Genomic DNA, 72,089 nt, shown 5'->3' with positions numbered 1-72,089 from the left:
TTCGCCTTTCCAAAACAGCCAAAATATAAAAAATTGATTGAAGAATAACTGAATTAAACATAAAAATGTGAGCTAAGGAAAAAAACAGGGTTTTGACCATAACTAATAATTTTTGGGGTATTTGAAAAACTTCAAGTAAACATGCAAGTAACATTTGACTAAAGCTACTACCCACACTAAGTCACATCAAAAGTTCTTGCATTTTTTCATAATTTGTAGCTCCGTGAAATAATTGCGCGATAGAAGCCAAAAATTCTGGTTTTCTTAAAAAATATATAACTTAGCCAAATATCAACCGATATTTACAAAACTACTTTCAATTGGTTCGGAATTGAATTAACTTTCAAAATTATAGTATATGTGTGGTATGACGGAAAATTGACAATTAAATTGAAAAATTGCGTAAAAAAGTCTCAAAAATTAGATTTAAGCTCAAATAACTCAACATGTTTCATTGATATTAGAACAAACCTGTATATATTTTGAAAGCTCTATTTGTCCTCTTTCTAAAACTTTCGTTCTAAATCGCTGTAACACAGTGTTATCAATAAAGTAATTATTGCAGCATCAATCGAAAATACGTATAACGCTGCGGTGCATAGCGTAACTAAGGTGCCACCGGTAGAAAACATGCTTGGTCAAAAAGTAAAACGTAGTCTTCCTCTTCTACGGGACGGAAAAGCATCGTTTAACGAGGATATTTTGGAGAAATCTGACCGGGAATCAAAGCTTTCGAGTAAACTTCGCGGAGACGCCAGACGTGGCGCACGGAAATGCAAGGTAAAGCCCGGAGATATGGTCATCATTGAGCGACACACACGTGGAAAACACACGTGATGGATAAAAAAAACGGCAACTTAACTCTGAACGACGATGACGGACATGTGTTAAAACGGCATGTCTCCCAGACTAGAAATATATCCGCTTGGCGCAGCAGCAGCAAATCCGAAGACACCGGTCAATCTCGCCAGACTTTCACATAACCGATCAAGATCACAGACATAACAGAGACCGCAACGACATCGCGAGCGCTCCGTAAGAGAAAGGCTCCTACATAGTTGAATTATGTTAGACTCATCAGTGAAAAAAGAAAAAAAAATATAAATAATAATAATCCGCTAGAGCATGCGCAACGATATCAAAGGGTTAGTAATAAAAATCATTCTGTTCATACCTGGTTTCTATAATTTTTAATAGAAAAGTTAGCGACGAACGCAAGCCAAAAATAAAAATTTTAAAATTGTGGCGCAACAGTCTATTGTGAGGAAGGGGGATGTGTGGGCTGAATAAACCACAGTGTAATATGTGCTGAACTCCCGCTAGTCCAATATTGTGGAAAGCTCGATGTGATTGTGGCTTTACTCTGCTCAGCTAGCCATGAGATACGCGAGCCACCGTGACACGGGCTATTCTATCTTCGTCACCAAGGTGAGACGTGTTTTGCAGTAGCAGCGCTGGGTGATTCCTAAGTAGCTAACAGAACTTCATAGAAACCATCAAACAAATTAATTCATATTTAGAGAATTCAGAAACATGCTTAGGGTAGTTTGGGGTAATTTGGACCTCCTAAGAAAAACTTCTGTTATTTCGTAGCTTGTGTTTTCTGTCCCATAAACGTAATGTATTATAATAATATCGACCTGTTCTCTATGTTTTTACACGAACAAATCATAACATTAAGGTCAAAAGAACAAAAATATATCGAAATTGAAAATAATGGTTTTCGGACATAAAATATCGTTTGGGGTGAAATGAACCAGCTATTGGGGTAATATGGACAGTGTTTGGGATAATGTGGACAGGGCAAAAATTTGAGTTTTATTGTACTACACAGTAGAAGGTAATATTCACATCCCTGTCATGAACGTCATTTCCATACATTTTGCTAGAAGCCGTTTTTCTCTGGCTCTCTGGCTCGATTATACGTCAAAAGGCTGTCAGTGCTTGCGAAACAGCCGAATAAACTTCGTCCATGCGAGATCAACTGTTGCTGCAAGTCGTGTGTAGGAATGCAAAAAGCGAAGAACGACTGTTTTGTTTTGAACGTCTTATGGATTTTGTGCAGGACATAAATGGTCATGTTCAAACATGTTGCAACACGTTCTGGATAGCCCCACATTCAATATAGTTAGAAGCACGAAAAAAATCTGTACTGTAACACATGCGGCACAATGAACGGAGCTTATGATCATATTTTCAACACTAGCGTCATCATCATCGGCGGCGGCTTTGGGAAACAGTTGCCATGACATCGGTCTGGTGATATTAGTCATACGGAATAATAATTGCAATTCTTAGGCATTGCACAGTGATTCCACCATTGCAAAGTGGTCTAAGCTCAAAAAATCGTGATCGTTTTAGATTTGACTGTGAAATATTGATTTTATGTACCCAGTGTCTTCAGCAAGTTTAGTCCATGTAACAAGGCCTTTCTTTTGACGTTTTCGGTTTTTTTTATCAATCCCCCTAGTAGTTAGATATAAAAACTATTTTTTCTAATTTTCAAAATACCAGATTGCTTTCTTCAGCAAAGTTGTGGGAAAATTTATAAGAAAAAGAATTGCTGAGCACTATAATCTTCTATCTGTACGTCTGATATGACGAAACAAAGTTTTCCGAGGAACCCTCCTCAAAATTAGTTTTTCGTCCATAACTTTTTCTGTAATCGTCAAAACAATTCGAGATGTTCTAACGTTTTGTTCATTCTGCTAAACCTCGCTTTTTTGTAGAATATATTGGTTTGATGTTTTTATTTGTTGTAAAGTTATTTCTAGTTTTTTGCTGAAAATAGCCATATTTTGAGACCATATTTCTCCGAAGGTTGCAGATAATAGCAAACCAGACTGTATGTATTTGAAAGTTTGTCAAAAGAACTAAATTACTCAAAAGAGTTCAACTATTTCTAGTTGTATCCAACCGAGTACTTAATGAAAAGAAAACACCCCTCAAAATGAGTTTTTAGTCCATAACTTTTTCTGTAATCGTCGAAACAATTCAAGATGTTCTAACGTTTTGTTCATTCTGCTAAACCTCGCATTTTTGTAGAATAGATTGGTTTGATGTTTTTATTTGCTGTAAAGATATTTTTAGTTTTTTGCTGAAAATAGCCATATTTCGAGTCCATATTTCTCCGAAGACTGCAGATTATTTGCTTGCATTTATAATCCGGTATTTTTTTCCACAGGACTTGATATAAATCTACTGAAGCGTTGTGGAGCCATCCTTCAAGCTGTTGCTTCTAGTCGAAAGTTGAACACAGAAAAATTGGATAAATATTGCATCGACACGACGCGAAAAATAGTGGAGTTTTATCCATGGTACTATCTACCTGCGTCAGTACACAATATACTAATTCACGGTGCACAGATTGCTGACCACTTTTTGGTTCCGATAGGACAGCTCTCGGAAGAAGCGCAGGAAGTATTGAACAAAATTATACGGGAAGCACGTGAACATCGCAGTATGGCTATTTTCAGCAAAAAACTAGAAATATCTTTACAACAAATAAAAATACAACAAATGAAAATATCAAACTAATATATTCTAAAAAAAGGCGAGGATTAGCAGAATGAACAAAATCTTAGAACATCTTGAATTGTTTCGAAGATTACAGAAAAAGTTATGGATGAAGAACTCATTTTGAGGGGTGTTTTCCTTTCATTCAGTACTCGATTGGATACAACCAGAAACAGTTGAACTCTTCTGAGTAATGCAGTTCTTTTGCCAAACTTTCAAATACATATAGTCTGGTTTGCTACTATCTGCAACCTTCGGAGAAATATGGACTCAAAATATGGCTATTTTCAACAAAAAACTAGAAATATCTTTACAACAAATGAAAATATCAAACCAATATATTCTACAAAAATGTGAGATTTAGCAAAATGAATAAAATCTTAGAACATCTTGAATTGTTTCGACGATTACAGAAAAAGTAATGGACGAAAAACTAATTTTGAGGAGTGTTCCTCGTAAAACTCTATTTCGTCATATCAGACGTACAGATAGAAGATTACAGTGCTCAGAAATTTTTTTTTCTTATACATTTTCCTACAACTTCGCTGAAGAAAGCAATCTGATATTTTAAAAATTAGAAAAAAAAAGTTTTTATATCTTACTACTAGGAGGATTGATCAAAAAACCGAAAACGCCAAAAGAAAGGCCTTGTTATATGGAATAAACTTGCTGAAGACACTGGGTACATAAAATCAATATTTCACTGTCAAATCTTACACGGTCACGATTTTTCGAGTTTAGACTACTGGGCATTAGCCAAAAACAAATGACCCTTTCCTAATTATTCGAACTAGAAACTGAGTATGCGTTCGTGGGTCGCGCGCGCGTTTGTGTGTGTATGTGTGTGTGTGTGTGTGTGTGTGTGTGTGTGTGTGTGTGTGTCAGGTGTGTGTCACGGGCGACGACTTTAACGCTTGGGCTGTTGAGTGGGGAAGTCGTTGTACAAAACAGAGGGGCCAGATTTTATTGGAAGCTTTGGCAAAGCTCAACTTAGACTTGGCTAACGTTGGCACGAAATGCACCTACAGTAGGAACGGTGTGGAATCGATTATAGATGTGACGTTCTGCAACCCGGGACTGATCACGAACTGGAGGGTAGACGACAGCTACACGAATAGCGATCATCAATCGGTCCGCTATGAGGTAGGCGTGAGGAAGCAAGCAGTGAGTAGGGCCAATATTCCATGCATCTGCGGCTGGAAAACATTGCATTTCGATAAAGATGTATTTGGTCAGGCCAGTAGATGGAAGCACGAAGGGGGTGAACCACACCCGGGTGCGGATCATCTAAATGCAATCTTGTCATGGGCGTGCGATGCCACGATGCCTAGGTCTCGTCAGCCTAGTGAGGGTAGACCACCGACATACTGGTGGAGCGAAACGATAGCCGTCCTACGTAGTGCATGCCTCCGTGCAAGAAAACGTGCAATCCAACGTAAAAGGAGGGGCATTCGTTACTGTGCGATCATCATGCTCGACCTGAAGAACGCGTTTAACAGTGCCAGCTGGGACTCCGTAGCCTTAACGCTACAATGCCTCAGAGTGCCGGCGCCGTTGTACAAGATTCTGGGCAACTATTTTCAAAATCGAGTGTAGTGTACAACACAAACGAGGGCCAGAAAAGCGTCCCAGTTACCGCAGGTGTACCGCAAGGTTCCATCCTGGGTCCGGTATTGTGGAATGCAATGTATGACGACGTGTTAAAACTAACACTCCCTCCAGGAGTGATGATTGTGAGCTTCGCCGATGGTATAACTCATGAGGTCTATGGCGAGTCAATTAGAGAGTTCAAGGCCGCGCTATCCATACGCGTAGTGGAAGATTGGATGCACTCCAGAAAACTGGAGCTAGCGCACCATAAGACCGAGGTCATCGTTGTGAATAATAAGAAATCGGAAAAGGAGGCATCGATCAGTGCTGGTGCAAGCACATCGCCTCAAAACGTTCCTTGAAGCTCCTGGGGGTTATGATCGATGACAAGCTCACGTTCGGGAGCCACGTCGATTATACCTGCAAGAGAGCTTTTATGGCTGTAGCGGCATTATCCCGCATGATAGCAAACAGCTCAGCGGTCCGTAGCAGCAGGCGCAAAGTCTTGACTAGCGTGACTACGTCCATACTATGGAGGGTCAGTGTGGTCCAAGGTATTGGGTACCTCGTGCCATAGTGGCAAGCTCGAGAGTACGTACAGGCTAATGTGCCTGAGGGTCGCGTGCGCATACCGAACAATGTCGTACGAGGCGGTTTGTGTCTTGGCTGGCATGATGCCCATCAGCATCATCATCAGAGAGGATGTAGAGTGCTTCGACCAACGCGACACAAGGGATATACACAACACCATGCGGTCATTTTCAATGGCTAGGTGGCAGCGGGAGTGGTACAACACTACAAAGGGTAGATGGACACACCGACTCATTCCAGAGTTAGCATACTGGATTAATAGGCGCCATGGGGAAGTAACCTTCCATCTGACACAGATACTGTCAGGCCATGGCTGCATTAGGCAGTATCTGCATAGGTTCCGGTATGCCGAGTCTCCTACGTGCCCCGTATGCACGGGAGAGGAAGGAAACGCGAGCAGATAAGGTACGAAAATGTACGAAACGAAATATAAGTGGGATGGACACCACGCCAGACAATTTTGTGCGAAGGATGTGCGAGAATAGGGAAATCTGGAGTGCGGTCATCAAGACTGGATCACAGATCGTGAATGTTTTGCAAAGCACTAACTAACTAGTTAATCTCTACAGCAACCTATGCTGGCCAGTAGTTAACTAACTGGCCTGAATAGGTTGCTGTAGACTCTACAGCAACCTATTCAGGCCAGTTAGTTAACTACAGTGTAGAGGTAAGTGCTAAAAAGCACGACTGGCCCTCTCCCTGAAGTAATGCCTAACGGAGGTCCCGGGGAGACCAAGGGCTTTGGCTGTCCAGCTTAACCCTCTCCCTCTCACAAGGTTTATCATTAAAATTTATAGCTTCACGAGAAAATTCAAGCTGAACACTTTGTAGACTAACTAAAATTACTGTCAACTGTAGTATTTTGAAGAAAATGCCCAGTGATGCTCTGAGGCAGCATATAAAAGTTTATGGAACAATCGTAAGCACAACAAACTATTTTATGTCTAGATATGATGATTATAATTCTTGGTGCTCTAGAGTCACCATGAGCGGGAAAGGGTTAAGGTTGCTCAGCATGGGTAAAAGCAGGTATGTGTATGTGTCAGGTGTGTGTGAGCATGTGTGTCAGGTGTGTGTGTCATTGTATGTGTGTGTATCATTGTATGTGTGTGTATCATTGTATGTGTGTGTCATTGTATATGTGTGTGTCATTGTATGTATGTGTGTGTGTCATTGTATGTGTGTGTGTGTGTCACTGTATGTGTGTGTGTATGTGTGTATGTGTGTGTGTGTGGGTGTGTGTGTGGGTGTGTGTGTGTGATTGTGTGTGTGTCAGTGTGTGTGTGTCAGTGTGTGTGTGTGTGTCAGTGTGTGTGTGTCAATGTATGTGATATGTTTCTTTTCCCAAAATTTCATGGGAATCGGATGACATACCAATTTTTGGCAGCACATTGAATGTTGCTGTGTCTGGCAATTTCAATGATTTTTATGTTTGAAAATCATCATTTTAAGCCTAGCTTCGAATACCCGTAACTCCCTTAATTTTTGGCTGATTTTGGATCAACACGCTTTGTTTTGGAGGGAAACTTATGTATTTTTTTTTCATTTTCCAACGTTTACCAAAAATACAACCAGTTTTTAGTTTTAAACATTATGCCGGTAAGCCAAATATCATGCATCTCAGAGCTCTTGTGTACCGTACCGTCTTGTGAATCAGTTCGGAATGATCAGATAATCGACAGCCTATGGGAAATTAACCGTACTTCTCGAATTTTTGGATTCCGGTCCAAATCCGTTAATCCTAAATCCCTGAAACGAGAAAATAAATAACGAATGTACTTTGACGTACGATTTCTTAGTTTTCATTGAAAGTCCTATCAAATATCTTAAATTTTCCATCAGATCTTTTAGTCGGTCAAACGGCTCAAAAGTTACAAATTTTTTGAAAATGATTGTCGATTTTTGGCAACCCTAATTCAAAAAGGATCACCATAAGGACCAAATCAAAAAAACTACGGGTATAAAATTTTTCGATAAAGAACAATTATAACAATGTTGAGCATGATCTGAACGAAAAATGAATCTGATAATAAAAGAGGTTCAATGGCATTTTAGGTGAATAACATTTTCTGACATCGGATATGTGTTTAACACCCCAAAATTGGCATTATACGTCAATTTCAACCATTTTAGAAAGACTTTTAGGTTTTTTTCCAACTTTTGTTCAGTGTTTGAAAACACTTTGTGTACGGATAATTTATCCCGGATAGCCTGCAATACTTTTTACAGTTCATCCTTTGTACACCGCCGTCTGTTCTTCCGTTTTTGTATGCCCGCGGCATCAGTCCGACAAAAAAATTTACTTTATACTCACCTGACCATATCACTCTAAAAAACTGTCCATTTTACCCCAAACAGGGCGCCTTACAAAAAACGCAATTTATTCCACTATTTTTTCCACTATGATATCGTAATCTTTTATCAAAATGTAGGCTTTTACTAGACAAAAACGGCTGCAAAGCTGATTAGACTGAAAATATTGAAGAAGTTTACATAAAACCTTAAATACACGAGCGTAACACTTACAGCAACATCAACTTTTGATGTTTCCTTCGTTTGCGTTGGCACTGCGGAGCACCTATCACAGCAAACCATGAAATTTTTCTGTTATATAGGGTCGAAGATGACTAGAACAAGATACCTGACTCTTGCAGAATTCATCGGATATGATTGTCGCTGCGCGTGAGCTAAAGTCGAAAGTTAGTTAATTTATACACTGTTAATATGATGTATACTTAAGGTCAAAGTCAACTGAAGACAACGCCAAGACGTGACTGAAAGGTGAAACAATTTTTTCAGTATCCATGTGGACGACTGTGCGGTGCTGCCATCCGAAAAATGATAATAATGTGTACGAATGTTTAGTTCTCAAACATGAAACTTTCCGAAAGAATCAAGAATTGTCGGCACACCATTTAAAATAAAGCGTACCATCAGAACTTCCTGATAACCGCTATGAGCACGCTCTACAGCCAAGTTTTCAACTCTTGCCGAGGTTAATGAAACAAAAATCGGGTGCCCCGGTGAACCTGACCATATACACAATAGTTCTGAAACCTGGCTTGCGACATATCAAACTATAAGTTTTGCTAGAATGAGCCCTGGAAATAAATATAACCTCTCAAAATAAACCCCCACTCTGACAGGCAACTTTTTCTTTCGTACTTTGAAGTGCAAAAAATATGGCAATAGCATTAAGTGCAAAAAACGACAAACCATTAATCAGCATGTTATCTTAAGCGTCGAGCTGACCAAACTGCTACACCTTTTTGCCTTTCTCCTAGAAAGGTATAGCAATCACTGGAAAAACCAAAGGTATAAAAGTGGTCCCAATGGCCGAATGTCATATACCACTCGACCCCTTTCGACGAACTGAGCATTTTCTGTATGTGTGTATGTATGTGTGTATGTGTGTGTGTGTGTGTGTGTGTGTGTGTGTGTGTGTGTGTGTGTGTGCAACTTTTTTTTCTCACTCACTTTTCTCAGAGATGGCTGGACCGATTTTCATGAAATTAATTGCAAATGAAAGGTCATTGTAATCGGATTGTAACTTTGTCCGTTGTTAATAAAAATGTGAAATCACAGAATGAAACTAAACATATTGACTTTCTCCTAACGACCACTGGCAGAAAAGTGACCCAAATGGCCGAATGTCATATACTACTCGACTCAGTTCGACGAATCAAGCATTTTCTGAATGTATGCATGTATAGGTGTACATGTGTGTGTGGGTGTGTACGTGTGTATGTGCACCTTTTTTTCGCACTCTCTTGTCTCAGAGATGGTCTGACCGATTCTTTCTATCTTGGTGTCAAATGAAGGGTCTATTTGCCGCTTAGGTTTCTATTGAATTTCATTGTATTGATTACAACAACTTTTAGTTTTGGCGCTGCGTCGAAATGTGAAATCGCTCTTATATCTCAGAAGCTATGAAAATAATTGAATTCAAATTAATGAGCTTTTAAACCCTTAAACAATGAATTTCATAATGTTTAAACATGTGGTTTGAAAGTTATAGAAAGAATCGTAACCCGCAGACTATTTAAAACTATAGCTACGATCAAAATATTTGGCTCAACATCATTTAAATTTGATATTGTACTATTTCAATGTTTGCGGCCTTGCTCGGGATTGAAGTTGAAATTAAAAGTCATTTCTATCATTTCACTTTTTGCCTTTCTCCTATTGCCTTTCTCCTAGAAAGGTATAGCAATCACTGCAAAAACTAAAGGTATAAAAGTGCTCAAAAGGGCCGAATGTCGTATATCCTTCGACTCAGTTTGACGAGCTGAGCATTTTCTGTATGTGTGTGTGTATGTGTGTGTAACGTCCTCCCAATCTCACTCGATTTTCTCAGAGTTGGCTGAACCGATTTCAATGAAATTAATTGCAAATGAAAGGTCTAGTTGCCCTATAAGACCCTATTGAATTTTGTTGTAATCTGATTTCTAGTTTAGAGGTTATGTATCAAAATGTAAAAATCACGAAATATCAATATCTCAGAAACTACACAACCGATTTGAACAAAATTGGTTTCAAATGAACGGGCTACCCAAACTTTTGAATTTTATGAATATTGAACATGTGGTTCAGAAGTTATGGAAAGAAACGTGTTCTGGAGACTATTTAATCTCACTCATCTTTCTCAGAGATGGCTGAACCGATTTTCATAAAATCGGTGTCATATGGAAGGTCTTGTTGCCCCATAAGACCCTATTGATTTTTTTGCAAACGGATTATTACTTTGCCTGTTATGTTTAAAAATGTGAAATCCAGCTATGAAAAGAAACATATTCCGAAGACTACATAAACTCACTCACTTTTCTCAGAGATGGTTGAACCGATTTCCATCAAAATTAGTGACAAATGAAAGGTTTAGCTACCTCATAACACCCTGTTGAATTTTGCTGTAATCGGACTGTAACTTCGTCTGTAATGTATCAAAATGTGAAAATCATGAAACTTCATCATCTTAGAAACTACACAACCGATTTGAACAATATTGATATTAGATGAACGGGCTAGTTAAGGGTTAACTGATGAATTATGATTTAACACGTGGTTTCAAAGTTTGGCTGTCCTATACGTTCCCTTTTCATTTGATTGTAATCAAACTTAAGCAACCGTCATGTATTAAATTGTTAATAAAACAACGAAAGTCTATTATCTCAAGTATTACACGACTTATTTCAACATAGTTAGTGTCATACAAATGAGTCATCTCTCAAACTTACAAATAACAACCTTCATAACAATTTGATATGCTGTTCAAAAGTTTTGGAAAGAAAAGAAATTCAAAGACTATTCAACACTATACCTGCTTTGTTCAATATATATGGCCTCAACATGATTTAAATGTGCTATCGTACTATCTAAACGTTTCACGGTATCGCTCGTGATTAAATTGTTCGAAATTTAGAGTCGTTTCTTTTATTTCGCTATTTCTTAAGCACTAACATTACGTCAAATTTCATATTTTATACTTTAATTACAACTTCAATATTTTAGAACCCAAAGAGTGAATATACCTCTATTGGATTTAAGCATCCATGTAAATCTATTTTTACAAATAATAAGTTTGAATGAGAAAGGCTAGGTGGATTGATTTAGGTTTTATATACAATCTTGATCAGCTCAACGATCGATGACGGAAAATGCACGATAAATCGGTTTTGCACATAGTGACAATTTAATGAGAATTTAAGTAATCAGATGGCAGCACTAACCGTCGGAAATCAGTGGTGCTCAAAATGTATCAAAAATATGGAAGTTAGGTATCTTGTTTTTCGAACTGAATTTCTATTTTTAACAACGGCTTTTTCCGTTAACACACAAGTTCATTAAGCAAACAGTATGTGAGTAGAGAAAGAACGAGAAATAAGCGAACTGAAAATATGATACAGATTTGGAAAAATATACCGCATCCCGACGGGCTTATTTTTCGTTCTTTCTCTACTCACATACTGTCTGCTTATTGAACTTAGGTATCTTGTTCTAGTTATCTTTGGTAGGATTTAGTGGTTTAAGGAAAGGATGAGTAGTACATGGAACCCAAAAAAGTAATACTTTCTAAGATAAAGCACCTGTCCATTTCACCCCAGGGGTTCAAATTACCCCAAGCTACCAGTGTCCCTCTACAACTTATTCCTCTTTTATATATTTATGACGGCAGAGCAAATTTGCAGTATGCAGCGGACACGATTGTCGCTGCGTGTGAACGAAAGTCGAACTAATTTGTATACTGGTAATTTGATGATGTCGGCAAGGTGGCGAAAGGTGAAGCAATTTTTTTTTTCAACATCTTTGTATGGTCCTGCCATCTAATTTTCAACATCCTTATAGAAGTCAGGTATCTTGTTCTAGTCATCTCTGCAAAAACGGAACCTACCTGTAATCAATTTATTGAAAACGGAACTCAGCTCCTGTTCACGTTTGGCGATTGCCTTTTTGCGAATTCGAGAAAATGTGTCAATTTCACGGTTGCTTTCTTTGTATCCTGTATTTCACATTTCAACTTTTGATTTTCGAACAGCACATCGAATCGTTACAAAATGCAATGGTGGTCTGTTACATTACATGTAATAACTCTCATATGAGACCAAGTATGTTGAAATTGACTAAGCGGTTGCTGAAAAAACCGAACTGAATGGCATATATCACTCGACTCAGCTCGACGAGCTGAGCATTTCTGTATGTGTGTGTGTTTGTGTGTGTGTGTGTGTGTGTGTGTGTGTGTGTGTGTGTATGTGCAGATTTTTATTCTCACTCACTTTTCTCAGAGATGGCTAGACCGATTTTCATGATATTAATTGCAAATGAAAGGTCTCAATGTCCCATAAGACCCTTTTAATTTCATTGTAATCGGATTTTTAGTTTAGAGGTTATGTATCAAAATGTAAAAATCATGAAACATCATTATCTCAAAAACTACACAACCGATTTGAACAAAATTGGTTTCAAATGAACGGGCTACCTGAAATGCTCTTAACTTTCAAATTTCATAAAGAATGAACTTGTGGTTTAAAAGTTATGAAAAGAAACGTGTTTTGAAGACTACTTAATCTCACTCATGTTTCTCAGAGATGGCTGAACCGATTTTCATAAAATCAGTGTCAAATGGAAGGTCTTGTTGCCCCATAAGACCCTATTGGTTTGTTTTGCAATAAAATTATTACTTTGCCTGTTATGTTTAAAAATGTGAAATCCAGCTATGAAAAGGAACATATTCCGAAGACTACTTGAACTCACTCACTTTTCTCAGAGATGGCTGACCCGATTTCCACAAAATTAGTGTCAACTAATAAGTCTAGCTGCCTCGTAACACCCTATTGAATTTTACTGTAATCGATATGTAACTTCGTCTGTAAAGTACCGAAATGTGAAAATCACGAAACTTCATTATCTCAGTAACTACACAACCGATTTGATCAATATTATTAGCAGATGAGCGAGCTAGTTAAGGGTTAACTAATGAATTATGATTGAACACGTGGTTTCAAAGTTTGGCTGCCCTATACGTTCCCATTTCATTTGATTATAATCGAACTGAAGCAAGCGTTAAGTTGGGGGTTTGCAACCGTTATGTATTAAATTGTTAATAAAACAACGAAAGTCTATTATCTTAAAGATTACATGACTTATTTGAATATAACTAGTGTCATACGAACGAGTCATCTCTCGAACTTACAAATAACAGACTTCATAACAATTTTATATGTGGCTCAAAAGTTATGGAAAGAAAAGAAATTCAAGGACTATTTAAAACTATACCTGCTTTGATTGATATATGTGGCCTCAACATAATTTAAATGTGGTATCGTACTATTTGAATGTTCCAATTTCATTGATTCCTTGCGATGTGTTTAAAGTCTGAAAATGCACGACGAATCGGCCATAGGATATGATCAAAGTCAAATAACAAATCGTTTGAAATGATTGGTTTTATCGAAATGACAACATCCTCGACTTTTGGCTTCTGTACATCACCTTCTGAATATATTCATATGGTATTCGGTCATTTTCAGCAAATTTACTGGCATCAATCTGACACTGGAAATACTCATATTGAGAATTCTTTAGTTATTTTGGTTGTTTTCCACAAACTAAAAGAGGCCGTCTTTAAATTCAAAATGGTGTCCAGGGTCAATGTTTGGTTTCTATGCATCATCTCGATTACGAAAATATCCATATTGAGTATTATTTGGTCATTTTCGACTGTTTCCAAGAAGATGCCATTTAGCGATTCAAAATGGTGCCTGAGGTCAATTGTTAGCTTATTGCATCATTCTGGTACCAGAGATACTCATATTGGATGGTATTTGGTTATTTTAGGCTGTTTTTCACGAACCGGAAGTCGCCATCTTGGATTTAAAATGGTATTTAGAATAATTTCTGGCCTCTGAGCGTCATTCTGGTTGAAGAAACACCCATATTGGGTGTAATTTGATCATTTTCGTCTGTTTCCCAGGAACCGGAAGTCGCCAACCTAGAATCCAAAATGAGGTCTGCGGTCGATTTCAGCTGCAGTGTATCATTCTAGATCCGGAGATACTCACAGAAACCACAATTTGCCATCCTACAATTCATAATGGTGTCTGAAGTCGATTTGTGGCTCCAGTGCATCATTACGATTCCGAAAATACCCATATTGGGTGGTATTTGGTCGTTTGCCGCTGTTTTTCCGAAATCGGATGTTGCCATCTTAGAATTCAAAATGATATCGGTGGTCCATTTTAGCTCCTGTGTATCATTCTTTATCCGGATATTATTATATTGGGTGTCCATTTTTGGCTGTTTTCCAGAAACCGGAAGTTGCCATCTTACAATCCAAAATGTTGCCTGAGGTCGATTATGGAACATATTTGTTACCACTAAAAACATTCACCTGCTAAATATGGTTTCATTTTGTTGACTAGTTCGCGAGATATGCAGAAATTTGTGCAGAAACATGTGCTTCAAGAAGAGGGAGGGGCGTCGAACCATTACGGACATATTTTTTACCCTTTAAAACATCCACATGCCAAACTCGGTTTCATTTGCTTGGTTTGTTCTTGAGTTGTGCAGAAATTTATCTTTCATTTGTATTGGACCCCTCCTTTCCAGAAGAATAGCCTTTATCGGAACCAAAACCCCTACATACAAATTTTCACGTCGATCGGCTCGGTAGTTTTCGAGCCTTTATGGATCAAACAGACAGACCGAACTACATTTTCATATGTATAGATTACAACATCAATATTTTAGAACCTAAAGAGTGAATATACATTTATTGGATTGAAGGTTTCATGTAAATCTATTTTTACAAATAAAATGAATGAGAAAGGCTGAGTCTGACCGCTAGGTGGATTAATTTAGGTTTTTTAAATAGGGGGAGAGGATGTTTGTAATGATTTATTTATGTACTGATATCTATTCAGAATTAATATTGTGTGTTCTGCCACAAACGGTGACATTACAACACTATTATATATATTTGTACGCTTTTTTTATATTATTGAATGTTATTAGCTTTCGCAGTTAAGTTAATGTAATTGTAGGAAAATTAATAAACCTACTTGTCAAGGAAAAAAAAGGAATAAAACAAAACTTAAAATAAACTTAAAACTATCTTACTGACTATATAGTGAGCTATTCGTTGCAATTGAAGATTGCAACGATTTTTGTCGGAATTTGTTGATAATTTGGCTTGACATATTTTCTAATGTTTCTACATTAGTGAGCCTATGTAGCTCGTTCGTGCTAAACCAGGGAGGACGCTTCAAAATCATTTTCAAAAGTTTATTCTGAATCCTTTGAAGTGTCTTCTTCCTGGTTGCACAACGACGTTATAATCCAGTGGTTAAACGTAAATGTACCGTTAGTGAAGCGACCGAATAACCCTGCGTGGTGCACACGTCGGTTGCGCGATCTGAAACGATTTCGGAACAATGCACAGCGAAAATATCGTCGTCTGAAAACGCTGATAACGAAACGCAATTTCAAAAGCGCCAGCGACGAATACCGTCGCCTTAATAGTGAATTGTACAAATCGTACGTCCTACGTGTGCAGACAGACCTCCGTAGGAACCCCAGAATTTTTTGGAATTTCGTCAACTCCAAAAGAAAATGCTCCTCGATACCTGTAAATGTTTGTCTGGATAATTTAGTTTCTGCTTCAGAATCTGACTCATGTGAACTCTTCGCAAATTTTTTCGCCTCCGTGTTTGCTGACAGAGTTGCCTCGAATTTCGATGCGGAAATTGCGGCGGCTGCCGTCCCGGCCGGTTCGGCTGATTTAACCACATTTGAAGTTACCACCGACTCGATACTAAGTGCAGCGAAGAAACTTAAACGTTCTTATTCACCGGGACCCGATGGCATCCCCGCCATAATTATCAGTCGATGTGCCACTGTGTTGGCAAATCCACTGCGCTGTATTTTTAACAAATCGTTTGAGCAATGAAAATTTCCCGAAGTGTGGAAACAGTCTTTTATGTTTCCAATACTAAAATCTGGCGACCGACTAAATGTCAGGAACTATCGTGGCATCACTAGTCTTTCGGCAGGCTCTAAACTGTTTGAGATTCTAGTTAGCGATGTCATGCTTCATTGTACTAAAAATTACATATCTACCACGCAACATGGATTTATACGGAATCGCTCAGTGTGTACAAATCTATTGGAGTTCACTTCAACGTGTATCTCAAATATGGAACAAAGAGCTCAAATAGATGTCATTTACACCGATTTGAAGGCTGCCTTTGATCGCATTGACCATTGCATATTGTTGCATAAAATTACCCGTCTAGGAGCATCACGTCAGTTCATCGAATGGCTGAGTTCATACTTATGTGGCCGGATTCTACGTGTGAAAATTGGTTCTTGCGTTTCATCGCAGTTCACGAATACATCGGGAGTTCCACAAGGTAGCAACATGGGGCCTTTACTGTTTGCGCTTTTCTTCAATGATGCTATGCTACTGTTAAAGGTTGGTTGTAAGTTGGTATACGCGGATGATTTAAAGTTGTATTTGGTAGTCCGTACAATTGACGATTGCCGCCGTCTACAAGCTCTGCTAAATGTTTTCGTCGACTGGTGCCACAGGAACTGGCTAGTAATCAGCATTAAAAAATGCGAGGTTATAACATTTCACCGAATTTCAAACCCGATCATGTTCGATTATCGCATCGAAGGACTTGAGCTGAAAAGAGTCGACCGTGTGTGCGACCTTGGTGTTTTACTCGATGCCAAGCTCAATTTCCATTTGCATCATGCCAGCTTAATATCGAAAGCGAATCGACAATTAGGATTTATTGCTAAAATTAGCCGTGACTTCAGAGATCCTCACTGTATAAAAGCGCTCTACTGTTCACTGGTACGACCATTACTCGAAAACTGCAGCATGATCTGGTTCCCCCACCAGCTATCTTGGTGTTTGCGGATAGAACGTGTTCAAAAAAGATTCGTACGATTCGCACTACGGGATCTACCCTGGCGTGATCCGGATAACCTCCCACCGTATACTGATCGCTGTAAGCTACTTGGCCTTGACACACTTGAACATCGCCGAAAAATACAGCAAGCTGCTTTCGTTGCGAAAATTATGAATGGAGAAATCGATTCACCGTCGCTCCTGTACCAGCTAAACTTTCGTGCTTCTCAACGTGCCTTAAGATCTACTGGCCTACTTCAAACCTCCTTTCACCGCACATCATTTGGATTCTACGAACCTGTCACCGCTGCAGTCAGAACCTTCCTGAGTGTTGAAGATTTTTTTGAGTTTGGCGAATCATCCCGCAAGTTTGTGTATAATTTGAAGCAAGCAAATATTTTGTAGACTTGACCCTGATTCATGTTATTTATTAAGACTTTTGTCAGATAAATTGAAGTAAAATAAACAAATAAACAAATAAACAACAACTTGTCCAGATGGGAACTGCATATAACATTGCTGGCCTAAATATTTGTTTGTAAATTAACAGTTTATTCTTAGCTTAGCTTAGCTTGACTGACTGCACATATCAATGGTTGCACTCCGTGATTGATCTTAATCAGTAAAATTGCACAGTGAATCAACTGAATGGGGCTGGGAGTCACCAACCATTCTCACAAGTTTTAGTGACTCAATACTTTAAAGGATCAATAACGAAGCCGGCCACGTCCTTGCAATCAGGTAGGAAGAGGGTAGGGATGTTAGTGTGACCCTTGCTATTTGGAGATCATGTTACCCCTGCATCTTCACAAAGGTCACGGGAGAGAGGTTTCGTTAGTTGGGAAGGGTAAGTCGGATCAGGATTCACCTTGATAAGTGATGCGATCATACATTTACTCGTCGCTTTTGGAATATTACCGGTTTATTCTCCGTTCGGTCGGCTGATTAGAAATGCAAATTTGGTTTATTTATATTTGGTAGCGGTTTACACTAGCAGACATTAGTAATGCTGTAGGGACCACGCGCGAGTGTGTGTGGTTTACTTCAATAGAGCACAGGGCTGCTCAACTCCCCGATTTTAGACCGATTCCAACCAGCGTACAAATGCTGTTTGGGCCACTCCCAAAACAATATCGCACGCTTAGCCTTGGGGCTAATAGCGGTTTCGATCAACTAGATTAGTTGAGGGAATTCGTTATCGATATTGTTTTTGGCACATTTTGCAAGTGTAGGATAAGTACAACGATACACCGTGCCCCAGTGCTGAGTCGAGAAAATTTCCAGCTCGAAAAGATCCTCGACTCGATCGGGAATCGAACCCGATATCACAACCGTGTGGGAGAGCTAGCCGACCGACATCGCTAACCACAGTACCACGGGGACCACTCCCAGTGAGTGGTATATTTCAGTGCTCTGCTAAATGCTATGCTTTAAGATGTGGTTCTGATTTATACCGACGTACATCCGAAAGGCCGTTCGTACCACTCACAAATTTGTGGTATTTACTTGGGAGGAATGCGTCATATCATATTATATTTTTGTTAATTTTTTTTCGACCCTATTCAACCGACAAACACTAAATCTGTTGTTGAGGCTACACACAAGTTTGTGTAGATTGTCTAGTAATTATCAGAAGTGTATGAGATTCTACCAAACCAACAACAGAAGATGCTGTTGGTGCCAGGCACACGTGTGCATGGTTCGTAGCAAAAATGCAGGGAGATATTTTTTATTTTTATTTTTAACAAAGATTTTTTATACGAAGTGGGTTTTTTCCGTTTTTGTTCACGCGTTAAACAGTTACCGTAAGTAACAGACTTTAGTTAGATATTTATACATTTACATTTTCATTTTTACATGCATGTCTACATTTTTTTCGTATTTGATGAACAAAATATTTTACTCTATACAAAATTTTCTATATATTTTGAAGGGAAGCCTATATAGAACGAAACGAATCGAAATAATATTTGAATTGCGAGTGTATCCCGAAGTATATCATCTACATTCACAATCATTATCTTTTATACCACGACAGCCGTCTCCAGTATAACGACGATATACACTGGCCTTGTCTTCGTTGACGCGCAAGAGTAGTCCTATGAAATTCAAAAACATGGCCACATTCATGCATCCAAAGCTCAAATATTATACAAAAGTGCAATAACACTATTTACAAAATAAAATTCCCAATTTATCCTCGAAACACCAAAGTAATCATGATTGGTTTTATATTTTTGAACTTGTGCCATAATGATCTTGTTGGACTGCTGACCGACGATATTTCAACATAAATAAAAAAATTATTCCGTGTTTCAATAATTGTTCAAAAGCTAAACAAATCATAAATCAAGAGCATAAAACGAGGCAAAATGTACGTAACCGTCCAGTCGGAGCGCGAACGATAAATTTCTAAATTATATTGTAATGCTTCCCATTACGTCTTGTGAAAGCCAGTGTGTTCAAAGTTTCAAAACATCTCACCTATTGGAGCGATTCTGTCTATTCGAGTATCTCCATATACTGTATGGTATGCAACCAGATATGCATTAACCAAAAACAAGAAAAAAGTAAATTTTACCTGCAGAAATAATTGAAACTAACTTGAATGAGATTAAATCAATTATTAAAAATTTCAAAAATATGAGAGCACCTGGTGACGATGGAATCTTTAATATACTAATCAAACATCTTCCTGAGAGCACAATGGAATTTTTAGTAAAAATTTTCAATTACTGCTTCAAAATTGCATATTTTCCCAAATTATGAAAAAATGCAAAAATTATTCCAATTTTAATTCCGGATAAGAATCCAGCTGAAGTTTTCAAGTTATCGACCAATCAGTTTGCTTTCTTCAATAAGTAAACTGTTTGAGAGAATTATTCTTAACAGAATGATGTCACACATCAACGAAAATTCATTTCTTGCAGATGAACAGTTTGGATTTCGCCATGGGCATTCCACAACTCATCAATTGCTCAGAGTTACTAATATGATACGAGCTAACAAATCTGAAGGTTATTCCACTGGAGCTGCTCTTTTAGGCATAGAAAAAGCATTCGACAGTGTTTGGCATAAAGAATTGATTGCGAAATTGCAAACTTTTAATTTTCCTAATCAAAATTTTGAAAAATTATCTTACTGATCGAACTCTGCAAGTTGTCTATCAGAATTCAAAATCTGATAGATTTCCTGTCAGAGCAGGTGTGCCCCAAGGTTGAGTATTGGGCCCAGTCCTGTACAACATATTCACTTCAGATCTTCCTGATTTGCCTCCAGGATGCACAAAGTCATTGTTCTGCGATGACACAAGCATTTCCCTAAAAGGAAAAAGTCTTCGTGTCATATGCAGTCGATTGCAGAAAAGTTTAGATATTTTTTCTTCCTACTTGCAAAACTGGAAAATCTCTCCCAATGCTTCTAAAACTCAAATGATAATTTTTCCTCATAAGACTAGGGCTTATTTCCTCAAGCCAAACAATAATCACGTTGTCAAGATGAATTGGGTTATTTTACGTTGGTCTGACAAGGTTAAGTATACGCGACGTATACGCGCGGAGACACGGTATTTCGCGTTGATTACCACTTACTTCTTGAATAATAAAGCGAAGATACCTACTGAGTATGAAAAACTGGCAAAGTTTCACGCATTCATAGCTAGAAAATTTAAAAAAATGCAAATATGCATATCTAACAAGACCGAGTACTAAGTAGATTTAACAAAATGCCAAAACAATCGCAATCAAATTTGTGCCGTGTCAAATAAATGTTGTGTGAACAAAAAAAAAATCGCAATCAAAATTTATTTGCCATACTGACTGACAAGATTTCTACTTAATTAAATTAAAAATTGTCTATGTGTTTCAGTATTTACTCAAAAGCTAGAAAAATCATAAAACAAGGGCATAAAACTGCTCAAAATGTTCGTAACCGTCCAGTCGGAGCGCGAACGATAAATTTCTAAATTATGTTGTACTGCTACTTATTCTGTCATGTAAAAGCCAGCGTGTTCAAAGGTTTAAATATCCCTCCTATTGAAGCAATTCTGTCTATTGAGTATAGACTGTGGCAAACAAAGCGACTCCATGAAATCACGCTTTAACAAATCTCCATATACTGAGAGCAATGCAACCAGATATGCATCTTCCAAAATAAAAATAAATAAATAAATAGCCCAATTGATTCAGAAACGGCTAACTGACAACGCAAGCAGGGTATAGTGTTCGACATCGGAACTAAAACGTTGGGTCCGCGTTCCGGTCCGGTAAAAAATCGGAACTAGCTCGTTCCGGTCCGATTTGGGTCCGGTCCGATTGGCTTCGTTCCGGTTCCGGTCCGATTGGCTTCGTTCCGGTTCCGGTCCGGAGTCCGGTCCGAAGTCCGGGAACAAAAGTTGCCAGTTTTTTCGAGAACGTTATTTCAGTGAAAAAATTATTATAAAGACTTTTATGCATGTTAAAAAATGTTTGACTATATCAATACAATACATACTAAGTTTTGCAATTTGTTTTTCTATATTTTTATTATATTTTTTTTTTCTAATCGAAAAATTTGGAGTGTAGTAAGAAAAAAAGCTGGTTCTACAATTTTCCTAGTTTTGGAACATTTATTTAAGTCAATATTTTAGTAAAAGTAGCTGCCTACTTAGTCTGTTTCTACGTGATGTGACGAGGACCCGCCCCGAAGAATATTTGTTTTCGAGTGGAACACTCGATGCAGAAACACACAGGAAGTCTCTTTCCATTAACGACAGGTTCGGAAATTATTCAGAATTGTCCTGAATGATGAAAAAAAAAACAACACCATAAATGAAACAAAAATCATGGGGGTACAATTAATTTGGAAAATATTGCCAAGGGGTACGCGGACAAAAAAAGGTTGAGAACCGCTGAACTAAAGAAATATTTGTAACTTTCTGTACTCTCTGGTTGAGATTTTCTACGTTTTGAAGAACTGGTTTCTGCTTTTTCAAACCATCAATACATATTTTTACAAAGTTGGAATTTAATTCAAAGTTGTTTTGGCTGCTATTGAGCTTCGGAAACGACAAATCTTTGAAATCATTTTCTATCATTTCAAGCCTTGTGAAATTTCATTAATTGTTTTTAGGCTTTGTTTCGGATTTTGGCCTTATTCAAAGTGTTCATCTAAAAATAAAATATAAAAATTCATTTTCCACTAATTATAAATTGAATTTCAAATATGATTGTGGATTTTTTTAAATTCAATTTGGAATCTTTTCTAGGGTTTCTTTTTCTGATTTCTCGTCAGACTTAAATTTAGCAATTTTTTTAAACTAAATTCCCAATTCATTTTCTCTTTTAAAACCTAATTTTAAATTGAATTGACTTTAAAATTTTTTATTGAATTGACTTTAAATTTTTTTCATTATCTTTTTCTTGTTTCCTGATAACTTGTTCATAGTCATTTTTAGTTGATGAGAGGAAGCATTCTAGTTATTTTTCAGAGTTTTTAAAATAATTAGAACATATTTTTTTGACCCCGAATCGAGATAGTTTTTTACTTTGCCTGAATCTGCAATGATAGCCGTTTCTGGCAATTTTAAATTTGTTCAAGAATAAATATAAACATATAGAATTAATATTTTGCATTTTCAACCTAATTATTACTCATTTTCTAGTGTTCACACACTTTTATAGATTCAGTTTTGAAATTGATTTTAAATTGATATTATTAGTTTCTTCCAGGCTGCAATACAATTTTATTGCTACTTAGAAACAATTTTTGCCATTTTGAGCTAAATTAGAAGATTGTTTTGTTTTTTTCTGAATCCGCGTTCTAAATTTCAGAATTTTAAACAAAAATCTATTTGAAATTCTAAATTTAAATCAAAACAATTTTTTTGTTACTTAGAAACCATTTTTGCCTTTTTGAGCTAAATAAGAAGATTGGTTTATGTTTTCTGATTCCGCGTTTTAGATTCCAGAATTTTCAACAAAAATCTATTTAAAAAAATTGAATTTATTCCTTTATAATATCATTGAATTCTTTTCATATGTTTGGTGCATTTCTGACTTTAAATTAAAATCTGATTGCTGACTTTTATCGAAGAACTTTAGAAACATTTGAACATATCTTTTATCTTTTTCTAGTCTCTGTAAACGTTTCATGGCAATTTTGAGCTGAATTATTAAAAACTGTGTGTATTTCTGTCGTTCAAAATATTTTTTTCCGTTTTCTTAAGGCTCAGTTATTGTCTTGACAATATAGAAAGGACTAATTTGATACCATTGTTATTCTTAAGTTGCAGGTTTATTTTAGGCGAATAATTTCCGCAATGGCCCTTATAGTTTTGCCTTTTTTATTTGTAAAATATGTCTTTCTGATTTTAGAGGAGTTTGCAAGCAATTTGAGAAAAAACAAAGACAGGCTCTGCATTTTAAGCCTCTAGAATACTATTTAATCAATTTTGAATTGAATTGTAAATTATTTTCGTTGCTTCTGGTTTTTGAAACGCAAATTCTTTAGAATCAATTTCTGAAATTTCTGGCCTCAAGACATTTTATCAAGCGGGTTTAAGCTTAACCGATTACCGGTGGAGAAAAATCAGTTTTTACCTCAAACAATAAAGTTTAAACTATTATTACTAATAAACTATATGCATAATTAACATAAACTGTATTGCATATTAAGCATTAATCTATTCTCTAACGATGCTGAATAGTTTCGTCGTGTGAATTTTCAAGTATAATTGTTGAACTCAAATCAAAGTTTGAATGTAAGGTAATGCCATATGACATCATCCGCCGGGAATGGGTTAGGTTACGATTTTTTTTGCTTTTTTTCTGATGGTCTATTTCTGCTACTATTATGTCAATCACCGACACCCGGGGAGGCGACTCCAACTAGAATCTTAACTAACGATCCGTTGATTAACGGACCGGTGCCAATGGCTTCACTTTCCCATGCGATAGAAGAACCCAGAGATATTTCGCTTCAGAAAATATGCGGGGGGATTGAATCTAGATCAGTTTTGGTTGATTGTGAGTGAATAACGTCACCACACAACCATCGACACCTATGGCGTTAGGATCAGAACCCAGATCAAGCGTGGTTGGTGGAGGCATTACTTGTTTCAGGTTTAAGATATTTTTTTATCATAGTTTAGTTTTGGCTATTTCAAGTTAACATATAAAATTTTATTGGAATCATCCTTGACTTCTCTGGCCTTCAAAATATTTTTTAGTAATTTGAAGTTTTTACCTTCCCTGGGTTTTGTAGGTTTTTGTTGGCGATTTATAACCTAAGATTCAAATCTTGTTTCTTTTTAAAGAATATTTTTACATCAATTGTGAAGAACTCGGTACCGTAAACTGGGGTGACTTTGATCACTTTTTGATTGTATCTCAAATATTTTCAGAATATACTGAAAACAATGTTATTCGATATTTTTAAAATAAGTACTGGCATGCATTGAATGAGATTCAGTCACTACTTCAAAAGTTTAGCAACAATTTTGCTGTTTTTAAATATGCTCTAAAAATCTTACTCCAATCATCATTCCGGGGTGACTTTGATCACTTCATTGTTTTGATGAATTTGGTGTAACACTTTGCTATTTTCACTAAATTGAACAGCCTTAAACGAGTTTATAATTTTGGAAAGCAATTTGGGGGCCATTTACATTCTACGTGAACAGTTTATAATGGCGAATGTACAAGATTCATACAAAATTTTTAGAATATATATGAATGATTATCCACTGAGAGAGAAGGTGGTCTAAAATCACCAAAAACTAGTCCACGAGGAATATGACTTATGAAATTGTCCAAATTTGCATGTTACTTCACGTCTTGGGTTTTTGTTAAAAAGAAATATGTAATACGCAGTGGAGAATATTGGGACTCAGCATTGCCTTTGAGGAAAAACTTGCCAAAATAACAATTAAATGTATTGTTATAATATTTGTTTATCTTAAGAACCAATCTGGGAACAAAATAAAAAAACTTTACGTATTGCAACTTGTTGTTTTGAATCTGCTTGAACCGATTGTTTGTATGCAACAAAAATCGCCAAAATACACTTTATTTTCAAATAATATTTTAGCATGACAAACACTCTTTAAATAGCAGGAAATGCATGAATAGTAGCAATGCGAACATATATCCACGCAATCAGTGAAGATTACGACAAGTCCCAAGCACTACGAGCGCTTTTTTACCACAATTTCAAAAAAGAGGTACAGTGATCAAAGTCACCCCGGTGATCAAAGTCACCCCAGTTTACGGTACATAACTTTGAAACAAACTCAGCTAAAATGACATTAGACGTTGATCCTGTAAAGTGGTGGTTGTTTTGATGTTTGATCGCCACTTACTGTTGAAGCTCTAATCAGTGTGAATGAGAAGTGAGACAAATTAGAGAAAAACAATCGCAGCCAACTGTTAGTGTACAGAACAATTGCGGGGCTAGCGCTAGGATCCCATTGACTCTAACGGTCGTCTCTCTTAGCCGAGATTCTAACGTATGACGACTGGCCCGTTACTCCAGCACCTTACCCCGAGACCAATTAAATGGTTCCTTGAGCCTTCCAGTGTTTGTGAGATGGCAGAAAATGTATAGTGCCTTGAACTAATACAACAGATCCCAAGCATGTGTAAATGAAAAATAATGTAAAAATGGACATGATAAATTTCCCGGTTTTCCCGGTTCATTTTCGAATTAGAACCATGTGATCAAATAAAGCATATATTACAGGTTAAAAAGGCGAGCAAGGCCATATGGGTTGACTTTTATTAAAAGCAGCGACGAAAAAAGGATGAAAAACTTGCTGCGTTCTATGCCCTAACCTAAATTGAATATTTTTTTTCACCGAAAATGTCCGGGGTCCGGAAAGCATTACCCGGTCCGTTCCGAAGTCCGGATGGCTTCGTTCCGGTCCGGAAAAAATCGGACTTTGAAGGTTCCGGTCCAATCAGACTTCGGACCGGACCGGACCGGACTTTTATCGGACCCTACCCGGTCCGAAGTCGAACATTAGTATGTAAAGTATCCCTACCGACGACACAAATGACGAGACAGCTCGATGAACGTGTACGTGTACGTGTACGTTCTATTGCAAGAAAATATTCGTAGAGTTCGAAACAATATATTTGTAAAACATTTAGGGTTTCTTAATAATAAAAAGTGTTATATTATTCACATAACGTAAAACGTGGTGACGGGGCTATGCGATTCAAACCTCGTTATGTGCGATGCAGCAACGGCGATGTAGCTTTGTTTGTTTTGATTATACAGGTTGCTTTGTTTTGATTATTTTGATAGCGCAATATTGGATTAGAGCGCTTCATTTATAGGATGGTGCATGATTAATTATTTTTATCCACTATAAAATGGATTTACGTAACGCAGATTTCATTGATATTATTCACGCCGTTACTGAGGTGCACAATAAGCACCATCATTTTAAATTGTTTCAAATCAAAAAAAGTAAGCTGTTACATGTACGTTTTGTTACAAGAAAATATTCGTAGAGTTTGAAGAATATATTTGTGAAACATGTAGGGTTTCTTAAGAATGAAAACTGTGATATCATTCACATAATGTAAAACGTGGCGGCGGGGCTGTGCGAATTATACCTACTGGGGTGCGACGCAACAACGACGATGTGCAGGTTGCTTTGTTTTGATTACACTTCATTTATAGGATGGCGCATGATTAATTATTTTTATCTACTATATAAAAATGAAATTTCGTAACGCCGAGCTTATTGATACTATCCCCGCCGTTTCTAAGGTACACAATAAGCACCATGATTTTAAATCGTCCTTATCAAGAAAGTAAGCAGTGGCATGTATGTTTTATCGCAAGGACATATTGGTAGAGGTCGAGGCAATATATTTGTGAAACAGTTACGGTTTTGTGATAATAAAAATTGTGATTTTTTTTCTTCATCTAAATGATAAAAATTGTGATATCATTCACATAACATTAAACATGAATAAAACCTGACTTTTTTCGTTCAACCTTCAACGTTCACCATATAATTCGAAATTCAAAGCGATGGCATGTGGTTGATATTCAGACGAGGCATTCGAGGAGAAATTATAGGTATTTGATTACTAAAGATATAATTCACAAGACTTCGAAAAACATGAAAAACCGTGACTTTTCATGCTTGATTTACCTCTAAATCAAAGTCTGAAGCGATGTTTTGTGTTTTTTTTTCTATAATAAAATGTTTGTTATTGTTTCGGATAGACATGTGTGGGAAAGTTATGGTATTTTCTTTACTAAAAACTGAGTTTATAATGCAAAATCATGTCTTTTTATGCTCAATTTTCCTTTAAATCGTAGTTCTTTTTTTTCTACATTAAAATGTTCGGAAAAATATATAAGGAGAAATATGTTTCACGCATATTTCAAGCAGTTTTGTGAATAATGACTTTTAATGCTCAAACTTCATCGAAATCAAAATAAAAGCGATGATATGTTTTTTCTTCCAAAAAAAATGTTTGATGATGTTTAGAAGAGACATTTGAGGAGAAACAACAGGTACCTGATAACTACAAATTGAGCTATTATTCACTACATAAAACATTCATAATGATGATATTTATTGCGTGATTCGCCTCTAACTCGAATTTCAAAGCAATGACATAAAGTGATTTCTTACATTAAAATGTTCAGTAATGCTTAGCAATGAAATTTGAGGATATATGACAAATGAAGAAAATATGGAAATATATTGCAAATAACTCAATCTGATAAATAAAAATGAGATATTATTCATAAAATTACGAAGACATGTAAAATCATGAAAGTTAGTAGCCCCAAAATTGATAAATTTTAATCACATTAAATCGTTGATTCAAATGTGCACGCGAAGTGATGTTTTTGAATATCCATATTCTTTATTTTTCCGCGTTTCGAACTTATGCGGTTTTTTACGCTAAATGGTGCACTAGATGCGACATTATGCGCATTGTGCATAAGGTAAAAAAATCTAATGTCGCACGCAAAACATTTTTTTCAATTTTCTGCTGGAACGGTATAATATATGACAAATAAATGTGTGCCGCCAATCTCAGACACGAAGCTAATTTCATCAAATACGTAATGTAAACAAATATTGTAACAATCGTGATTGATCTTGCAGATTGTTAAACCTAAACTTAAGAATAAAAAAAAAAAAAACAACCCTAAATGGTCATCTTATATCAACTCCAGCTGCCATATTTAATTTTGTGATTGTAATTTCCGGTTTTTGGCGAACAGCCCAAGGTAGTCAAATACCATCCAATCTTAGTGTTTTCAGAAACAGGATGATGCCCAGAGGCCAGAAATTATTCACAACAGCCCAATAGATTTTGTATTTAAAATGACGATTGGAGTATCAGAGGTGAAACGTAATATTTCTGAAGTGAGGTGCGGCAGAGAAATATAAAAAAAATGATTCGTATAACCGTTATGTGCTTGACGGAGTTGCCGGGTACCTTTTAAAGTTTCATAAAACGGAATTTTATAGTTCACTGCAATCAAAGCTCATTAAAAGGGAACTTTTGATAACATTAATTTTTATGTAATAACAATATGCCTAACGGGGTACCCGCGTACCCATAGATTGTAATTCTTGTAACATTGACAATTATCTTCCGATTTCGACACTTTTAGCATCAAAAGATTCAGTTACTTCTCTGCATTGAAATCAGATTCAGCGGTGCCTCGAAAGTATTTTCTCATTGCCGAAAATCTGGGTTTTCGGAGATATGTTGCAAAACTGAAGAATTTCATGAATTTTCGAGCAGAATCTTACAACTATTGGTCCGAAGTTTATAAAACTACTTCCATAGGCCATTTTTATGGTGTTATAGTGATATGCCTTCGAAATGGCCCTTACGGAACAGATTCTACCGGGGCTTCTAGTGGACATACAAAACAATTGGATAACACAATGTCACATACTTTCTATTATGAATATTTTCAAAACCGGTATTATATCTAGAGACTGTCAAACGACCCCCGACGCCATTTTGCATTCCAAAATGGCCACTTCCGCTATCTGGAAGAGAAACAAATTGACCGAATACGATCGAATATAGATAATTCCGAAATCGGGATGATGCCTATAGACCGGAAATCAACTCCAGACGCAATTTAGAAAACCGAGATGGGGACTTCCGGTTTCTGGAAAACAGCCATAATTGACTAAATACCACCCTATATGAGCACTTTCGGAATCGAAATGATGTCTGGAGACCTGAAAACGACCTCAGCGGCCATTTAGAGTATCAAAATGGCGACCTCCGGTTTCTGTAAAAGATTAAAAAATGGCCGAATGCCAGCCAAGATGGGTATATCCGGAACGTGAGGCATCAATTGTAATTATTCCAATAATATTATCAAATATTCATAAAAATCCTCAGTTTCAAAACATATTACCGAAAAAAAAACGGATTTCCGAGAATAAGAATTTCTTTTCGGAGCACCGCTGACACTGATTCCAATGGAGATAGTAGAGTTGCTGAATCTTTGAGTACTAAAACTATTGAAATCGGATGAAAATTGTGAAAGTTACAAGAGTTTCAATTTATGGATACCCGGGTACCCGTCGGGCATTTAAGGGTGTTTTTTGTCGAGCACATAACGGTTAATTTCGAATCTATCCCGAGCATCGCCGGAAGGGTTCAACTAGTAAATAATATCGAATCAATTATTATATTTAATAAAAAGTGTGTATCAATATTACAATGTCGCAGGTGTTTGAGTTCATGAATAATTAGACTTGTGTAGGTCATTCGCATATCCAGGTGCGACAGCCGAAGTGATGACGTGCCTCTTATTATTAATACAGCGCTATTTCGATCTTGTTCACACCAAACCGCCGTGTAATGTCCGGGAAAGTGTCATGTTGTCGCCGTGCGAATGAAAAATATCGTTGCCGACGATATTTTTTGCTTCCCGGAGAGTGCACGGTAGCAACTTGCGAAGTTTTTACTAGGGTAATCGCTCTTATAATAATCTCATCACGCCTTTCTGATCAATTTATCGTCAAATGTTACCATATTTTCAACGTAAAACTTTCAACCACTTGACAAAATCGAGAAGCAAATAGATTTACTTTCAAAATTTGCAGAAATTTGACGGGGAATTGAACAAATGAGAGAAATAAGATTAATATAGGTGCACCTAGGTGCTGAGATGAATAATGGAACGATTACCCTATGTGGCAGTGAAATATTTTCGTTTTTTTATTGCATTTGCACCACGGCTTGGACACTGCCCGGAAGCAGTGGGAATAGCGCTTAATTCGCATATAACTTTATATATACAACCCAGAAGTGGACAGGTATGACAAGAGTGGATAGATAGAGTGGCGCAGAGTCTGAAGCAAGAACAACCAAACGAACCGGTAAACGCTGAACCAAACGAGCAAAATAAATAAACTTTACTACTACGCTAGACTTGTCGGAAAGGGTATTGTAATCATTAAACAAAAGTTCACAATAAATTGAGTTTTTACTCTTTTTGTTTATTTTGATCATTTTCACATCTAAAATACCGTAAACAGATTAAATTGAATTAAATTAAGATTTATTCTTTTTGTTTATTTATTGGAATCATTTCCTGTTAACCACAAGACATGTGTATGTACGCAGCTTTTCAATTGTGTTGGCTTGTTTGCCCGATCGATGTCGCAATCGCTGAATCGTTCGTATCTAAGAAGTAAAATAAAGTAAAAACATAAGCAACTGTTCTCATAACGGGAACATTAAATTTAAATTACCTTGGCATTCCCGCAGAGGCAAATCTACCAATCCCTTTGGAGCTTTCTGAACTTTCCAGTTGATTGTTGAACCATGCTGTAATGTAGTTCCAAGAGTTTCCACGGAGCTGCTTAGAGGCAACAATTCATCGTCGGTACCAGTTCCAGCAACAGTCGCAATAGTCCCAGCAGCTGCAGTAGTCTCAACGTCTTTTGTCTACCATCGACAATAATTTTACTATGGAAGACATTGTCAGTGACTTCTAAATTTATGAAAAATGCCTAAAAAATTGCTGTTAAGATACATAACAATGAATGAAAATGACAAACACAGTGTTTTTATTGTTCTGAACAATGATATTTAATGTAAAATTGATGTATTCACAATGAAAAACATAAACTATGTACAATTATAGCAACTTTTAAGTTTTTTTTATGTTATTTTTTTTTCGGGTGCCCTTGTGCTGGTTCGTTTCACTCAAGTTCGGCATTGGGAAGCTTGAAGCACACCAGATATAGGTCTCAGCTTCCTGTTGGCTGCGGCCACATACAGATCCTGCACGTAATTAATATAAAGCATCCGCTTAACAAAGCGGACTTTGTAGCCTTGCGGCTATGCAGCTCCCCACTTAGAACTACCGATGCTCGTGGTACGCATTTTTTATATTTCAGTCAAATAGCCTAAATATTTTCGATAAAGAATTTATTTTTATCAAACTTATTATTCAATTAGTATGCTATGCAGTATTTTGTTGAGTCATTGATAGAATATTGCATTTTTACAAGAGTAAAAAATTGTTTGCTCGATTTAATCAGTGAACCAACTTCAGCGTGATTCGAACCAGGATCATTCTTTCTCTGTCATCAGAAGTAAATCCATTGAAATCTAGAAACACTGAGATCAATCAAAGTGTATCATGAAAAAAACTGAAACTGGTTCGAATCAGGTTTAAAAACCCTGCATTTATTCATCTGCTTTGCGCCTCGGCTATGTCCTAGAACTGATGCACTTTTTGTTGTTTTCAATAGAAACGCCTAAACAAGGATTTGAATTTAAAGTTCTTAAGAGTTTATATATACTTGTGTGCTCGCGATCAAAAGTATTTTTTCTTTCTTTAGAGTTGAAAAGTTAATGAGTTTTCTTTCAAATAATGAGATCTTACCTTTCTTTTTCAAAAGAAAATATTAATAACTGGACTCACTGGAGTTCATGTACCAAAATATAATTTTTTCGACATTCCTCGCAATGAGCATGATACAGAAAGAACTACTTGTCAAAAACACGAAAAATCCTGTACGCTATACCTGAACGAAGGATTTTGCATCATTAACTTTAAATCGGTTCTACTGCTCAGACATCCTTTAAATCGGTTCTACTGCTCCAGACACCTCCCAGATGGTCTCGAGGTACGATGCTGGCCTAACAAACCAGTCGTCGTAGGTTCGAGTCTCGACTCGGGTGAGACTGTTGGTGTCAGTAGGATCGTAGCGCTAGCCCCGCATTTGTCCCGTACACGAAACAGTTGGCTGCGAAGTCTGTGTATAATAAACAGAATGTCGAATTCCGAATCGGAATGTAGCACCAAGGCTTTGCTTTTTTTACTGCTCAGACCATTCTGATTTTTAAAGGAAAAATAATCTAGTCTGAAACATCAAATATTTTTAATTGCAATTTTTTGAAATTCCGTATCCTTTTAAATAAGAGAAATAAAAAATATATTTCGATTTTTTCTCCTTAACATGAGAGTAACCCCTTTTAGTATAGATTAATTTATTATTGTAAAAATGATGAACGCATACTTAACTTTCCCTGATAGGTGACTGTATTTGTTTGTAAAGAGCAATTCCACAAGAACGGGTCCCCAATTGATTCGACCCTTTTTAATTTGGCTGAAAATTTGCATAGTTGTTTCTATGGGCAAAAGATGTAATTTTGTGCTATTGGTTTAACTTCCTGAAGCACGTCTCATTTTTAGGGAGCTATTTAAAAATGCTATTTTGGGAAGGTATTGGTAATTACAAATATTTTTAGAGCCGCTTAAAAGGTTTTTTGATAGGTATGATGTCTTTGCAAATATTGTCTTTCCGAAAATATAACTATAATATTTTTTGTTTGAAAAAAAAAGGAAGAGAAAAACAAAAAAAAATATTTAAAAAAGCTCATTTTTTAATACCGATTTTTTTTATAAAAATACAATAAAATACCTAAACACTGAAATTGGTTCAATCGTGGAGAAATAAAAAACAAATTAAAATGTTTTGGATTTTTTTTAATTATTATATTTGGAAGGACCAAATTGTTATCTGCAACTGTGCAGAAGACACTATGCCAATCAAAGAAAACGTTTTAGCTTTAAAAATTGTTCGAATCACCAATAGAGCAGTCTAATTGGTTTCTGTTTTTCTGCTAACTATTTTTTGAAAGAAAATTTTTTTTTCAGGGCAGGGTATTTTCTTCGGAAAAAAAATATAATCTACAACTTTGCCGAAGACGACACTACGATCACGAAACTGAGCAATTTTTATTGGCAATGGTATTTTTTATATTTCAATTGTAACCCTATTCATACGATTGAAATGATTTAATGTTGAAAATGTTACTAAAAACATTTATTCTGCTCGGTGCAATAAGTGAAGTAACCCATAATTGTAGTGATGTTACGTTTTGCGGTGCACAATGGTGGGTCAGTCCATATTTTGGCTATTTTTATTACTTTTGCATGAAAATGCATCACGACCCAATAAAATAACTTATTATCAAGCTTTTACAACAATAAAATATCTTTTGTGATGGATTTTGATGGTTTTATAAACAAAATGATCTTAAAGGCCAAAATTGACCCATGATTGTGTCTTTTGCTATGCAAGTACTATTTTTCTTCTTAACCGATTTACACACACACACACACACACACACACACACACACATATATATATATATATATATATATATATATATATATATATATATATATATATATATATATATATATATATATATATATATATATATATATATATATATATATATCTATATATAATATATATATATATATATATATATATATATATATATATATATATATATATATATATATATATATATATATATATATATATATATATATATATACCTGTCTATGGAATTGCCTGATGCTAACTCAGCGATCGCACGGAGGTACGATCGCGCTATGGAACACTTAAAATGATTAATTAACAAAAAATGTGTCGCTGCTCGGTGCGCTTCGGTGCAGTGATGATTCCGACGGTAACTTATATATTGTTAATACACTCCCAATATAACATGTTTCAATAGCTTTTCAAAAATTAGTTGTTTCAAAAAATTAAACCAAGCACAAAATGACGTCTTTTGCCCATAGAAACGTCTATTGAAATTGATTCCCGTCGATTGTTAAAACGTTTTTTAAGAAGACCGCATTTAAAAACTTTAGTATCCTAGAGTCGCGAGAGTTTCCAAAAAACGCATTAATTTCAAAATCCGCGAGTAAATTCTGAAATTCGCGTAGAAAAATGTTATTGCGTAAAAAATTTTAATCATATCTGCTTAATTCTTTCGAAAAAATTAAAATGAAGTGCTATTTCATATACGAATAAATATGAAAAAACCCTTAGAAACATATCTCGTAAAATAACGACTTTTTTGGGAAATTCGAGTAAAATACGCGTTAATTCCAAAATTCGTTGTTTACCCACTTTTGAAGTATTTAGAAAAGTTTTGGAATTAACGATGATTCCGGACTCACCATGTTTGTTCCACGTGTCGGGTATTACCCGCGTGAAAAGCGATTTAAACGCCAGTGCATCGGGCATTCCAAGTAAAGTAAAAAAAAAAAGAAATATTTATTTTATATCCGTTAAACACAAATTTGAATATATTTTCTATGATTCGATTATCCGGAAATATCGATAATCCAGAATGATTTTTTTCTATGTTCCTGATAATCGAGTCCGGCCTGTAACGATGAACCACGACAGTCGAAAAGTTAAGAAACTTTATAAAACGCCGACAATTAAAAAAAAACATCAAGCTCATACTGCATGATATTACCTGTAGCCAATTTTAAACATCATTTAAACTTAGCATGCCCTGGGCCTGTTGACAATTGCAGTTTTCTACAAGTGCTATTCTGCCCATAATTCAAAAATTGGCTAATACGTCAAATCAAATCGAGAAAAAACGCATTTTAAAGTTTTTCGTCGGTACAACATATTTTGACTGTCGATGACAACATTTTATTGAGTATATCACCCTTCATATATGCTGGAACTTTGCCCTTGAGTTGAAACAGAGAAATCTGCAGGAAAATTCCATCCGCCACGTATTTTTACGCGGTAGCCGTTTTTTCAATTATAAACGTAAGGACAGTCGACAAACCGGTGTGCAATTTGGCTAATATCCGTACGATGTGAATTATATCGTGCTCGTTGGTGATGAAAATTGTTTGTAATTTAGTAGAACAACACGGAAGCACTAGTGAGGGCGAAAAGGACGACGAGACAATTGTTTCGTGCAATAATATAACAATACATATAACGAAAATATTATTATTCATGATAATCTCACAATCCACTTTCCTATTTTTTTACATCAAATATAAAATGAAATCTGAATTTTCTCTTCAATATTACTTCTAACCAAAGAGCTAAATAGCATTTTTAAGAATGTTAAGATTTATGACAGAAGGAAACAGTCACGCGTTTTGATCATTGGGTTTCGCAGCACCGCAAATAAATTCTTGTTGCATCAAATATGTTGTTCGTAAATAGTCAAATTTTATGCAAGGGCCTTACGATCGCTTACCTGTCGCCAGTAACCACCAGGCTACAACACACTTTCGAAAGTTAGATGGTTTAACTTGCTATGCAAGTACTATTTTTCTTCTTAACCGATTTACACACACACACACACACACACACACATATATATATATATATATATATATATATATATATATATATATATATATATATATATATATATATATATATATATATATATATATATATATATATATATATATATATATATATATATATATATATATATATATATATATATATATATATCTATATATATATATATATATATATATATATATATATATATATATATATATATATATATACCTGTCTATGGAATTGCCTGATGCTAACTCAGCGATCGCACGGAGGTACGATCGCGCTATGGAACACTTAAAATGATTAATTAACAAAAAATGTGTCGCTGCTCGGTGCGCTTCGGTGCAGTGATGATTCCGACGGTAACTTATATATTGTTAATACACTCCCAATATAACATGTTTCAATAGCTTTTCAAAAATTAGTTGTTTCAAAAAATTAACCAAGCACAAAATGACGTCTTTTGCCCATAGAAACGTCTATTGAAATTGATTCCCGTCGATTGTTAAAACGTTTTTTAAGAAGACCGCATTTAAAAACTTTAGTATCCTAGAGTCGCGAGAGTTTCCAAAAAACGCATTAATTTCAAAATCCGCGAGTAAATTCTGAAATTCGCGTAGAAAAATGTTATTGCGTAAAAAATTTTAATCATATCTGCTTAATTCTTTCGAAAAAATTAAAATGAAGTGCTATTTCATATACGAATAAATATGAAAAAACCCTTAGAAACATATCTCGTAAAATAACGACTTTTTTGGGAAATTCGAGTAAAATACGCGTTAATTCCAAAATTCGTTGTTTACCCACTTTTGAAGTATTTAGAAAAGTTTTGGAATTAACGATGATTCCGGACTCACCATGTTTGTTCCACGTGTCGGGTATTACCCGCGTGAAAAGCGATTTAAACGCCAGTGCATCGGGCATTCCAAGTAAAGTAAAATAAAAAAAAAAAGAAATATTTATTTTATATCCGTTAAACACAAATTTGAATATATTTTCTATGATTCGATTATCCGGAAATATCGATAATCCAGAATGATTTTTTTCTATGTTCCTGATAATCGAGTCCGGCCTGTAACGATGAACCACGACAGTCGAAAAGTTAAGAAACTTTATAAAACGCCGACAATTAAAAAAAAACATCAAGCTCATACTGGCATGATATTACCTGTAGCCAATTTTAAACATCATTTAAACTTAGCATGCCCTGGGCCTGTTGACAATTGCAGTTTTCTACAAGTGCTATTCTGCCCATAATTCAAAAATTGGCTAATACGTCAAATCAAATCGAGAAAAACGCATTTTAAAGTTTTTCGTCGGTACAACATATTTTGACTGTCGATGACAACATTTTATTGAGTATATCACCCTTCATATATGCTGGAACTTTGCCCTTGAGTTGAAACAGAGAAATCTGCAGGAAAATTCCATCCGCCACGTATTTTTACGCGGTAGCCGTTTTTTCAATTATAAACGTAAGGACAGTCGACAAACCGGTGTGCAATTTGGCTAATATCCGTACGATGTGAATTATATCGTGCTCGTTGGTGATGAAAATTGTTTGTAATTTAGTAGAACAACACGGAAGCACTAGTGAGGGCGAAAAGGACGACGAGACAATTGTTTCGTGCAATAATATAACAATACATATAACGAAAATATTATTATTCATGATAATCTCACAATCCACTTTCCTATTTTTTTACATCAAATATAAAATGAAATCTGAATTTTCTCTTCAATATTACTTCTAACCAAAGAGCTAAATAGCATTTTTAAGAATGTTAAGATTTATGACAGAAGGAAACAGTCACGCGTTTTGATCATTGGGTTTCGCAGCACCGCAAATAAATTCTTGTTGCATCAAATATGTTGTTCGTAAATAGTCAAATTTTATGCAAGGGCCTTACGATCGCTTACCTGTCGCCAGTAACCACCAGGCTACAACACACTTTCGAAAGTTAGATGAAACAAAGTACAGTAATAATACACTGGTTCGTGAACATGCCACAGGTAGAAACATATTGGATATTAGCCAACTTCTGAATTATTTTGGATATTAGTCAAAATTGTTTCACCTCTGCTGCCTTCCCAAATGTTTGTTTAGGGTGTTAACCGTCAACTACGTGAAACAAAAAAATAGCAGATTCCATCAACTAATCACATATTTTTCATTCTACAACGAAGTTTGGCAAAGTAACAACCATTTTTGCAAGATTTCATTTTTACAAAGTGCACACTGATTTTAGTAAACGCACTCTATAATGTTTCAAAGCGAGATAGTTTTTATTTTCATTTACATCTTATATAAATATAAATATATATATATAATATATATATATATATATATATATATATATATATATATATATATATATATATATATATATATATATATATATATATATATATATATATATATATATATATATATACATATATATATATATATATATATATATATATATATATATATATATAAATATATATATATATATATATATATATATATATATATATATATATATATATATATATATATATATATATATATATATATATATATATATATATATATATATATATATATATATATATATATATATATATATATATATATATATATATATATATATATATATATATACAGGCATACCTCGCTATAAGGCAACCTTTATATAACGTGACTTTTTGAGATGTATTGAAATTGAAAATAAATAATACAGCAACTGTTTATGGGGTATAAAATGCTTAAAAAACTGTTTGTAGTAAGTGTAGAAACCAATGAAACCAATGCGAAAATTGTTCTAAATGGGCATAAGAAAGGTTTGAAAATACTAATAGGTAATACGAAATAGGTTTTCACGCATCCTTCAGTAACAGTTCACAGTCGTGCATCAAAAAAAATTTTTTTTTGCTTGTTGAAATTTTCTTTGAATGGGCATAACCAAGATTTAAAAAGACTGATAGGTGTTGGAAAATAGGTTTTCGCGCATCTTTGAGTAACCATCAGCAGTCTTGCATCAATAAGAATTTTTTTTTGCTTGTTGAAAATTGTCCTAAATGGGCATAAGACTACGGTTTGAAAATACACTGGGGTCGCTTTTTACGCAGTTGGTTGTACCGCATTAAAAAGATTAGATTAGACATACTTATACTTAACCTATTTTATACCGCGTACAAATAATCTTATAATCGAGTAAAAATAATCCGCGTTATTGTAAAAATATCCCGTTTAGAAAAACGCATAAAGACAACCAGCGTAAAAAGCGGCCCAAGTGTACCGATAGATTGTGGAATAAATTTTTGCATAAATTAAAAAAGAAACAAAATTTTTTTTACGCGCATTCCGCAATTTACGCGTTTTTTTTACGCAGATTCCATATATATATATATATATATATATATATATATATATATATATATATATATATATATATATATATATATATATATATATATATATATATATATATATATATATATATATATATATATATATATATATATATATATATATATATATATATATATATATATATATATATATATATATATATATATATATATATATATATATATATATATATATATATATATATATATATATATATATATATATATATATATATATATATATATATATATATATATATTTATATATATATATATATATATATATATATATATATATATATATATATATATATATATATATATATATATATATATATATATATATACAGGGCCGGATTTCCGATTGTGGAGGCCGGGGCCCAGTTATAGTGGGGGGCCCAAATTAAAACAAAACTGTTTTTCATCGTACGAGTTAAAAGCATTTATTTGCTATCGAAAAATTACCAAAAATTTGTTAGAATTTTTTCCTAAGCTCTATTTAGAGTTCCAAGTGAAGTGAAAATCTCATACAACATGTTCATGTTTTCACGCTCGTGAAAAATGCCACCTGCAAAAAATTTCACTTCGCTTGGAACTGTAAACAAATTCGATCCAGCGAAATCGATGGTTGTGGATCTCATCTTTTTCACTTGGGTTTATTTCTTTCACGCATGCAAGCGCTAGTGAAAAAAGGAGCAGCAAGCGAAAACTTGCGTGCGTTTCTATTCTGTCAGTTTCAGCCAATTTTCACTTCGCTCGGAATGTAAACTCGTGAGTTTCACTCCACTTAAACTGTAAACTGCAGGGTGGTGAAATACCTGCGTGTTCCACAAACGGGTTTTCGCGACAGATTTCGCAAGCGAAAATTTACGCTTTTTCACTTGTCAAATTTTTCACTTCGCTTGGAACTGTAAACTATGCTTTACGAGTTTTTTTGCAGAAAACTTATTAATTAAATAATCAACATTCATCTTCTTCAGTATACTCGTACTCGAAACTTAATAATGCTAAATTTGACTGCCTTTCATTCTTCACAGTCGCACGCAACCTATTTTTAATAAGTTTCGTCTTCAAGTTTTTTTCTTGATACCTGAAAAAAAACTACCGCACTTTGAAAAAAAAAAATGCGAAACACAGGCAAAAATTTGCACACAATTTGAGAAAGACGGCGCAAATATAAGACGACTCTGACAATAATAGAAACTAGGAAAAAACTACACACATCTGCAGGTCAATAAAATATGCACACGAGCTCAGAAAGTCTGCATTTGAAAAGCACATCTGGTATCCCTGATTCGGACAAGTAAGCAAAAGCAATGCATTAAAAAAACTTGTGGATTATTTTCTTTCTTTGCTTTACCTCCCATGCGCGCTAAAGCTCTAGAGTTAAAGTTTGGCCGACTGTCACTGAAAAGTTCCAATCAAACAGTCAACAGTTTTTTCATCATAGTTTTAACATTGCTGATGTTCGATTGGAACGAGTTTTGACAGTTCGATTGGCGCTTTTAGTGACAGTCGGCTAAACTTAAACTCTAGGCGTTTAATGCGCGCTGGTTCGATTCAAATGGTGTGTTAATGTGTGTCATTCCAAGAGAATCCAAGGTGAACTCTTATGGATGTAGTTGTGATTGTGGTCTGTTCAAATTTTCTTACTGTAAATCGAACTTTTGATTAAATCTCATTTTTAAAAAGAAAAATCTTTTTGTCGATTTGTGGGGGCCCTAAAAATGTGGGGGCCCGGGGCCCGGGCCCCCTGGGCCCCCCCAAAAATCCGGCTCTGTATATATATATATATATATATATATATATATATATATATATATATATATATATATATATATATATATATATATATATATATATATATATATATACACTTGTCAGCTTTCTATTATATAAAAAATCGAATTTCACAATAATTTTTATGAAATGTTCCAAAATAAAATTAAACAACGACAATCAGTGGCTAGAAAACGTGTCACAGTAAAATTCACAACAAAACTTGAATGCAAAGTTTTAATTTGATCAATCTGTTTCCAGCATGCTCATATGCAGTCGGGAAAAAGAAACCAACTCAAAAAACCAATTCAAATTTCATTCAAATTATTGTTGTGGTTTGAATTTTAATTTTGGTTAAAACACTAACCTGGCGAGTGCAATTGCACTTGTTGCAGAAGAGTTAACACCCAAACAACACACTTGCTGGTTACCAACCAGCATTTTTTATCTAGCTCGTATCACTTTTTTACCACCTAAGTTTTACGGTTTTATTCACAAAAAACAAATATTTTCACATTGCTGCATTTCAGCAAATTTATCACCGAAAAAACCACACACTATTGGCCAGCAGCCGGACAAACACTTTAAACACTTTTGAAACCGCCGCGACAGTCTTGTTGTTTTTTAAACACGCGAAACTATTTTTTTGCCGAGCGCGAAATAATCGAACTTTTATTATCAACTCGATTGAAAATAAAAACTGAGCTACGTTTGCTATCCCAGTTAGCAATGGGCAAGATCGATCCGATTTTTCCAAAATCGATTTTTTCGGGTCGATTTATCGATTTTTTGAATCGATTTCTATGCGCGCGATCTTCTACTGAATCGATTCTTTGGATGGCAAGATCGTTTTTTTTTCGCCTGAAAAATAAATATGTGCAAAACGGATTGAAGACAATAGTAATTGCATTTATTGTTGCTAACGTAATCTGCGGCCGAATTCCGAGAATACTCTTTTTTGAAGAGAAGAAAGTTTCTTCATTGATAGTATACAAATTTTTTTTCTCCGAAGAAGCTTTTGCTCGGAACTCGGACACTGATCTGAAAAATGTGTCAACTTTTTACCGGGATGACCATAGTTGAAGAATGGCCTAAAGTTCAATAGACATGAAACCGAGAAAAACGCATTTCAAATGTTTTTGTTGGTTTAAACAATTATCTACGTCCATGACAACTTTTTTCATGAGTATGTCACCACCCCCACAAGGTTCCAGAATATCCAGTTTTCCACGAATGGCGGATAGGGCACGCTGTCCATTTTGACGTTTTCTGTAGGTCGAGTTGAAAAAGAACAATCCGCAGCCAAATTAAGTCCCTCGAGTATTTTTAACGCAGTAACCATTTTTTTGCCTTTGTAAACGCGACATCAATAGACAAACCTGTATGAAATTTGGCTAATACACATGCGTTATGAAATATATCAAGCGGCTCTGAACTGACTCATGAATCGCATTGATTCACGAGCGGTGACAGTTCGTGTTGTCTCGGTAAACTTCGGGTTCGCGCGAACCAAACAGTTCTGCTGCACCCAAAGAACCGTGGTTCTCTTTCGTGAGCCGTTCGTTCTTTCGCTCTTTTCTAAGAACCGGTTCATATGAACGGCTCGTGAGCCGTTCGCCCATCCCTAATTTCGGTAGAAAAGGCATACACCGAGAGAAAATAACTATTGAATTCCATGAGAACAACTTATGATTTTGCGCCACAAGGATCCCTTATGGAAGTTATAAATTTTGCCTTATGAATTGGAGGGGAAAATTGATTTTCGACCACTAACGATTTTCATAAGTCATACTTATAAAATTTATTGGTCGTAGTATGCATGCTATAAGAATAGACATTTCAAAATCATAGCTTTCAAATATGAATTTTATGAAGGGATTGATATGAATATCATTACTCTAATGTTATAAAACTCATAATTTTTGCCATGAACTTTATAACTGTTAGGTTATAAAATGTACACCTGTGCATGTTCTTTTTCTTTAGTTTTATTTATAAATATGGATACTCAATCTATGGTGAAAAAAATTGAACTTTTTTGAGTACCTCAATATGTTTTGATAAGAAAACAGCTTTTTACTCTAGTTCGTACTCATTTTTATTCACAAATATTACAAATATTAATATGAAGTACAAGTAAAAGTTTCAAAAACTTTTCATTTTGTCCTAAAAAGTATATCCTGCTATGTCATGGTGGTATTATAATGATAATAAAGTACTTCAAATTTTATTTCTCTTGATTCCTCTTGCTGAATATCGTCAGCGTTGTCCTCTTCAACGAACACAATAGTTGATAGATGCTAAAATACATATATATGACATGCAGTAATTATAGGATTTGTAGATAGGTACTTACACTTTTTTCTACAATTTTTAACCCAGTTTCAGAATAATTCATTAACAGTTTCTTCATTAACAGTTAACAGTTTCTTCATTGAAAGACACTCGCTGCGCAAATTGCAGATTAGCGCTTCTGAAAAGCTTATAACTTGTATCTAACAAACTCGGCTCATCAAGAACGATGCAATACTGCTTCGCCATTTTGCAGGTTTCATAAGATATGAGTATGAAATTTTCACGTTTATGAAAATCATAACTTACGCATATGAGATGCATATGACGTATAAATACAAATCGTAAGATAGACTTATAAAGATTATACACTTTGATGTATAATGCATAAGTGTCTTATGAAAACGAAATTAAGCATGTTTATAAGTTGTAACTTATGAAATTCTTAAGTGTTTTTCTCTCAGTGTATGCGCTTCTTTTTCAACTATGAGTAGCGGGGTACTCGTTAACTCAAATATTGCAAAAGTTGAATTAAATGTTCGTGTATATGCCTTGCTGCATTCTGTTCTGCATGGTGTCGGCGAGCGCGATTTTTGTTCATTTGAGTTTGTGCTGCGGATGTACCGATTTTTTTATGAATTGGGTTGTTCAGCTATATCAGTTTTTTCTATCATCTGAAAGATCGGAATTTAAGTAAAACATTATTTAAAAAAAATTCCATCATTGTCCTTCGCTTTTTTAATTCACGATTTGAAACTGCTTGAAATTTGCTCGAAACCGCTACAATGACAGTTCGCCCATCTACCAACTGTCATTGTACCGATTTTTTTTTGTTTTTATTTAAAAACCGAAGGAAACTTTCTGTCAAAATTTCGTTCATGAATCAAGTTCACAAACGTCTCGTGAAATGATCTATGGGATGAGCGACAACGAAAACTCTTAGTGGAAAAAACCGCCAAAGGCGACGCGGCAAAAGAAGATGGCAATAAACTAAAAAAGCCGTGTCGTTGGTAGATGTTGTGAACGAAAACTCGTTGAACATGATTGATAAACTAGAAAACGCAAACAAAACAAAATCACCATAAATATAGCCAAAAAAGATCGTAAAAAGCTTATACCAAACAAAAATCGATTTTTTGTTGAATCGATTTTTCAGACTCGATTTTCTTATAAATCGGTTTTATTGGTTTTGATTAATCGATGCAGGAGAATCGATTTTTTTTTCAAATATCGCCCATTGCTAATCCCAGTCAGAATTTCAAGGAACGCGATTCGGACCATCGGACCCATCTCTCTCAAAATTCATGCGGGTTGAACGAAATTCGCTCGAATTATGTGTTGGACGCTCTTTCTTTCGGTTTTTTCTGTCTTTCTCGCTTTGGCGCAGACCTTATTCTCACCGATAGCAAACGTCGCGCAAACAGATGCACGATTTATTGTATTGGTGTGTGTATTGAACTCTTGTTTATTCTCATCGAAAGCAAACGTATCGCAAACATTTTTTTATTTTCAATCGAGTTGTGATTGAAGTTTAATTATTTCGTGTCGCGTTAAAAATTCGCGTGTTTAAAGTAAGAAAATACTGTCGCGGCGGGTTAAAAAGTGTCGAAAGTGTTTTTTCGGCTTCTGGGTGTAATTCGGTGCTATGTTTTCTTTAATGGGGAGTGCAGTAGTGAAAAATTTATAATTTTCATGTGAAAAAAAAAGTAAAACCCATGGAAGTTAAGTGCGGTGCATATCATTCGTGAGTGAAACGGAAAATCTAGCGAATTTAAAACGGATTTAATCCGCGCTAGATGATAAAAGAATGCTGGTTGGTAACCAGCAAGTGTGTTGTTTTGGTGTTTGGTGTTTGTGTTTATTCTTCTGCATCTTTAATAAGTGCAATTGCACTCGCCAGGTTAGTGTTTCAGCAAAAAAAAATTAAACCACAGCAATAATTCCGGCCGGCTGTTTTAGTTGTTTTTTTTTTTTTAGACCGCTTATCGAGTCAATTAAAATATGCATTTAATTGTTAAATGTTAGAGATTTAAAGTTGTTTATTTTCTAGCTCATTTGCGTTAGCTTGACGGAGCAGTGTTTACAATACATATTATTTTCACAGGGTTAAAACAAACTTGTTAGAGGGAGTCATCGCTACACCCGATTTACTGGGGTTAGTATGGTTTGACAATTTTCTGGTTGGGGGTTGTTGGGTTGGGAGCTTGAGTTTGTTTGTATTATTAAGTAATTATTACCTATATTTTTTTCTAAGATAAATCTAAACTAATTTCTAATTACTAGTGACTGAGTTTTCGCATATGTATTACACTGCATTTCACATTGCACCGAGTTATAATTGTTCAATGTGTAGGGCGAAAATTGTCAGTTTTTTTGCAAGCGTTTAATAAAAATGAATCATAAAGTCTTATATGAAACAGGTTGATCAAATTGATTAAATGCAAAATAAGTTTTGTTGTGAAATTTTACTGCACTTCTTTAAATATTTTTTTTTTTTGTCAAAATTAGAGTGACACATTGTTTCTTAGCCACTGTTAAGTGGACTTTTGTTAAATTTCATTTTGAAACATTGATTACAAATCAATGGCAAATTCGTTTTTGCAAACACATAAAAAAAATTAAAACAAAAATGAACTCGCTTTGAAATATCAAAGAGTGCATTTACTAAAACCAGTGCACTTTATAAGAATTGCAAACATGCATAAATCGTTGTAATTTTGAAAAACTTCGTTGTAGAATAAAAAACATTTCGTTAGTTAATCGAATATGCTATTATTTATTTTCACGTAGTTGACGAATAGTCTTGATTCTCAAAAGGATCCTCGATTTTAAAAACTTCACGAAACTTAGACTTGATCGACTGGGCTGGGAATTTTTTGGCTCAGTTTTTGTGTCAATCACATTTGTTTCCTGTAATATTAAAAACTTTTACCCCAATAGCAGTGCATGTTTGTACACAGAAGTTTCCAAGCATGATGCGTGTTTCCGTACCATTGACTTTGCCGCATCTCATAATCGTGGTTAAGAGAGACGGTTTAGAACTTGATTATTTTTTACTGCTGAACTGATCTAGCGAGTATCGAGTGTTTCAAGGTTTTCAATATAAGTTTTACACAATAGCAGTTAAGAAAAACGGCAATTTGTCCAGACCACGCCAAGTTTCAATGATGTTCAAAATTGGCTATAGGTAATATCATGCCAGTATAAGCTTGATGTTTTTTTCTAATTGTCGGCGTTCTAAAAGCAAGATTTCTGTTTTGATTGCTTAGTTTTTAAAATAAATATTACATATTTTGTCTTTCCACCCACAATATGATGATTATTGAAAAATAAATAAAATAAAATAAAAAGACCCGAATAAAAACATAATTTACTTTGAATGAAAAGCCCGTGTTAATGCTAATACAAATAATTGAAAGAGGAACAGATATGTTTAGTAAACTTTAATCAGTTAGCTTTTTAAACTCTAGCAAAGTCTATGGGAAACATTGTAAGTTTTATTTTTCTTTTCCATTAAATTCAGTTCCCGAGTTTACTATGATGTTTTTCGCCATTTTCAATTTTCTAAAAATATTTGATTAGCTTAAAATGGGAAACAATCAAAATTACTTTCAGTGTGCTAATCCGATTGGTTCCATTTTTTTTAATTAGCAAAATCTTAAAATATATATTTATTTTTGGATGATCAAGGGAATTTTAAATTTGTTTCTTGAAATCTTTAAAATTATATACTCGATCATCGGTTATTTTTGTATGCGAAAGTTGCTTGAAATTGAGAATTGAAATTGTTGTCTAACAACTTGTTTCAAGAAAATCATTTTTACGTTTCAGTCGCTTTTTACACGGCGGATACGCGGCGCGTAGAACAAAATGGGAAATCTTTTCTTCTAAACATTCCAAAAGTGGGCAAGCAACAAACGCGTTTTTCACTTGAATTTCCCAGAAAAATTTAAATGGTTTTTGGTAATTTTCTCTGATATTCGAGTTCATTCGCAGAATGAAATAACACTGCTTTTTAATTTTCAAACATGATTAAAAACTTTTTACAAGTAAATTTTTTTTACGTGGATTTCAGAATTCACTCGGTATTTTTACGTGGATTTTGAACTTAACGCGTTTTTTGGAAGCTAGCCTTTAATGGCAAAAGACTTTAGGATATTAGAATTTTTAAGAGCGGTTTTCTTGAAACAGCATTTTTACAGTCGACTGGAATATTGATTCCAGTTTTTGTTTTTTAGGGTTATTACATACCAAAAACGCGTATGTGGGACTTTTGCCAAATTTTTCAAAAAACAAATTAAATGTTCGTTGTTTTTTAAAAACAAAAACGGAAGTGTTTAGGAAACTCTGTCGTAAAAGCGTAGAATACTCTTTTAGAAAAAAAATGTTCTTGGCCCAGGTGAGCTCAGGTTATGTTGTTCGCTGTTTGACTTGACTTTCTTAATCTAAAAGACTTCCACAAAAAATGTCCCAGTTTCAAACTTTGCATAGATGTTTCTATGGGCAAAAGACGCATTGGTTTAATTTTTTGAAACACGACTCTTTTTTGAGAAGTTATTGAAAAATGCTATATTGAAAAAGTATTGATGGTTATGAATACAGTGATCACCCGATTATATCTCACCCTGTTGATTTTTGGCGTGATAAAATAGGGAAAGTGATAGAATCGGGAAATTTTTAAAATTTATTTCTTTTATTGAAGGTGTTAAATCAATAACTAAATACGTGAAATCAGCGATTATAATTTTTTTTGGAAAATTTATCTGTACAAACATATGAAAAAAGCTACAGTTGTTTTTTCATAAATCGATATATCTGAATAATGACTAAAGATAGAGAAAAGTTATCAAGGGATGAATTTGAGAAAACTGTTTAAGCTTTAAAAAAAAATATTTAAAAAATTCAATTTGAGATCCTGTACTGGAAAAAAAATTTCAAAAACAAAAAGTGACAATAAAAAATCGATCATCACTATTTTTTTTAAACATTTTTTTAGATAGATAATTCAGTTGCCTGAAACTTTTCTGAACAAACCTTAAAAAATTAAAAACCTAAAAAAATCGATGTAGAGGTGCAAATATATTACAATTAAGTTTTTTTATTGTTCATGTTTCTGTTTGAATTGGTAAAATCAATTGCTTGCTTTTTTGTAGCGCAGTACCATAAGCAAAATATTAGATGTTCTCACAACACTAAGCTTTGCCGAAGACAGCATGCTGATATCTCTCACATATTGCAACCAGAAAAATCTTAAAATGTAAATAACGATTTTCAATGCCTTCTCATAGAAAACTTTATGTTGCTTGCAATTTGTAAGAGATAGAAAAATGATGTCTTCCGTAAAGTTTCTTGTTTTGAGATCACCTAATACTTTGCCTAAGACACCAAGCGTCTATCTTTATCTAATGAAAAAGTAAATATTCTATCTCACTTTTAGGAGGATTGATCTTCCAGCTTTCTACATCAAAAGATGCGTTTTCAAATATTTTGAAACTTCTCCGAACATATTATACGGTTAAAATAAACATTTGTATCACTATTCAATTATTCGCACGATAACAGCAAAATGTAACATTGTGCATCGGTTGAATTTTTAATGTAAACTGCATCCAGAATGATACATAGAATTATGAAAAATATCTTAAATATTGAAGCGTGATAGAAAATCAGTTCACCCTGACATTTTTTTAAAGAAATGTTTTATGATGATAAAATCGGGTGAAAAATGTGATAAAATCGGGGGTAGATGAAATCGGTGGCAGATAAAATCGGGTACAGATATAATCGGGTGATTACTGTATTTTAGAGACAAAATGGTTTGTTTGATTGGTGTGACGTCTTCGGCATACTTGTTGATAGTAATTTTGTCTTTCAAAAAAAATATACTCTGGAATTTAAACATAAAAAGAACAATTCAAAATTAATTATGTGAAAAAACTCTTTTTTTAATCAGCGATGGAAGAAAATCGTTTCTAGCGATTTTTGAATACATATTGATCTCCTTTGTGATGCATTAACATCTCTGTCAGTGTGCGATATACATTTACTCTTCTCACATTTGCAAGCAGATCTATGTGTAAGACGAGTTACGAGGATTGCAAAGGAGCACCATGTATATAGTATCCCTGCTGGCGTACTCTCTTTCTCTTCCTTCGCACTATTCGCCTCTTGTCGTGACTGCTAACAACAACATCTGTATCTAAATGTGCACAGCTGAGTATATGGGGTTAGTCGCAATATGTACATATGATGAACAAAGATCATTCATGATTATTCAGCCAATGATTGAGATTTTTGTCAAAAAGAGAGTGAAAAAAAAGTGTGTTGTCTCCTACTCCCATAATGAGATTGTTTTGGTGGCAGGTTCAAGTTCCCAGTTGGTTAAGAGATCTTGCTTGTATAAAACGTGTGTCAGGATGGACAAAAAGGTAGAAAAGGTTAACATATTCGCAAAAAGTTCGGCAAGTTTTCGCAGTAGAGAATGGCGGTTTCAGATGCGGAAGGCGGAGTTCAAAATATTAAGAAATTATTTAATGAAATTGATCGCTAGTCTTTCGAAATAACCTGTATAACGATATACACTATAACTAGCATCGAAAACATTATGTTTCATTAGGGTGGTTCATTTATTTGACATAGAGTGGTTTATAATATTGTGTAAAAATGAGTATAAAAAGAAAAAAATCACTTTTCACTCAATACCAATAGAAAAATTCCTGAAAATATAATATTTGCTACATCATTGTCGTTAGGGTGGCAATGTTGAATTGGAAAAAAATACCATGTAAAATGGCAAGATATTTCAAAACAAATTTACAAAATGTTTCAAAAAACTACTCTGTGCAAAAAAATATAACTCAACCAAAATTAAGATTGTGTCTCGCGGAAAATGTTGAATGCTTCCATGTCATTTACAAAATCACACACGGGAGGTGCATGGAATTTGAATAATGTTTTCTATTCCAAGTGTCCTGAAAGTACATGAAACGGTGGATACTGATGGAATATGTTTTTTTGATTTTGTTTGAAAAATATACTCTCTAGGACACTTGTACTTGTTTATGCGAATGCTGTACCAGACAATTTATTCGTTTTATTTAGGGGCCGTCCACATACCACGTGGACAGATTTTTAACGATTTTGACTCCCCCCCCCAAGCTGTCCACGTGGTATGTGGACAGCCCCTTACCACAATAATGTCCTTCGCCAGGGATAGGGATCTCAATCAATAAGCAACACAATTGACTCGTTGTTTCTGAGTTTGCGTCGGTTTGACAGTTCAACCATACATTTTCTGACAAGTTTACATCATCAGAACGTGAAAGTGCCCAAAGGCTGAAACTTTGCATAGTCGTTTTCATAGGCAAAAAATGCCCTTTTGTGCTATAGGTTCAATTTTTTGAAACACAACTCATATTGAAAAGCTATTGAAAAATGCTATTATGATGGTATTGATGATTACCAATACTTTTAGAGCCAACACGGTTCGTTTGAGCGGTGTGACGTCTTCGGCAAAGTTGTAACTTATAGTTTTGTCTTCCAAAAAAATATAGACTGTAAAAACATATTATTGATTTTTTAAAAACAAATTAAAAGAAAATTAAAAATTAATTATCCAAAACAGCCCATTTGAAAAAAATCGATTTTTTTATAAAAACTTTGAAAGATTACCTGAACAACGAAACCGGTCATGGAGGAATCAGAAAAAAAGGTATTTTTTTCACGGGGTACATCTTTTTTGGAAGTACAAAGTTATTATTTACAACTTTGCCAGGTACTGACATACTGACTGACAATCAAATAAACCTTTTTGACCGTAAAAATATTCTTAATTCCTCATACAGTGCTCTATTGGAAATTAAAAATATGTCTACAGTCGAAACGGTTTGTTTGATTGACATAGTGTCTTCGGCAAAGTTGTAGATAATATTTTGTCCTTTCAAAAGAAAAATATTCCTTTTGAAAAAACGATTCAAACAATTTGTTTTTTCAAAAATAAAATTTTTTTTTTTTTAAAAAACGATAACTTTTTTTTCTTAACTTCTGAATGGTCGAACTGGTTTCATTGTTTTGGCAATCTTTTGTAGGTTTTATTAAAACATCAGATTTTCAAAAAATGAGCACATTTGAATACATAATTGTTTTTTAATTTTTCTTCTTATTTTATTTTTCAATAAATGATTTTTTTAAATGTATTTTTTTGGGAAGACAGAATTATTATCTACAACTTTGTCGAAGACGTCACACCAATCAAACGAACCGAAGTGCTTTTTTATTTTATACTCATTTTTCACTATATTATGAATTATGATGTATTCGATGTTACTTATAGTGTATATCATTATACAGGCTATTTCGAGAGACTAGCAATCAATTTCATTAAATAAATTCTAAATGTTTTAAACTCCGCTTTCCACAATTGAAAAAAACGATTAAGTCCCAGAGAGTCGATTTTTGCAATTTTTTTTTTCAGATGACACCAATTCTCGACGTTTCATGCGTTTCTAAGTCATTTGGCATCAAAAACCATCGAAAACCGATTTTTTTTTTTTGGCTATGAAAATACAGTTATCACCCGATTATATCAGTACCCGATTTTATCTGCCCCCGATTTTATCACCTTTTTCACCCATTTTTATCATCATATAACATTGTATGTCCACCATCTTCGAATCTCGCAATTATTTACAAGTGCCAGTTCCACTGTCAATTAAGATACAAACTTTCGTCTTTTAATGTCTGTAGACAGTATCCTCGATTAATTTTTATTTTTAAAATCATTGGTGTTGTTTCAACTACTTCATCGATTTTTTTCCCTCTCTAGTTTTGCTCAGGCCTATCGGTCCAAAAAGCCAGGGATTGTGACTGTTAGATACGTTACGTACGTCATCGATTTGTTTCTGCTTCTGGGTGAATGAAGAAAAATTACAAAAAGTCTCAATTTTCATGTGTTTTGAAATGTATTGAAGAGATATTTTGTGAAAGGGCTATCAGTAAACCACATAAACACATTTTGGGTCATTTCTGATCCCTCTTCCGTAACCTTAGAAAATAGCTGAAACTAATTTTTGAGCTGCTTGAGATATGTATGACACTAAGAGAACAACTTCACAGCTTTATGCAAACACTAGTACCTAACCTACGAACTAGTAGTGAAATTTATGTTTTACTCATATGAGAGCCCTCCCTCTTCCAGAGGAGGGAGGGGTGTCAAGTGACCATTGACATATTTCTTACTCCTAATAACCTCACCATGTCAAATTTGGTTCCATTTGCTTGATTAGTTTTTAAGTTACGTAGAAGTTTGTGTTATATTTGTATGGAAGCACTCCCTTTAAGAAGAGGAAGGGGTCTCGAGCTACTCTAATAACCTTTTCCGGCCTCAAAAACTCCTGCATAAAAATTTTCACGCCGATTAGTACAGTAGTTCCCACGTCTATAAGGATCAGAGAAGCAGACAGACGGATAGAACTGCTTTTTCATATGATTCGATTTCTTGTAGTAATCAAAATCGCTGATTTTACGTGTTAAATTATTGGTTTACCATCTTTTATAACAAAATAATAATAAAAAAAAAATTCCCGATTTTATCACTTTCCCTATTTTATCACTCCAAACATCATCAAGGGGGTGATATAATCGGGTGATCACTGTATTTGCAATGGTCGACTAAATTGATTGCCCGGTTTTGTGATGGAATTGCTCTAATATGAAACATGATGGTGCAACATCGACGTGTTATATTACAAATTACGTAACGCTGAAAATCTAGCTTTCAGACCCCCCCTCCTATGTAACGATAGGTAGCGTTCGACATGACTCCCCCCCCCCCCCTAAAATTACTTACCACTAATCAGTCTGACTCCTCTCCGAAATTTTCAATTTCGAGCAAACATGATAGTTACGTAACTGTCTCTACTACCCCCATTCCTCCCTCCCTCCCTCCTACGTAACAATAAGTAACGCAGTGATTCTTTGTAAAAAGTCAATCCGAAAGGAAACGACAAAAAAAATAAAATATTACACGTAGGTACCCGAAACTTATTGTTGCTTGAAAAAAATTATTGCTATGTTTACTAAAAATCTTAGTTCAATACGACTAAAAAGAATTTAGTTTTAGGAGATAGGTTCAAGCATTTGAATGTCTACTATCAATCACGCAAACTATGCCAAGCTTGCGTTTTTTAAATTTATTTATATCAGGTAGCCACCTTCTCTCTCTCTCGCCTCTTAGCACTACCTCTGAAATTAATATGAGGAAAATGTTCCATTCACCAAACCATAACCAAAACGAGAGGTAGATAAATTCTTCGGCATAACCGCAAGCTTAACGTTCGGTTAATTGAATAATAGCAAAGTTTGGTACCTATTAATTTCTGTATTACCTGCTTAAGCAGCCTTTTTTTTAAATTAATAAAACAAAAAAATATTATATAATATCATGTTTCACACTACTCCAGCAGTTTTTCATTAATTGGTGTAGCAAACCTGCTGAAAACAATCGTTGCCCAAGTAGTCCGATAGCCTAAAATAACTCTCCCTCCCGCCGTCACCATACCACATCATTGCTACTGCGTCACTGTGATGCGAAGGGGACAAGTCAAGTTTATTATTCTCTTTTGCTATCGTTTTTCCTCGTGCGACGAGCCACGTACGGAGAAAAAAACACAACGAGTTGCGCGGATCATTCTCTTCTAAGAGCTGTATATAGTCTAGTTATGTATTTATTATTTCCGAGTGAGCAATGCATCAACATTTTGTTACGTACTGAGAGGATTCAAGTTCATTCATTACTTGAACACATCGCAATCTGTACAGTTTGGGACAAAACGACAATCGGGTTATAATCGTTTCGTTTCCATCGCTGTTTTTAATAATCTGATTTTTTTAATAAAAAATAAAAAAGATTCCCTAAACATTGCGGACTGTCCGGTCATGGAGGAATCAAGAGAAAAAAGTTGTACTGTTAAAAAAAAAACAATTTATTTTGTATTTTTTTTAAAGTTGCGTCCTTGAAAGATAGTCTGCGTCATTTTGACTGCTCGCTTTCTGCAATGTTGTCCATTTTTTTTGCTAACAGTGCGTTGGTCTTTTCTCATTATTTCTAAAACAATAAAGAAATATTAAAACTTGAATTCTGGGGTGACATTGCGCATTTCGTTTCGAGCAACTCGAATAAAACTAAATGATCGCTGGGGGCGTAATGTTTCGTTTTTCGTATTTTTCCGACTTTGCGGGTTAGATGGGCCGCAGGACAAATGACAATGACAGCTTATTTTAAGCTTAAAGCATAACTGGCAGTATGCGACCTACTCGAAAATAGCGAAAATCGTTCGAATCGAGCTGCGCAATGCCACCCCTGGTTTCTGTTATTTATCGGTGAGGTGACACTGTAATGACCATTCAATGATAATTTAAAGAAAAAAAACCTATTCAATTATTTAGAATTCAGGAGTCATTTCGACGTATGATTATCCTTTTTTTAAAAGTTAAATGAATGTATCAAAGATTAGTTTTTTACGCATATCAAAATATGTTAATAAAATCCAGTAAAAATGATGAACACGAAATAGAGAAAAAACTAGAGTATCGGTAAGGAATTGCATCACATCGACAGAGGTCGCTCTTCGGCAGGTTTTGAATTAGAATGCTGAAAAAAACCGCTGCTGAAGTGTGAAAATCGGGAATTCGCCATGTGATGGAATGTTTACCTTAAAAAAAAAGTCTAATAGTTTGCAGATAACAATTTTAAACTTGAAAAAAATCGTAATCATAATTGTTTTCGATACGTTTGGCATGTCCAAGTTCTGATCGACACCATTTTCAGGCTCTTGGTACCGCAGTGCCAATTCGTTGAATTAACCCCAATAGTAAGCTCGTTTTGCATCGTTTCAAAATTAATTTGAAATCTTTCAAAAGAGTGTCTGAAAACAGTGCTTCAAAACTTTTTGCTTTGTACTTTTTGTCGTTAGTAAACCGGTGATACACCAATGTTACATAATACCTATTCTAAATTGCTGGGTGCATCGAAGTAACTTGCACTTGGGCAACCTGAAATGATTATTTGAATTACCGCTTTTTGCATTTTTTAAAATAGATACAGGCCAATATCAGTGGAAGTAAAGTATGCGCTCACTATACATATGGCTTTTTACGGTACTAAATACATCTGCATTTATACACTTGTGTTATTTAAAAAAATCGAAAAACTTTTTATTGCATTTTATGAAAGGATATGTACCTTCAGATAAAGCAATAAATATATTCGGTTTTTTTCGACTAGAGTATCTTTTCTCAAAATATCATAAACCTCTGAGCAGTAGCACCGATTTGGCTGCTGCGCGCCACACGCCACGAACGATTATCTCGATACTATTTTTTCCAATGTGGCTGTGATAAGCCTGAATTTTAGACAGGCTTGTTTTTAACATTAATAGCGTGCTCGGAACGAAGGAATTTCAATTTAAAGCCACATTTTTTCCTACCGAAAATTTTTACTAAAATAACGAAACTTTTAAGAAAAACAATCACCATTTTTGTGAAAAAAATAAAGCATGCAAAATCCTCCATTCATGTACATCCAGGGGCGGATTAAGACGAAAGCGAAGCAGGCGGTCGCCTCCTCGTCAATCATATAAGGGCGCTTAATGTGGGAGCGAAAAGATTAAAAAAATCTAAATTCAAACCACAATAATAATTTGAATGTTCGGGAAGTTTACTTGGTTGGGTGGTTTTCCAGGCTTGCTCATCAAGTCAATAAAAATATGAATTTGTACATTTGATTTTTTATTTTGAAACATCGATTATAAATCAAATTAAAATTCTAGTTTTTTGGAATACTTAAGAAATGGAAACATGCAAAAACCGTTGTATATTTGCTAAACTTGTTGCGTTTTAGTATAAACACCATGTCAATAGTAATGCTGTTTTTACTCTCACGTAGTTGACGGGGAGTCGTGATATTTAAAATGGATGATCTCCTGATCATGAGGGCTTCACGAAACTTAGACTTAATCGACTGAACTGGAAACTATGTTATAAAGTTTCTTTGTGTTAACTGAATTTGTTCATAATTCAAATATATAAATTTTTTTCATTATTTTTAACTGCTGAACTGATCTAGAAAGTAAAGAGTGGTTGGAGATTTTTTATATAAGTTTTACAAATAGCACTTGGGCAAAGCGACAATTGTCAACAGGACATACTAAGTTTTAGTAAAGTTCAAAATTTATTACTGTTATTATCATGTTGGCATAAGCTTGTCGGTGTTCCAAGAACATTCCCAAAATGTTAGACTGTCGTGATTCATCATTATTGGATTTCTGTTTTGCTTGCTTATAAAGACTTGGTTTTTTTTTAAACAAATATTAACTATTTTATATTTCCAGCCACAATATAATTGACAAAGTTAGAAAGACTTATTTAAAAAAGAAATTTACTGTGTTAATGCTAATATAAGTTATGAGGACTTATACAGTCAGGTTTTTTTACGCGGTGTTTTTATACGCGAATTTTTTTACCAGTTTTTTACGCAGGTTTTTGAATTACGCGGTTTTTTAGCCGGATTTTTTAATTAACGCGGTTTTTTTACGCGGATTTTCGAATTAACGCGGTTTTTCTTACGCGGGTTTTTTACGAGGTTCGTATCTTTCGCGTAAAAAAATCTGACTGCATAAATTATATAAATTAAAGGACAAAAGATATATTGATAAAAGTTTTATTTATTAGCTTTCTAAACTGTAGCAAAGCTAAAAAATGGGGAAAAATCTATGTTTTGTTTTTCTTTCCCATGAAATTTATTGGATATCAGCTACCGAATTTATTCTGACGGTTTCTTTCACAATTGCAAACGTTCATAAAAATTAAAAAGAGTTTAAAATTAGAAAAATTAAAATTACTTTGGTTACATATTTTTGTTTTGGACATCTTTGAAACTTTTTACTTGACCATCACTCATTTTTGTATGAAAATGTTTTTTTTTTTTTTGCTTGGAATTGAGAATTAGTTTTGTTGTCTAACATATTGTGTTTGGAGATCTTATTTTTTCTAGTTCAAAACCACTTTTTGCGCGAGGGATACGTGGCGCATGGAACAAACATGAAAACTCCAGAATCAATGTTAATGTTAATTTCGAAACTGTTCTAAGTACTTGAAAAAGCAACTAAATAGCAGAGTCAATTTCACCTGTGAAATGAACGAAACGAAACAAAATTTAGGACAAAAAAGGTCAAATAAAATAAGTTATTTTCCAGAAATTTAATTTGGGAAATTTCGCCGACGTTCTCATCATCAAAACAATTTTTGGAATGGCCGACTTATTAAGAATTTGTTTTAGAAAAAATCACGCAAAAATTTGCGTAAAAAGCAATTTCAGTGTATTTCTGAACGAAAAACCAAGACAGTTTCAAACGGATTTTGTAAATATGAGCTCCTATTTTAAAACAGTTTATTAAATTGTTTAATGAATAGATAAAGGAAGAAAAATTAAATTGAACATATATATATATATTTTTTTTTAATTTATGACAAAACAAAATTTCATTGTTCAAAAATTTCCCTACATTTACAAACTTTAATAAAAGCGGATGCCAAATAAAACAAAAATCATTTAACACTTCTGAATTCTTTAGAGAGAATACTACCGTTTCAATTTCAAAAACTCGATTGTTCTAGGACTAGGTGAGGTTAGGTTAAGATGCCCCGTCGATTTCAATCGTTATTTTTAAAACATCAACTTTGACACCATCTAAAGATAAACCACTTGCAAATAATCCTCAAAGGATGCATTTAACTGAATGACAATATAACTTGAGTACCGGTAGAAAATTGCATTACGTCAGCAGCGGTCGCTCTCCAGCAGGTTTTGCATTCGAATGCTGTTGAAAAGGAGCCGAAGAAAACCGCTGCTGAAGTATTCCAAAACCCTACATATTTTTTTACATTTTCGCAAAGAGCTGAATGTGACGTTTAAACTAACAGAATTGTGATTGTTTATATTACAGCAGAAATTATTTTGGTTCAGAATAAAAGCATAGAAAAACAAACACATTTTTTAGGAATGTTTGATACATGGATCGAAATTATTCACATTCATAGAAATGCAAATGTATAAACCTGCAAATCTGCTGCTTGTGATTTAAATCAAGTTGAATTTGATCGCTTTTCGAAATTTTTTGGATCGCGAAAGTTCAGATAGCTATGTTCTCTCTTCGGACCGCACCCTTTGGAATCCAGGTCCGATGTCAAATACACCTATTGATATAAATTGAAAAATGAAGGGAGGTTTAGAAAATCTGAATCTGATGAAGGGAGGCGTTAAAAACAGTTTTCGCCTGCAGCTCAAATCACTCTTCGTCCGCCTCTGTGTACAGCGTAAAGGTACAACCTACAGGGTTTGTTTGTTTGTTTTTTTTTTTTTTTTTATTTTATGTTTTTTTTTTGTGTTTCTGATAAGTAGTTCTTTCTGTAACATGCTCACCGCGAGAGACGTTGGAATCATGTTTTTGGTACAATGACTGCTGTGACTAGTTTTTTTTTCGAAAGTTTTTGATCAAATGATATGCGTAAATAAATATGCATTTACTTTTCTAAAATATAATGTTTGTCTACACCAACAGAAAAAATTTTTATCTATCGCGAGAACAAGTGCATAACCTTCTGAGACAGGAGCTGCGTGGCCGCAAGGTTTTAGAGTCTGCTTTGTCAAGCTTTGTCGGTCGATATCAAAAATGAATAAACATGGGTTTATTCTCAGGTTCCCCCATCACTTACTTTTTCTTTACGTTCAATTCTATAATACCTTTGTGTGAATTTCTCTTAACAAAAATATAACTTGATTATAGTTGAAAAGTATTGCAGTTTTAGAAATATCTTGCATTCATTCCTAGGGTCCAATGAAAAACAATAAGAAAGGTGAGTACGATCAGCCAATCTACTTGTTTCGGGAAAAAACACGTTTAAAAGTACGTGGTCCCATAAGCTTTTTTACTGGTTAGTGGAACAAAATGCTTTGTGAGATGATAGTTTACGACATCAAATGTTCAAAATTTTGAGTTGTGTCATTAACCGACGATATAGTGGTATATTCACTTCTTCACAATGCACTTCGTTTGGAGATAAACACTCTGGCGATACGCTACAGTTTTCAAGGAATCATTTGAATTCCTGGAAAGCTGTGAATTGACTTTTACTCTTATCCAGCAAACTATTTTACTACCGGAAACACCCGACTTTGCAGTGTAAGTAAATAAGAAAATAATTGCAAGTGATGAATAAAATTTATTTTTTTGTCATTATGAATAGCTTCATGTTAATTACGAGCGAGATCTGTACGCGGCCGTAGTCACAGGAAGCTGAGGTCTATACCGGGTGCGCTTGAAGCTTCCAATGCCGAACTTGAGTGAAACATACCAGCACGAGAGCATGAAAGAGGTTTGTTTTACTTTTTGTGTGTGTGTGTTTTTTTTTTTGTTTTTTTTTGTTTTTGACCAGAGTAAATCCTAATCCAGAGACTGCTGCTGCTGGACTACTGCTGCTATTGGGACCACTGTTGCTGCTGGGACTATTGCTACTGCTGCTGGGACTATTGCTACTGCTGCCGAATTGTTGCCTCCAAGCAGTTCTGTGGAAACTCTAGGTACAACTATTACTACATGGTCCAACGATCAACTGTAAAGCTCAGAAATATTCAAAGGGATCGGTAAACTTGCTTCAGCGGGAGAACCTGGGTAAAAATTCAATGTTTCCGTTATGAGAACAATTGCTTATTTTTTCCCTTTATTCTACTTCTTAGACTGATTCGAAAAATTAAGCGATTGCGACATCGATCGGGCAAGCAAGCCTACACAATCGGAACGTTGCATTCATACACATATCCTGTTGTTACCAGGAAATGATTTATTTAAAGAACAAACAAAATAAAATTCAATGTAATCTAATGTACGCTTTTCCAAATGATAGAATGATCAAAATAAACAAAAAGAATAAAAACTCAAATCATTGTAAACTTTTTTTTAAAATGATTACAATACCCTTGCTAACAAGTCTAGCGTAGTAGTCAAGTTTATTCACTTTGCTCGTGTACCGTCAGTGTTTGACGGTAGGTTTGGTTTCTCTTGCTCCAGTCATATATATAAAGTTTATGTACGAATTAGAATAACAGAGTTCAGCTATTCTCACTGCTTTCGGGCAGTGTCCAAGCTGTGACGCGAATGCAAAAAAAAAACGAAAATATTTCACTGCCACATAGTCACATCTTCGCAAGTTGCTGCCATGCACTCTTCGGAAAGCACAAAATATCGTCGGCAACGATATTTTTCATTCGCACGGCGACAACACGGCACTGTCCCGAACATTGCACAGCGGCTTGGTGTGAATTCGTTCGAAATAGCACTGTATTAATAATTAGAGCAGGGGCGACTCGTCCATAGGTGCAACCTGTGCATTGCACATGGGAACGCCTTGCAAAAAATATATCTAAATCGCAAATTTATATTAATATTTTATTGGTTTTTAGTTTCACTTTCAAATAGTAACAAATAGAATGACTTGCGTAATTATGCGAACATGATTGTGATTACTTCCTCAAACTGCGATTTTCAAAATTTGTAGTTGAACAGGTAGGTTCAAAAGCCATGAGTCGCCCCTGAATTAGAGACACCTCACCACTTCGGCTGTCGCACCTGAATATTAGACTGGGACATGGTAATATGGGAAAAAAGCGATGGTGTTATTTTTTCGCTCCCATGCACTTTTCGTGTTCCTTATGGGTCCTACAATAGCTGTGTAACTTTTCAGATCGATCGGTGAAACGCCCGATTTGCGCCGGATTTTCAAAGCTTCCATTCCATGGGAAAAACCACTTTTTCAAAACTTTTTCTATAGAGATGTCCACTTGGCTCCTAAAAATATATCAATACATGATATTTATAGGAAATTTTCCTGGGGGGGGGGGGGGGAATTTTCCTGGGAAAAACTCTTCTGAAGACCGCAAAGCGCTACCTTGCTTGTGAAAAAAGATATTCACCCCCGACTAATTGAATATCTGACGGACGGCTCTCCATTGAATTTTAACTAGCAATACTGCTGCAGCATGCTGCTGTTGCAAATTCAACTATGTGCTGAGAAATGATATCGCTTAAATTTATCTTGGAGGCTTCCCCGAAGATACTATGAGCAAAAATCACACTTTAAAAAGAATTTCCACGCAAAATTATTTCTCATACTTAAGCGAGTTTGCAATAGCAGCATGCTGTAGCAGTGTTGCTGGAATATTTCAAAGGTGAGCCGTCCGTCAGACATTCAATCAGTTTGGGGTGAATAGCTGTTTCTACAAGCATCGTAGCGCCTTACGGTCTTCAGAAGAGTTTTTTCCAGGAAAATTTCCTACAAATATCATGCATTGATATTTTTTTGAGAGCCAACTTTACATCTCTAGAGAATAAGTAAAAAGTGGATTTTCCCATATAAAATCGTAGGGAAACTTTAAAAATCGGACGCAAATCGGGCGTTTCACCGATCGATCTGAAAAGTTACACAGTTGTTATGGGACCCATTAGGAACACGAAAAGTGCATGGGAGCTAACAATTATTTTTCGCCCCACCCTACTGGATATGCGAATGACCTACGCAATTGAAACAAAGCGGAATTTTTTTTATGATACATAAATTGGAACTATGCTGTGATACACCCGAAACACGCGACCCAGTGAATCGTTGTAGGCTTTGCAGACAAAACAGTTAAGATTAAATGTGTGAAGATTTTCTTAGCTTTAAAATTTCAAATTTATTTAAAATATGAACATAAAACTATAAAATGTCTGTGCCGTTTTAAGAAAATTGCACACCCTGATTAGCTGTAGAATGAATAAATAATGAAAATAATGTTGTTTCTCCTTGTTCATGAGCTCAAAAACCTGCAACTTTGTGATATTGATACACTCTTTTTAATTATTCTAAAATAAAAAATGGCAAACAATGTCAATTGATCAAACCTTCCGAACAATCAATTACTTCTTATACACTCGCGATAGTTTAAACCCGATTCATTTAATAAAATCAATTATATCAAAATCAATCAATATTTCTCTGTCGCATTAACACAACTCACTTGAGAAATACTCATATTCAATTTTATTTTGCGATTAGGGCTGCTCTACAGAAACTGCTTTTGACAGTATTGAAATTATTGGCCAAATACCACTTTAGGCTATATTCCTGATACCGGAGTCGTCATTTTGGAGTTCGAAATTGCTATTGGGAATGATTTCTGGCCTCTGGGCATAATCTTGTTTCTGAAAATACTAAGATTGGATTGTATTTGACCACCATGGGATGTTCGCCAGAAGCCGGAAAATACCGTCACATAATTAAATATGGCAGCTGGAGTTGATATGGGATGACCAGTTAGGGTTGTTTTTTTATCATTCTTAAGTTTAGGTCTAATAATCTGCAAGATCAATCACGATTGCTACAATGTTTGTAGTTACGTATTTGATGGACATAGCATCATGTGTCTGAGATGTGAGGCACACATTTATTTGTCATATGTTATACCGTTTTAGCTGAAAATCAAAAACAATGACTTGCGACGTTAGATTTTTTTTACCTTATGCACAATGCGCATAATGTCGTATATAATGCACCGTTAAGCGTAAAAAGCGTGTAAAAACTGCATTTATTCAAAAATCCGCGTGAAAAAAATCGTGAAAAATGCGAAAAAAAACTGACTAGTGTGTAAAATATGGATATTTAAAAACATCACATTTGAATCAAACAATTTGATGTGATTAATATTTATCAATTTTGGGGCTACTCATTTTACATGTCTACGTAGTTTTATGAACAATTTCTCATATTCTATTCATCAGAATAAATTATTTGCAATATATTTCCATATTTTCATCATTTGTCAGATATCCTCAAATTCCATTCCCAAGCATTACCGAACCTCTTAATTCAAAAAAGCACTTATCATCGCTTTGAATTTCATGTTTGAGCCGAATTACGCATTAAATATCATGATTATGAATGTTATATGTAGTGAATAATATCTAAGTTTTAGTAATCAGCTACCTGTTGTTTCTTCTCAAATGTCTTTTCTAAACAAGCACAATCATGTTTCACGTAGTTTTGTAAATAATATCTCAAGTTTTAATAGTCAGATACCTACTATTTCTCTTCAAGAATCTTTCAGAACATTTTAATGTAGAAAAAATCACATGTCATTGTGAATTATATCTTTAGTAATCAGATACCTATTATTTCTCCTCATATGTCTCGTCTGAATATCGATATACAAAAACACATCCCATTGCTTTGAATTCCGAATTATAGCTGAAAGCTAAAGGTTGAATGGAAAAAAGTCAGGTTTTATGTATGTTTTACGTTATGTGAATGATATCACAATTTTTATTATTAGAAAACCCTAACTGTTTCACAAATTTATTGCTTCGACCTCTACGAATATTTCTTGCGATGAAACTTACATGTCATCGCTTACTTTTTTGATTTAGAACGATGTAAAATCTTGGTACTTATTGTGTGCCTTAGAAACGGCGGGAACAGTATGAATAAGATCTGCGTTACGTAATTCTATTTTTATATAGTAGATAAAAATAATTAATCATGGACCATCCTAAAAATGAAGCGCTCTAGTTCAATACTGCGCTATCAAAATAATCAAACCAAAGCAACCTGCACATCGCCGTTGCTGCGTCGCACACAATGAGGTTTGAATCGCACAGCCCCGCCTCCACGTTTTACGTTATGTGAATAATATCCCCATTTTTATTATTAAGAAACCCTAAATGTTTCACGAATATATTGCTTTAAACACTACGAATATTTTCTTGCAATAAAATGTACATGTAACCGCTTACTTTCTTTATTTAAAATGTTGGTTTTTATTGTGCACCTTAGTAACGGCGGGAATAATATCAATAAAATCTGCGTTACGTACATCCATTTTTATACAGTGGATAAAAATAATTAATCATGAACCATCCTATAAATGAAGCGCTCTAATCCAATACTGCGCTATCAAAATAATCAAAACAAAGCAACCTGCACATCGTTGTTGCTGCATCGCACACAATGAGGTTTGAATCGCACAGCCCCGCCACCACGTTTTACGTTATGTGAATGATATTAGTATTTTTATTATTAGGAAACCCTATATGTTTTACAAATATATTGCTTCGAACTCTACGAACATTTTTTGCAATAAAACGTACATGTCACAGCTTACTTTTATGGTTTAGAACGATTTAAAATAATTACCATTACCATTGCACCTCAGAAATGGCGGGAATGATATCAATGAGATCTGCGTTACGGAATTCTATTTCAACATAGTAGATAAAAATAATTAATCATGAATCATCGTATGAATGAAGCCCTCTAATTCAATACTGCGCTATCAAAATAATCAAAACAAAGCAATGTGTATACACCGCCCCTGCTGTTTCGCACACTACGCCACGTTTTACATTATGTGAGTGATATCAGAATTTTCATTATTAAGAAACCCTAAATGTTTCAAAAATATATTGCTTAGAACTCTATGAATATTTACTTGCAATAAAACGTACATGTCACCGCTTACTTTCTTGATTTAGAACGATTTAAAACGACGGTGCTTATTGTGCACCTCAGAAACGGCGAAAATAACATCAATAAAATCTGCGTTACGTAAATCTATTTCTATATAGTGGATAAAAATAATTTATCATGAACCATCCTATAAATGAAGCGCTCTAATCCAATACTGCGCTATCAAAATAATCAAAATACAGCAACCTGTACATCGCCGTTGTTGCACACAATGAGGTTTGAATCGCACAGCCCCGCCACCACGTTTTACGTTATGAGAATGATATCACAATTTTTATTATTAAGAAACCCTAAATGTTTTGCAAATACATTGTTTCGAACTCTACGAATATTTTCTTGCAATAGAACGTACATGTCACAGCTTACTTTTATGATTTAGAACGATTTAAAATAATTACCATTACCATTGCACCTCAAAAATGGCGGGAATGATATCAGTAAGATCTGCGTTACGTAATTCCATTTTAATCTAGTAGATAAAAAAATTAATCATGAATCATCGTATGAATGAAGCCCTCTAATTCAATAGTGCGCTATCAAAATAATCAAAACAAAGCTACCTGTACAAGTGTATACCGCCGCTGCTGCGTCGCACCCAACTAGGCATAAATTGCACAGCCCCGTCTCCACGTTTTACGTTATTTGAATGATATCACAATTTTAAGTATTTAGAAGCCCTAACTGTTTCACAAATATATTGCTTCGAACTCTACGAATATTTTCTTGTAATAAAATGTACATGTCACCGCTTACTTTCTTGATTTAAAACGATTTAAAATGATGGTGCTTATTGTGCACTTCAGTGACGGCGGGAATAATATCAATAAAATCTTCGTTACGTAAATCCATTTTTACATAGTGGATAAAAATAATTAATCATGCACCATCCTATAAATGAAGCGCTCTAATCCAATACTGCGCTATCGAAATAATCAAAATAAAGCAACCTGCACATCGCCGTTGTTGCATCGCACACAATGAGGTTTGAATCGCACAGCCCCGCCACCACGTTTTACGTTATGTGAATGATATCACAATTTTTATTATTAAGAAAACCCCAAATGTTTCACAAATATATTGCTTCGAACTCTCCGAATATTTTCTTGCAATAAAATGTACATGTCACCGCTTACTTTCTTGATTTAAAACGATTTAAAATGATGGTGCTTATTGTGCACCTCAGTAACTGCGGGAATAATATCAATGAAATCTGCGTTACGTAAATCCATTTTTATATAGTGGATAAAAATAATTAATCATGCACCATCCTTAAATAAATGAAGCGCTCTAATCCAATACCGCGCTATCAAAATAATCAAAACAGAACAACCTGCACACCGCCGCTGCTGCGTCGCATACAATGAGGTTTGAATCGCACACCCCGCCATCGTGATCTCGTTGTGGCAGGAGAAGTTTGGTTGTGTTTGTTTTGACCAAGTCCGCATGCCAGCCGCACCGGACTTGCTTCAAAACAAACACAACTAAACTTCCCTCTCGCCCGCGACGCACGAAGACGAATGAACCCCTAGGAGCGAATGAACCCTGGTCCGACATTTTTGTTGCATTTGAGCACGACATCGGACCGATGTTGAGCTAAATGTCGACCCGTTGTTGGACCGATCTATCGGAGAATCGGACGCGAATTGGTCCGACATCGGCCCGACAATTCTTACTGGGATCGATGAGAATAAAGAAAGTTTAACACACACACCAATACAATAAACCGTGCATCTGTTTGCGCGACGTTGCTATCGGTGAGAATAAGCGCGGCGCCAATAGAGAAAGACGAAAAAACAGAAATAGAGCGTCCAGCGCACACACCAATACGAGAGATCGTGTATTTCGAGCGAATTTCGTTCAACCCGCATGAATTCTGAGAGAGATGGGTCCGATGGTCCGATTCGCGTTCCAGGGAATTCTGACTGGGGACCTTATTCTCACCGATAGCAACGTCGCGCAAACAGATGCACGATTTATTGTATTGGTGTGTGTATTGAACTCTTGTTTATTCTCATCGAAAGCAAACGTAGCGCAAACATTTTTTTATTTTCAATCGAGTTGTGATTGAATTTTAATTATTTCGTGTCGCGTTAAAAATTTGTTTCCGCGTGTTTAAAGTAAGAAAATACTGTCGCGGCGGGTTAAAAAGTGTCGAAAGTGTTTATCCGGCTTCTGATTAATGGTGGGTGTTGTTTTCGGTGATATGTTTACTGGAATGGGCAGTGCAGCAGTGTAAAATTTATTATTTTCATGTGAATAAAAACGTAAAGCCCTTCTTGGGCTAAGTGCGGTGGATGTCATTCGTAAGTGAAGTGGAAAATCTAGCCAATTTAAAACGGAATTGATCCGCGCTAGATGAGAAACGAATGCTGGTTGGTAACCAGCAAGTGTTTTGTTTTGGTGTTTGGTGTTGGTGTTTACTCTTCTGCATCTTTGATAAGTGCAAATGCACTTGCCAGGTCAGTGTTTCAGCAAAAAAACAAAAAAAAAAACAGTTCGAACCACAACGATAATATGAATGTCCGGCCGTTTTGGTTGTTTTTTTTTTCAAACCGCTTGTGGAGCCAATAAAAAATGCTTTTAATTGTTCAATGTGTAGGACGAAAATTGCCAGTTTTTTGCAAGCGTTTAGTAAAAATAAATCATAAAGTCTTCTATGCATGCCAGTGCAGGGCTGCAAGTTGGTCACTTTTTAGTGACTTGGTCATTTTTTTAAGCTGGTCACTCAAAAGTCACTTTTTTCATCAAAAAGTCACTAAAGTTACTTTTTTCCGAAAAATAGTCACTAAAGTCACTTTTTTACCAACTTGACCAGCCCTCATCAGCCCTGCTTTTTGAATGAAATTTTTGATGCCAAACATCTTAGATATGCATGATACGTCGAGATCTGTTCTCTCAAAAAAAATTTTTTTGGGAATAACCGAAAATTTTCGAAACGGGAGAGTGAATTGAATTTAACATAAAAGATTTGAATGCAATTTCTAATACGGCCAAATACCGATCGCCAATTGTGTTGTTTTGCAAAAACTTCAAGTTTGATATGTCGCAAGCAAGGTTTCGCTACCATTTTTATTCTAGCCTGTGTCTCTGGAAGGGTACTTACCCCACGGTTCCTCTTCTACTGTCCTAAAAACTATGATAAATTTGTGATCTTTTAAAAAAAGTTCGATCAAAATTGGTTCAAATCTTGCAGAATGGCAGGTAAAGGAATTTTCATTTTTTCGGCTCCGGAGGGGTCGGGTGTTAAAGTGCTCGATATCGGAACGAAAAGTTATGTCTGGATGATTGAAAATCGGAACGAGCCTGGTCCTCGTGGTTCTGTGGTTACCGATGTCGGTCGGCTAGCTCTCTCACACGGTTGTGATGTCGGGTTCGATCCCGATCAGGTCGAGGATCTTTTCGAGCTGGAAATTTCTCAACTCAGCACTGGGGCACAGTGTATCGTTGTACTTATCCTAGAACATGCAAAATTTGCCAAAAACAATATCGATAACAAATTCTCTCAACTAATAATCTAGTTGATCGAGACCGCATTAGCCCTCCAGGCTAGCGTGCGATATTGTTTATTGTTCTGTTGCGGTCCGTTTAGGGTGCAGTTCGTTTGGTTTCGTTCCGGTTCGGCTCCAAGTCCGGTACGGTCTGTAGTTTGGGAACGAATGTTGCCAATGATTTCAATAAAAACGTTATTTTAGTGAAAGAATCAATCATAAATTCATATAAGCATATTACAAACTGTTTGATTAAAAAAGAACAATTCAAAACTAGTTTCACTATTTATTTTACTATTTATAACTATTTTTAATATGATGTATTTTTCGATTAAACAAATTGAGGACTAAATAGTGACACACATTTCATGCTGCGTTTCAGAGGCGTGGTTAAGGAAAGCGGTCGCAAACTTTATTTATTTTCAAACTGCTGAATCAATCACCACTGAATCTTGTACATTAGAGCTCTAAAGTAGCTTGTGCTGAATGATTTCAATTTTCATCCATCTCATTAGAGTGCGCAAGGATCATTGACTTTGTTCTTTTTAAACATCCAGTTGGGATCACCGTGCCGATTCGTATACAAGGATAATCATACAAGGGGAATATTTCTGTGATATTGATATTGCTTTTGAGCAATTACTAGCAACATAGGAAAATTTTAATATTTTTTCAATTGTCATTTTTGACCGGCTGGAACTTTGCACAGATGTTCCTATAGGCTAAACATATTATTCTGCGGTATAATTTTTTTTTGAGTCACGACTAACTTTTGAAAAGAACTTTTGTAAAATTGGTAAATGGTAATAGATGATTAAAAATATTTTAAAAGCCACAACGGTTTTGGCTAAGGCGGCATCCATAAATTACGTAACGCACATAGGAGGAGGGGGGTATCCTTGAGCGTTACGATTTGTTGCACAGGGGAGGGGGGGGAGGTGAGTTCAGTGTTACGTAACAAAAAATCTCTGGAGAGACTCTTCAAATACGAGCATTTATCATGCAAATCCTTCTATAGCGTTACGTAATTTTTATGGGGGGGTAGGTGTTGGCGTTACGTTTCGTTACGTGTGGGGGGGTGGAGGTCCAAAAATTGGCTTTTTTGCGTTACGTAATTTATGGATTCCACCTAAGCTGTAGATAAGATTTTTTTTTTCAAAAAAAAAAAACAAAAAAAAATTACTGCAAATACGCCTCAGTTGAAGTCGTGTCGCATTCCAAACGTAATGTTCAAGCTGTACGGAAAATGTTGACTGTTTACATTTGCTAAAAACTTATTTTTGTAATTTTCAACCTAAAGGACCACCTCGGAGAAAAATGAGGGAATCGTTTCAAAGAAATATCACACATCAACCCTTAAATGCGCAATGTTGTTTTAAAACAACAGTACTAAAAACGTTTCAAAATATACATATTTTAGTATTTTTTAGAAATATAATTCATTAGAACAGCTCTCTAGACTCTAACGAAGAAAACTTAACAGCTGGAAGTACTGTATTTGAATGTTCTGTTTTTATTTTTGCTGTCAGAATCTCGGAAACGAAAAAAACATGGCGAGATTCCCGACTAGTGCTGACTGTCTTTGAAAATAAATTTTAAAATAAGGTTACTGGTTAGTGAAAACGTCTGAATCATCAGTAATTATACTAACAAAAGGTCAATTTTAAAGTTACTGTTAACAAAAGTAATTGTTTCGACTTTATTCTGCGATAAAGTCACAGTGTTGTTCAAAAACAACATGCAATATTTGCACATTAATAAATAAATCTTTCAATTTTTTTATGCATTTTGGTTAGTTTTAGAGCAGTAAACCTGTTAAACAAAGATTTTATGTCGTGCGCATTCAAGGGTTGATAACGTCCTACGACGATATAGGCCAGCGGTTCTCAACCTTTTTTTGTTCGCGTACCCCTTGGCGATATTTTTCATATCGATTGTACTTTTTTTATTAAGGAGTATAATTTACATAGTTCGTTATAAATTAGTTAACAAATATTAAGTAGATTTCCAAACTGAATTCTAAAAATTTTCCTATTATTCCATCTCAATTCCCGTAATTCTTTTTTGAAACTTTGGAATTGCTTGGAATGTTTTCGCAATGTGGAGAACAGTGGTAGATCATGCTGTGGTAGTCTTTTATAGGTTCCAAATTGAACTATGGTTTGTTTGATTGCTACAGTCATGTTTGAAGAGCAAGATTGAAAAACAAATGATGTGTTTTAGAGAAAAATTGCTTTGTTCGCCATTACTGAATTTTCTTTCGCGTACCCCCTGAAGGCTTTCGAGTACCCTCAGGGGTACGCGTACCCCAGGTTGAGAACCGCTGATATAGGCAATGATTTTATGCTATTGACTTTAATATCTCAATCAAATTTAATGGTTCATTATGTACAATAAGTTAGCCATCATAATAAAATTTTAAATGCCTACAATTTTTTTTAATTTTTTCCCCTTTTTCGACTAAAATTTGCCTTGCCCAATACGTTCTCAATTTTTTAAAAAAGAATTTCAATTGCGTGAAATCAATGAGAATATTTTTCATGAGTGTCATCTTCATGGGTGTCATCAGGGAGAATAATTAAACTCGTAAACTCAGGTTTTGTTCAAAATTGGAAAAAATGAAAGATTCAAGCTTTTCAACCATTCCTTTGAATTTTGATGCTCCTAGCAAAGATATCTTTTTCAGAGATTTTAATAAGTTTTCCCGTAAGCAACGAATGTAGAAGCGACGAACCCGGTGCGCAATTATTCTGCGGCGTTTTGACGCACTTCTACATTTACTAGGGGTCTCAAAACTCTTAGGAACGACCAGAGGACTGCCTAGAACAAAAAGCTGGTCAAAATAAGAAAAAAGTTTTTTTAGGCTTTTTGGTGCCGCTATATTTTTTCTGCAGCTTGAATAAATGCTTTACGAAATGCAATTACTCGATAAAGTTTTAACTGCATTTTCATATGCTGAGAGTGCTGTAAACATTGACAAATTTTCAAGCTTCTTTTTTGGGAATCGAATCATTTATACTAACAACTTTTGCCAGGCGTCAAAAAAATTACATTTGATCAATATTTTGCAGTAAATGAGTTCTCTATGCTCAATTCCAGTTAACCGGTTGATAGAAATTCCGGCTCTAAAAAATTATAACTACTCTTAGAAACTTTTCGAAATTTGTGATTTTTCTGTATTTTCAAGCGTTTTCGATATCAAAAAAAAGGTAAAAATTCCGTGGAATCCTATCATATAATCTTCGGAGGAATGAAAGTTCTATCATCACGAGCATATTCTTGTTAATATCTCATCCGGAAACGTCCGGATTGACATTTGCGACCCGTTTGAAAAATGCTGTATTTAACAAATTTTGACGTTAAGAGCTTACGCGTACATGGGAAATAGAAAAAAATAAAATACCTAATGGGTCTCTGCCTCATGCTCCAAACAGAGTTTCAGCTCAACAATGATTGAATAAAATCGAATTTATTTTCGCTTCACAATCAAATATTACCCAAAATATTGTTTAATAGCAGCGAAAATAATTTTGGCCTGGTTTTCACTCGAGTTACTCCTCTGTAGAACGGTTGAAAAAGTTATAATTTTTCATTTTTCCAGTTAAAGTTTAGAGAAGATTTCCTTCGCTTCTGTCGACCAGTGCAGTGCTATCAATTACCAATTGTCAATTGAAAACGACCGTGCTTACTCTACTGATTTTGATGATGTTAACGGACAATTTGCTGTTGCTAAGCCAAGACGTGTTAAAATCGGTTAAACCATGAATTT

The 72,089-nt window shown here is 34.9% G+C and overlaps 1 long non-coding RNA gene across 1 annotated transcript; it reads right to left on the bottom strand.

Annotated features, from left to right (window-relative positions):
• Positions 1 to 30,578: 30,578 nt before the first annotated feature.
• LOC129732825 (uncharacterized) lies at positions 30,579 to 31,209 on the bottom strand. Its single transcript, XR_008729359.1, has 2 exons — positions 30,855 to 31,209; positions 30,579 to 30,786 (listed from the first exon to the last, which is right to left on the bottom strand). It is a non-coding gene; the product is annotated as an uncharacterized LOC129732825 (long non-coding RNA).
• Between the last annotated feature and the right edge of the window lie 40,880 nt (positions 31,210 to 72,089).

The sequence above is a fragment of the Wyeomyia smithii genome, chromosome 3 (assembly GCF_029784165.1).
Source record: "Wyeomyia smithii strain HCP4-BCI-WySm-NY-G18 chromosome 3, ASM2978416v1, whole genome shotgun sequence".
NCBI classification, from domain to species: Eukaryota; Metazoa; Arthropoda; class Insecta; order Diptera; family Culicidae; genus Wyeomyia; species Wyeomyia smithii.
The sequence above is the reverse complement of the archived record's forward strand: the minus strand, read 5'-3'. Positions and strand labels throughout refer to the sequence as shown.